Consider the following 51,646-nt stretch of genomic DNA (forward strand, 5'->3'; position numbering starts at 1 on the left):
GTTGAGAATATTGGTCATTGATTCAACCAGATATACTTTACTACAGTAGAGCGCTAATTGCTAGTTAGCATTAGCTTCCAGGAGCCAGTTGCACCAGCTGAACGTACGCTGTATTGTAAGTTAGGGTGTAAAGTCTACACTAACTCTTACGTTGAAACTAGTTAGTTTCACATTATAGCTGTGTCTTTGTTTGGTTGCACCATAAAGACTTAAGGTATATCTTAACTAGTAGAACGTAAAGGGACCGCAAACCAAAACATTGTTGCAGTGATGTTTTCATCTGCCACAATTAACTATTTAGAGTTAAAATCAATATCTCGTGCCAAATCAACGGTTGCTAAACTACTGTCATGTAACCTTGGCTAAGCAATAGCCACAGAAAAAGATTACAAACCTTGTAAATTTGCAATCGTCTACAAACACATCAACAAATAGGTACGTTATCAAGTATAAAGTAGGCTATATGGATTCATTTTAGTTTGCCTCCTATACCAGTCATCTATATGTAGCCTACAACTATAATTAATAGTGACGTCAAGCGGTTTATCCGTTATTTTCAACAGAGCAAAAGTTAGGCATTTCCCCCTCATTAACAGTGTGGAAAAAAGTTATTTGTTGTATTGATTGCTAAAGAAAGTTGTAAATTTGTTATTTGTCAGTTCAGTGATCTAAATTTATGTTCAAGATGTAAGTCAATGGTTCCCCCCCGCAGTCAGTGTTGTCGCTCTCCAACGTCCTGAATGTCTGGAGCATCTCTCCTTAGCAAGTGAAGTAAATTGAAGTGGAGCAATATGGGCTGAGGGCACCGTTTCTATCCGTGTCATGCTGCAAAACGGCCTGTTACAAGATGGGTGATTTTTTTGTATCTCTGCTTGGGGAAAACAAAAGCGTGAGTATAAATCTAAATCATCATACTGTTCAAAAGGATGTAATCTGTCACGGAGGTTGCACTGCTGATGTAAACTGCGCTGAATTTGTTCCTCCTGGGCCTCCAGCAAGTTATCCCACCTGTCAAATTGATGCGCCATGGCAACAATTATTTTACGGAGGACTTTACACCTAGTAGGTGGTAGGTTTAAGCTTTAAGTTATAACATAAGTCTACGTTGGAACTATTTCAGTTGGTGCAACAGTTAAACTTTTAGTAATGCGTAAACTCGAACTTAGTGAGACGTTCAAACTAGCCTACCTTTGAACTTAAGTTTAACTGGTGCAACTGGCTGAACAACACCAAATTAAGGAAGCTTTAAAGCTGCACTAGGCAAGATTTTTCTGTTAAAATACAACTGTCTTATCAACAAAATTGTAGATAATAGTAGAACAGCAATAGAGAGGATTGTCCCATCCCCCCTAATTGAGATGTCAAAAATTTAGATATTTTGACATTTGGACTCATTGTTAGCAGTAAGAGGCCAAGCAACAGGAGATCGCCATTTCAACCGACAGCTGACTCAGGACTCAATATTCTCTGCGGGTGCCACTATATAAGACAAATTATATATAGGTCCAAAATTGGCAAACTTGGCCTTTAATTTAGTTTTGTCAAAGTTTCTTCAGGAGTTTCTTGGATGAGCTAGGCCGGAGGGCATGTGTGCACAATGTAAACACATGATATAGGTATAACTTTTCACCAATTGCTGACAGCCTTTGTGATTACGTTCCTGTCAATCACTTGACATCCACAGGAAGAAATGGAAGTCTGCCAAGAAGTTATCCGTCAATGACGTCACCTTACAAACTTTATTGTTACATCCATGTCTTTTTATTTATGGTGTCTTTGTTGCCAGGACTGCAGTTAATTTCAAGCTAGGTTTGACAATTTTGAAAAACAACGTAAAACAAGTACATGTTAAAAAATCTGATTACATACGGCATGCAATGCAAAATGAGTGGGAGAAATGTGAACTAGATGTAGACAGAAGTAAATGACACCGGTGTTCTCCTTTAACTGTGTCAACTTTTGGACAGACTCAAGAGTACATCTTGTTCAAGGCAGTTGTCATAGTCTTCTAAAGGCAATGGCAGACCAGAGCCAAGCACATGTAATTACACGTGTTTTTCAGCGTGCCCCATGTATCTTACATTTTACAAGTGTGTCCTTCAGTGTGAACAGTGTCTTTTGGCGCATATTAAAATTGAAACCTATTTAAATTAAATCCAATTCATCACAACATTCTCCTCAAATATTTGTCTGTTTTGGTGTCTTTCAGGTGACGCTTTCGGTTGCATGTATGCATTTTTAGCTGCTGCTGTAGCTCAAGGCCTAGACCACTAATGGGCAGCTAGGGCCCCACGCATTTCTCCAGCCCCCACAACTCTTAAACACTGCTCTTCTGGTCCATACACAACGGGTACCAGCATCTGATTTTAACCACATTTTCAGGACATCCATGAACCTCTAATATGCATATTTGGTAACATTGAACTTATCTTTCAATGGAGTTACATTTCTGTCAGATGAACAGAGATCACCAGTGCTCTTTATTTTGTGTTTTCCACTGTTACATGGCTTAAACCACAGGCCTAGTGGGCCTAGTGTAACTAGGGAAGTCTCAAAAGAAACACTGTCACAAAACACAGCACTGAATCGGAATGATTTGCTAAATATTTTCCATGGTCTTTTATGTATCTCTAAGGATTATTCATATCATCGTAGCCATTCTCGTCTTCTACATGTTCAAGTCTCTCCCACAGTGAAAAACAAGAGATTTGCTTTATCCTAGGACAGATTTCAGAGCTTCTCCTTTGACAGTGAATGGGAGACCAACTTGCAGAATTAACCAGTGAAAGTATTTCAGGGAATTTTTGCATACCTAACTATATGTACTCTCAATTCACTGTGCAACACATACTTCACTAAACTCAAACTCCTAAATTTAGCAGTAATAACTCACTAGAACTAGTTCTGAAGACTTCAGTACAAGTGTCTTGAATTTTATTTTTCAGAAAAATGCTATTGAACATAATCTTCTCCCTCACAGTCACAATCAGTCTTGCCAGCTAGTCTTAACTTGCTGCGTCCATTAGGAAGAGAGAACTAAAGACGGAGAACTAAGGACTAAGTCAGAGGCAAGGTGAAGAGAGGGAGAAAATACAATGGGGATTTATTTGCCCTCTAGCTCCAGAATGGATGTAAAAACCTACAGCCACTTGAAAGTTGTTGTCAGCTAGACTGTAGCTAAGTAGAGTATTTCAAAGTAAGATATAGTCTATATCTTATATCTATATATATCTATATCTGCTGATCTTGAGCAGTCTTAATCTTGAAGCAGTTAGCTGTTCTTAAGTACGAAATACTTCTGAAGATGATGATGGTGATGATGATGATGATTATTAATAAAAAAATTGAAAATTGAATTATCCCCATGAGGAAATTGGGTCATTGTAGTAGCAAATAGTAATGACAACACAAGAATGTATTAAGTAGAACTAAAAATGAATAAATAAATATATGAATAATGGCATATATGCAGGGTGTACAAAATTATAGCAATAGAGCATACTGAGACAGATTTTTTTTTTTTTTTTATTTATTCACAAATTTGTAAAGCAGAGACTGAGACAGAGTAGGGAAGACGCAGCAGAGAAAGTTCTGGTGGGCTTCGATTCTGGGCCAGCAGGGGCCCACATCTGGCTACTGAGGCATTGGACTTAACCACTCTAAATAGTTCTTATATTGCAATAACTATCTGTGCATCAAAAGATCAGCACACAAAGAAATTAATGAAAAATATGTGTGATATACAAATATGAAAATAAATGGAAAATTGTACATTTATCAAGATACGTGCAATATATAAAATATGAGAAACATATGAGTACATAAACAAAAGCAACACATACAGGAAGTGTACTGCATTTGCATTACCCAGTCTACAGATGGCCATATGTACAGAAAGTGTCTTGGCAGGCAGATGCACACTGTAAAAACTATTCACTTTATCAGTATATTCAATATACACATGCAGATAATATAGGCTATGTACAGGACATGCATTACTCATAGTAGTTGTGTTGTATTGAAAACATCAGATGAAGACCATATGTACAGAAAAATGACAATGTGCAAAGACACTTGTTATTGTTTGTTCTCATTATCAGGACATATAATTATTATTATTATTTGGAATGTTTGATTCAAAAACACAATATATATATTATGACAAAAGTGCAGATAATTACATCCTCAAAAATTACAATTTTGAAAGCATATTGTGTAATAGTTGCTAATAACATAAACAACATCCATTATGCATTTTCCTTTCATAGTTTAACAGGGTATGCAAAAATACACAGACACAAAATCTGACTGCCTGTAGTATTCACCACTCTCTTCCAGACTTATAGTGAGGTGTGTGTGTGTGTGTGTGTGTGTATACGTGTGTAGTGATATGTGAAAAAATTGACTGTGAGAATCTGAGGATGTGATATGTTGTCTTTCTAAATAGTTCTTTGTGTACTCATGATACATCTTCTTTGTAATGTTTGTACAATCATTAACCTATCACAAGGAACAAAAGTAGATTCTGCCTGAGGCATTCATTACACCATTTGTTATGAAGATAAATATAATGGCCTCCTATCAGTCATTTCTAAAGATCTTTTATTAAAGAGTAATGCCAACAGCCAAATATCTGATGTGCTGTGTAGAAGTCCTGAATGTAATACTGCTATTGGATTAAAACCTAATTCTCCTCTAGTAGTATATCAAAGCCACACTTTTATGTTATGAATTTGAACTCTGCCAACAAACACAGCTGTTCTTTTGAACAAATTACCCATATCCATAAATTACTTTTTTCTTAAACTATTAATATCCAAGTCCATATCCAAATCTATCAACTGCAAAAAAATATTGCAAAAACTAGAGATGAGTATATGCACCATGTTTTGCACCATACTGTTTGCTTGTGTCATACCTTGTAATGCCTATTCAAATGCTTGACCCTGGGGTTTGTTTTAGAAAGGGCAATTCCACTAAAGGGCAATTCCACCATTTTTGACATTTAATTCAATTTTGGCATTGATAGGAATAAATATCTCTGTCCATTATTTGATAGTATGTCTGCCATTGTCTAGATCGTTGGTAGCTTTAACACCTTTAAAAACTGCAAGGCTCACAATACCTGATGAAAACGTTTTCCTAAACATTTGGTTGACCCTTTACTGAAGACTTGCCCCACTTCCACCTCTTATCCCACCTCTAATCGGGAGGCTACACATATAAGGCTGCATTAAGAGAATAAAGACATTAGACATGCTACATCCAAAGAAGTTTTTTTCTATAATTGGAAGAATAAGTGAAATATGCACTTTAGCTGAATTGAATGTTGGGTAATACTGTTATGGATGTTGTCACCCACGTTCCTAATAGATATGAAGCAACCCATCCACAAAGGGAGCAATTCCCCAAAGACTAATGGCAAAGCAGAATAACCATGGCCATAATGAGGAGTCTTCTCAGAGGCAGGATTATAGTACAGTAGAGCAACAAAAGAGGTCACCAAATGCCTAGCATGACTGATGATTTACACCAAAAAAAAACTTTAGATGCACTAGCCATCTATGGTGAGATGAATGTGGACCAAATGGCTGCTAAATATCTTAATAATGGAAATAAGACTATCAAGGTAAAAAGTTATATTGGATTTGCAAAAATGATGGATATGCCTGAAAAAAGAAGACCTAGTAACTCAGTCCACAAAATAAGATAAAATTAAAATTTCAATAATCCAGAAGGGACATTGGGTCATTGCTACAGCAAAGAGGTAGCCTATTTTTTGCCAAAGCCTAGAATGCATATACTCCACTCTGCGTGTTTATCAAATTGGATTATTATTTATAAACATTACATTTCTAGTATTTCCAATATAGTTTTGAGATCACTTTGAAAAAGACCATAACTGAAAATAATTGCATTGTACCGCAACTGCACATAATTGATTTAAAACAGTGATGCCCATTTGGCAGCCTGTGGGCCACATCTGGCTTCCACACCCCTTAAATCTGACCACCAGATCAATTTCTCAGCTTTATGTGCCAGCGCCACAGTCAGTTCAAACCGTAATCTTAAGAACCTTATAACTGCACTATATGCATGTATGTGGTAAGGCTGGATGAGGTTTTTCATGAAACTTATCTATATTGGTGAAACACATAAGTTGCTGGAGCTCTTAGAATTCACCTTCCCCAGTTATCTTGGCCAAACTCCACCAAATGGTCTGTTTGTTTTAACTCTGACCTTGAGCAAGGTCACAAACAAAAATTTCCAACTTTGGGATATTTCCAGGATTCAACAACAACTGAAGCAGGCTTAATAGAACCATGTGGTCACACATCAGGGAGGTGTTTCGGGCCACCGATATTTATTTTGAAAACTGTCCCGAATCACATGATTCATAATCATGATAATCCAAGATGTGTTTAGGGTCCAGAGATACATTTAAGAATTTAAAAATGACAGCAGAACATTTTGACCACCTGCTTTGCTGTATTCAGTGTCCAATTACAGTGCTTCACTCTGCCAGGTGAATGTTTAATACTTCAAATAAAATGCCTGAATACAAATTGCACATGTCAAATGAATGCAACTCTTCTCAGGTTTCATATTTTGGTTATTACAGTCATATTACATATTGTTTTACTTTGTCTCAGACTATGGTGTGGTATGTGCTCATACACAAACTCCTTCTGGCCATCTAGCAGTTTTTGCACCTAATCAGTATAGCTGCTGCCTAATTAAAATGGCTCTTAAAGATGAATGAAAAGCATTGTTTGCACTGATGAAGGAAACATGGTTGAAAATTGTTACATTCCATTAAAAACAGTGTTATTTGTTTTAGCTAGAATTGCTGATTTATGGCAGTACTTTTCCTGAAACATGGTACCCAGTTATCTAACACAATAATGTTGAGTAAATGTATTATGGAGGTTAATATAATAATGAATATAAAACCTTCATTATGATCATTTTGACTTGGACATAATGAATAGTTTTTATGCCACTACAAATAAAAGTTTAGAAAATGATCATCATCTGTATGAAGTTTTGGGGAATTTCAACTGAGTTCACATTTTAAAATACAGGGATCCTTTTCAATTATCAAGTTTTGTCTGACTTGATATGAACTTAAAACAGTTGTTTTCCAATGTTATTCTTTAGATTATTGGTCAACAGGTTAAAATCAGTCAGCTGACAAGCATGATGGTGCACATTAATATGTACCATGTATATCTTGGTGTCTAAATCATGGCTATATAACTAGATGTAAAACCCCCTCACGCATTTAATATCTTACTGATGCAGATTATTTTACAACCTCTTCAATCGTTAATTATACAATTAAAGAGAAAATTAATTAAAGCTCTAAAGCACCAATGCACTTTTCTTGTGATATAGTGGAATTCAGGGTCCGAAGTTTGCAGTTTTGTTGGCCTCTCCATAAAATCCCACGCAGGATGAAAAGTGAGAGAATGTGGTTTTTCATCGCCCTATTACTCTTCTGAATATGTTAATAAAAGAGCTGCAATTTCAAATTACATTTGGTTTGTGTTTAAGTGTCTTTTATAGAATGATTCACCGACAAAAACAACTTTTATCTTAACATGCTTAGGTTTTTAAACCCACCAATTAAATCAATAAACTTGCGTACAAAGTTTGAAAGTTTAATTAGGATTCTCACTTTTTTTTTTTTTTTTTTTTAGGTTATCTTGGAAATGCAAATAACTCAACATTGGGTTAATTTTAGCCTATCTTTCATTTAAGTATTTTTGAGGATTGAAGATAAATATGTTTCAAAGATTATTTGTATTATTATTATTAAGATATAGAGGACAGTCCTGTGCTAGACCTAATTTCATATGCATATACAGATCAATTTGTGCTGATAAAAGCGAGCGATATCACTGGACTGGCCAAAGGCTTGAGTGTTTGAAATATAATAATATTTGACAACATAGGTTTTGTGTGCTACAGTTGGGTACGATTGAAGGGCATCGTTGAGTTCAGTCTGAGCTCATGAAATTCATTCAGACTTCAAACAACAAAGCAAACCAAAAATACGTTATGTGTATGTGGGTGTGTGCGAGAGAGAGGGAGAGATGATTAAGAGCAGCATCTCTCTATAGCCAACTTCTATAGCGCAGTGCATTAATAGTTGGAATTAAAACGGGTTACTTTTAAAAGTTTATATGGATTCCTTAGCAGGATTCCGTACCTAGTTGTCAGTAATTGGAATCCGCGCTCGACAGGTTGATAAGGTTGTTGGCAATTAAGTTTTCTTAGAGTTTGTGTGGCTCACAAGTTGAATGTAGGTCTGGACTATTTCTTCAGCATAGAGTCGGATTTGGACCCCGGTTATGCAAACGGCTACTGTTTTGGTTTACGAGCGAGGTGAGAGAGGTGAGGGGTGTCCTCTCCTGAGCTCACCCAGCTCTGTCTGAACACAGTGACTTTGAACTTGAACTTCGTCTTCCTCCATATCTTCATATGTGTCGGCTAATCCACTGGAAGGTTTATGCGTAGGCTGTATAGCCTATGTGAATCTTTGATGTTGGTCCATGAATCAATCTTGTACTAATTTAATCTAAGTAAGAGTCAGTTTAGGCTATCCATGTGCAGGAATGCGCAAAAAATCAAGAGCAGGATGAGTTTTGATTCACCGATTTAAAAGTGTGTTATTTTACTCCCCAGGACTAGTAGGCTACAGTATAGAAGCTCCATGTTGTAATTACATCTTTAACTTCACCTCTGTAGTTGTTCTATGTTTTTCCCCTGTTTTGCACTGTTTCTTCCTCTGTTTTTATTTCAGACAGCTGTAAGAGATTTGCGATAAGACATGTAGACTTTTAAATTTGGACGAAATGAGTTTCATTCTTGAGCAAATAAAGGCTTTAAGCCATAAGCTGTTCAGACTATCGGACAACCAACCGAGCTTATCGCTTGTCAAATGCACATTACGCACGCCAGCGATCTTGGCTCTTGGAAAGGAGTAGGCCTGTAGGCTACATGAAATCGATCTATTTTGAAGAATGGGTCATGTTATTTTCAAATCCAACATTAGAGTCATAGTTGGTCTTTTATTTATTTTTCTAATTATTTTTTAATCACAAGTGAATATTTTACAGTGCAATACGTGAGCTAGGCCTATTTCTAAATACCTGTTCAATAAAAGTCTTGAATAGTTCCTACATTGAAATAGGAATGGTACATATTACATTTGCTTTTCTCGTTCTTATAGCCTAAGCTTGAGTAAATGCATGCTCATCATATTGAATATATAACATTACCCTACATGACGTAATACATGTCTGTGCGTGCATAAATGTGTACTTCGACATGTGACATGTGTCTGTAGACTATATGAGCCGACAGTTGCGTAATATTATAGAAAGAAGTTGCTCATGGTTTTGTTTGGTTGCAGGTAGGCGCACTGGAAAAGCCTCAGATCGGATCACGTTGCACACACCAGCATTTCTTTGAAACATTTCAAATAATCCCTCAATGACTGTTGGTGGTTCTTTAAGGCTGCCAGGAAAGTAGTTAATATGATCGTTTTGTGTTATAATATCCCGAATAAGACAATATATCATAGGCCTATATATCAGTTATCAACTCATCCACAAGAAAGATCAAATAATGTGCGTGGTATTTTAGCAACAGCTCCCACTTTTCCACATCAAGCTTCATTTCTCTAACAGAGAGGGAAATCTACGTGCTAACCTACATTTCTGACCGACCTTGACCTTAATAAAGTAAAAATGCTGAATTTAAATTTGCATTCCTTTGTTTTACCAACCCCACACAAAACTACAGGGAAAAGCCACATTGCCGCATGGTTGTGTTTGTGAAATGCTCCTTCGAAATAAAAATAATTTGGCTCCGCGAAAGTAGCAGCAAGTGCACACAGGCTCACATGCTCCTAACTGCTGGATAAGTAATACATAAATAATGCTTGTCAGCTTAATCTTGATGTGTTTGCTTTGCTAAATGCTTTTACGCGTTTTGGAGAATGTGCTGAATATGTTGCTGTGGCCGTGGTCTCATGTCCGTTATGTTCTCTATACTGCAGACTGTGTAGTAGCCCTGCAAACTTCCCACATAGCTGAATATAGCCTCTATTTAAACAAGTGGAATCAATAAGGAGGTGCGTTTAAAATTTGATTTGCTTTCTTAGGTTTCTTAGAGAATAGAGAGTGTGGCTTCCTTTGCACTATTTCACTTTCACCATCACAACCAGGTAGTCAACAACAAGCAGGTGCAGACGTCTTTTTCCATTCAGCAGTTCTTCCAAACCAACAACCCAAGAATATGTTGACTTTTTGGGCCTACTTCATACTGGATGAGGAAGTTGTTGTCCTTAAAATCGCTTCCTGTATATCTCCCGGGTTTTTAATTGGCATCTCAAAGCAAAGTGGGCATTACGGAGGAGTTAACATAAATAAACGCCGGGCCTACCAAAACGATAGTTTCGTCCATGTGTTTTAAGATAATGTAAAGAAAGAAACGAGTTTCACTCCAAAACTCTATGTTTTGGAAAAATATTGCCTCCTAAATTCCATCAGTCAATATTTCAAAATCACAGAAGATTATATCCTCAAAAACATAACTGTTTTATAAGTATATGGTCTTAAGATGACTCCTAACTTATCCAACCCATAGTGAACTTTACTCTAATACCAGCCATTATTTTTTTTAGAGGAGGTGTCAATGTTTTCAGAGGGTAGATAAACTCTTCAAATATAGACCTATATCTTGTAGCTTTGCGTATATGTTTTATGATAATGTAAGGAAAGAAATGTAGCCTACATGTTGGAGTCTGTGTGTTTTTATGATAATGTAAAGAAAGAAATTTAGCCTACATGTTGTAGTTTAGTCCCTATGTTTTATGGTAATGTAAAAGGAGAAATGTACATGCTGTAGTTTAGTCTATAGGCTATGTTGTATGATAATGCAAAGGTAGAAATGTACATCCAATTAAGTCCATATGTTTTTAAGATCATGTAAAGAAAGAAATGTGCATCTTGTACATAAGTCCATATGTTTTATGATAATGTAAAGAAATGTACATCTTTTAGTTTAGTCCATATGTTCCTTGATAATGTAAAGAAGGAAATGTATGGCTTGTAGGCCATATTTCATCAAGGAGAGCTGTAACGTTGCCATTGGCAGTAATAGTCAAGAGGGATAGAGTTGGATCACAGACAAGTAGGCTACTTTTTGGACAAAACAATTTGGATAAGAACTAATTTAGCGTTAGAGTATAAGTAAGCCTTTCTTGGCGACTATATTCCGCACATTTGAAATGTGGCTTGACTTGAATGCAACTTTCCATGTTGCAAATTTTGCCGAACATTTTATGTGATTTTTAAGGACATATTAGGCTACGTTTGCACAGCATCACCTTCCAAAAATCATTGAAAGATTGATTTAGTTGATCTATTGATCTACTTTGCCCACTGATTGTTTGCGTTGAGACAGTAGCCCGCTCTCCAACAGCCATACTTAGCAGTATTGGCATACCATATTGTCAATAGAGGATAAACTAGTGCGTTAAGCTCAGGAACATTAATAGCATGCGTTGACACAGTAGAGAGCTCTGTAAGCATTTTGACACATTTTGCTAGAGGCCTATAGGACTGCGTGAACATTTTGAAAGCTGGTAAGTTAGGTGTAACAGGCTGTATGCACAGTCCAATGAAATCAAGTGACGTGAACATATTCGCCCATAACACAAGCCTCAATTTAGGAAGATAGGCCACTCTTATGTTTTAAAACATAAAGTAAATAAAAAAATTATAAATAAATAAAATCTTTGCTTAAAGTACATCATTTTGGTACAGATTCCAAGGCAATGCAGTCATAGTCGCCTATTCTCCCTCTGTAGGTATAGCGTATACTATATAAGAACCTAAAACAACTTCATAAAAGGTCACTTGTTATTACGATAAAAAAATGGTGTATAGAAATGTTCTAAAATAGTTGTCACATATAGCCTAGGTTCAATAGAGATGAAGTGTTGTTCTAAGTTTCCCACTTTGATAAGATGATGTAGGACGTAATTTAGGCCCACTATTTTTGATTATCGCATTTAGCATGTAGATATAATGCTTACTGGTTCTCTTTTGCAATCTATGTTTTCCGGAACATATTTCCTAATCAGATATTTAGACCCTTAGAGGTCCCTGTGTCGGACTGTATACCGTTTGAAACGTAAAATATCATTTTAAAGTGAACATGTAGGCTTATTTTATCCCATTGTGCTATAGCTGTTTATTATCTGAAATATACCTAAAAGCTAAAACGGAAGGCTATATATTGTTTAAGAGACGCAGTGAGATGATTAACGCGCCTGGCTTTTGTTTTGCTGTCTGGACGGACGGAGCGACCGCCTCTTTTAACTTGAACTTGGACTTCCGACGAGACGCGTCCAACTGTGGATTTGTTTTGTCTGCTTTCTCGCCGTTTATCCACAGGACTCTAGCTCGAAAATAAGAATTCACTCCTGTGGCACTTATTTTTGACAACAGTAAAAACGACCAATTTTTGAAAAAAAAAGCAATTTGGAAGATTAACTCACACAGTCTACAGTCTAGGCCTATAGTCTACAGACATGCGATAGGCCTAGGCCCACAACTTTTAATGAGAAGTCGATTGATAAAATGTTGGTAGCCTAACGGTAACTATTCTGTTTTCTGTCAAAATGTTTCTTTATAAACTCTTCCTCTATAAGGAGCCTGCTAATTCAATGGCCATGTATAACAGATGCTTTTTGTGTCATGTTGCCATGCATTAGAAACTTTGCCATATTTAGGATACAAAATGTGTGTTGTTGGCTAAAACTGTGTCACTATTTTGAACATTTAATTACTATGAAATTAAAAATAGCTTTTGGATGACTTGATATCGCCTATTTGTCAAATTATACGGCCGTTTGTTGATTTTGTAGACTAAAATCCGTGGCCGTGCTTAATTACACGTTTTTCCTCATTAATTTGATTTCAATTCCCACCTTTTCTCTAAATTGTAAAATAAATGTGATATTGCGTAGGCCTAAATAGGACCACGGGTAAAGATGTTTTAGCCTCAACTGGAAAAATAAAGTCAGAATCCCGTGGCTTAGCTATAATTGATCAACACTGACTAATTAGGCCTAACCACGAGAATTTGAATAAAAATAATAAAGGCTAGCCTATATGCCTACACTCATATAAGTATTTTGTAAATCCGCTGTGTCCTGGCAGTGCCGGGCTACCAGTCTGCCCTCTGCGCTGTCCCGCGGTGCTCAGACCTCTAGGTGTGGCCCCGCCTGGCCTGGCTTTATGTTGCGGTGAACCCGCAGACATCCTCTCCTACATCCATGTGTCACTGATGCTTTAGTCTACCTGCTTGAGTAAATAAAACAGGCCAAAGGCGAGGCAAAGTATATCTGATAGTGCATGAATGGGCCAATAGTTTGCAGCCTTATTGCATAGCCTACTTCATTTAGCCTATTATTAGTGGTAAATAAAAAAAGTGAGCAAACTATGAGCTCCAGTTGGTGATATCGTAAGGAAACTATGAACCAATATAAACAGAAACCCACAGTAAACAAAAACATTCATGATTTTTTTAACGAACCAACCTTCATAGAACCTGCATCAGTTTGAAACTATGATGCTGTCTATTTACATGATTAAGATTTAGGCTTCGTCTAAAAGAAGTGGCTAAACTCTATTCCTCATATACCTAAAACTGAGTCATATCCTGTGTATTTATAAATGCATATGGGTGTTACTGTCCGCCGCACCCCTGTATATATTTTAAACTCTATACTTTTGTTTCTATAGGCCTATTCATTTTGTTTTATTTTACTAATTTTGGACGTGTCACTTGGCAAATATGCACTAATACCAATACTACTATATAATAATACAAACCTAGGTGTTGTGGTTAATCTATTTATTCAAACCTCTACTGTCTGTAGCAATGAAAATATGTTGCACGACGCTGTAAGAAGCTCCTTAAAAACATGTTCCTGTGCATATATAACTACAGGTAGGCCTATTATGTTAGGGCCTATCAGAAATACAAAAACCATGATTTCGAAAACTGAAGCAAGGAGAATTGTGAAATAATCTTTTTCTTTAGTAATCGTTTTGGCACACCATCATTTCGTGTGTGCATGTGAGCGGATGTATTCCGTGAAGACCTGTCCTGAGTGTTGCCAGTTCAGTCAGTTTATCCTGCAGCAGCACTGCAGTGCCATACTTGGATATTTTGAACCAGGGTGTAGGATTTTCTTGACAAAATCACATGGCTTCCTGTTGCCCGGATAGTTGGCCCAGTGGTTTTTACGATTATGTCTAAATTGTTATCATAACGTAAAGCCAGCACGATTGGGAAAATACCAAGATGTTAAAGTCTTTTGGTTTGCAGGAATAGTTTCATGAAAATTGGCCATTCTTGCTTACATAGCAACCCCCACCCTCCCCCTTTCTCTCTCTATTACACACACACACACACACACACACACACACACACACACACACACACACACACACACACACACACACACACACACACACACACACTCACTCTCTCTCTCTCTCTCTCTCTCTCTCACTCTCTCTCACTCTCTCTCTCTCTCTCTCTCTCTCTCTCTCTCACTCTCTCTCTCTCTCTCTCTCTCTCTCTGTCACCCCCCCTACACACGCACACACGCATGCACACACACAGCGCATGCATACACACAGACACAGGTCAATAGACAACCTAAAGGGAGACAGAATTTCCCCTTTCTGGAGGAAAATGTACCATTTCAAGTTACCGCAAATGAAGTCGCTGATGTGAAGAATTGCATCTAACGCGCTGTACCAGGAGCTTGTGACTCACACGCAACTTCGAAATGAACATGGAGTCCAAGACTTAGATCAATCCTGATTTACTGTGAGATTTATGAATGCATCTGCACTCAGATTTTGATCCATTCAATTAGTGTTGGCACTTAAATGGGTCTAAAGTTTATTCCAGCGAGTTGTTTGGATATGTTCATTTACTAACACTTTATCCCCACATACGAATCCTCATTTTGAAAATTGATTAGCCTATATTCTGCAGCCTATAGTGCGTAAAACTATAGATTTGGTTATTTTGGTTGACAAAATCACCTACTCAGTAAGATTGCCAATATTAGCCTATACATTTATTTCATGAAAATGGTTTGATCTCAAGGCGAAGCCTGAAGCTGGCTGGCAAGTCATAAATATAAAAGCAGCCTGATTTCGACATGGCACACACTCTACCTGCAAACTATCAACCCACTCCTGAATCCCTACATCGCCTGTTCAAAGAGGATTTATCCCCCAGGACAATTGCATCACTCTCAAGACTGGTGAGATGCATACTTGAAAAGTAATAGTGCTGATTTTTATTAATTTCTTAATTTAACCTATTGATAGCGTACATGTAGAAAACAGACTCGGGGATGCCTGTTACGAAGTAATTCCGCTGAAGGGGTTACACTGCAAAACCATCAAGTTTAACAAGTCATTTAGTCAAGTAGGCCTAGCTATTGAGTCTAATAATTTGGTTTTCCTTAAAACAAGTGGAAAAAAATCTGACAAATGGGATAAATTCAGTGCAGTCATTCCCTGCGTTTTTAGAAAAATAGGCAATATCTTGAAATAAGTGGGATTACGCTGCAAAAGTATCAAAATAATGTGACATGATTCAAACAATATATTGAAAAAAGTAGATTTTCACTGCAGTGTAGACTGCATAGGCTACTTGCAGAAGATGTATGGGCTCGGTCATGTGCAGACCAGTCAGTTCCTGAGACCGGAAGCCGCAGGTAGGCAGCATTTGTTGGGGAATGGACAAGCTGCCCCCCCCACCCCCACCCCCCATCTCCCCATCAAACCTATACTCTCTCCGTCTGACAGGGCCTGTCTGGGAGGATATGATGTGTAACGTCTGGACGGAACACTGTAAAAAATATCAATCTCAAGTCATCGAATCTGCTATTGTGTTAATAACGTACTTTCTTAAAGCAAATGGAAAAAAATCTACCAGTTGGTTGACATAATTTCATTTGTTTCCAATCCAGTGTAATTTTCTTGGTACTAGTGACATGCCGTTTTCTGGCTTGTGGGAAGATACTGATACTTGTTTGTAGAAAATTCCTGAAATAAGTGAAACCGCACTGGAAACAAATTGAATTATCCCACCCTATTGGCAGATTTTGTTTTAACTTCCGTGTTAAAAACAATAACATTTTAAGACTGAATACAAAACTATAAACGAGTTCTTTAAATGCATTTTTTTTTGCAAATCTCGCCATGAAAACTTTGCAGATGCCATAAGAATGAAATGAAAAGAGGTTAAACAAGACCATCCACCAGTTTGAGATTAAAACACATAGACTACTGTCTGTGTAGCCTATATGCTAAAATGGATACTTCAATGGACATTGTGGGCCTATATTACTCTAATGCAAAAAAAAAAGGTTTTAGGCTGTGAAATTCGGTTTAGGTGTTCCGAAGAGGCCATATAATGCCATCATTTCATTTATCTAAGCACTATTGAATTAAATCTGAATGTGGTCCAAATGAATAATGGAACATCACAATTTCCCAAGTATGTGGCCCATGTGACAATTCCTAGTAGTTGACTGTTATTAAGTATTTGCATTTATTGGAGAAGGATTAAAATACGGGCTATGTTGTCTAAATAAGATTTAAACTTTGCTAGTTCATGCCATTTAGGTTTGGCCATGGTAACTTTAAGTTTTACCTCAAGGCCAAATCCAGTCGTCAACAAGAGCAGCCCCGCCGCAGAAAACAAAAGTATAGGATGGTCGGAAAATATTCACTATTCACACTCAAATCAATTGGCAGTGTCAGTTGTTTTTTTTAAATTCTAAATGGTCTATATTGATGGGTTAAAGGTTTTATTTTGTTGGAGAGTGTGGTTTACATTGGACAAAAGTAGACCTTAGCGTATATAGTGTGAGCATGAGAAAGTTGAAAAACTAATTTCCATCCTTTAAGAATCCATGTGTGTCTACAGCCTAACTAATGCTGTTGTAGGCCTGCTGAAAACAAATATTAAGGGTTGTAGTTTTATATCTTTTACCATTGATTGTCCATTATTCTTTGCAGGCCTATAGGATATTGGCCAAAATATCATCACTGGCATGAATGTGGTTCCTAGTTGGCTACTGATGTCTCAGGGCATGGCAGTTTACCGGTGGAGGAAATTCGCCAGACGCTTATGTATTTTTATATTAATCACGTTATTAACTCTGGACATATAATTATAAAAGTCCTTCAAAAGCTAAGAAAACAACCTTCAATTATGAATTGTTCCGTATGGCTATTAAATTCATTTAGACTTTTTACATTATTATGCTATTTTGTTTCCTTTTCCCTTTAACATTAATTGCGATAGATAGGGGAACAGCATATTTGCAGTCACAGTTTTTGGAGAAAACGCATAGACAGACTAAACATGTCATTTATGGACATTGCAACATACAGTGTAATTTAATCAAATCAAGGTCATTGTTTTCAAAATTAAACTACTTTCTGTGTGACTTTGCCGTCTAACTGGCCATAACTAGATCATCCGTTGACCCCTTAGGCAATAATATTACCATAGGATATGCAGTTGGAAATAATGTGTAATGTCATACTGAGGGAAAACACATTGCATTGGTTTAGTATAACATAGTGACATCCAGAGATAACAATAAACACCTTAGTTCCTAAAGTTTGAGCTTTCATGGACATACCGACATGTCAGTTTTGAAGGAGCGGTGTCCCTGCCAAAGCTAAAAGCCCTCTCAAAATTCCTGGTCCTTTAAGTAAAAACACAGGAGATTACTTTGAGTTCTTTTCCTCTTAACACACAGCAGATATTTTAGAGTAAAGGTCTCTAAATTACAGCTAGTTTGCATGCATACTCTAGTGTGAAGTTCATTCTTGTCTGTCTAGACTCTGATTACGACCCTGTTTGTCTGCGTTTTTTTACCTTGACCTTGGACTTCCGTGCAGCTGCCGTTTGGATGAGCCCCTCATAGTTGTAATTTCCGTGAGACAAAAGAACTAGTCTCTGTCCGAGGAGGGACAGTGGTCTAGCTTCCCCTGTGCTGTGTACAAATATACAAATATACAACGGTGGTCTGACTATTCCCAAGCCAACCCAACAGCGCAAAAATGTTGATAAACTAGGCAGCCTTGGTAGAGCTGCTTGTTGCCGGCTTTATGGGTGAGTCATGGGATAGGCATCACAGAAAGTCTATTTTATGGATATTCTCTGGGCCTATCCCATCGGTAACATTTGAAACTCAAAAACACCGTCAAGATCTGAAAATTAACTCAGAAGTATTTTTAAATGAAGTCCTGCAAAAGACAGGAGTAAAGGAATAGAGGAATTCCTGAACTGTCGGTTGTCTAACAGGGTTATTAGGCCTGCTAACTCACAATAAACAATATGAACTAAAATGAAAGTGTCGGGTTTTGGATTTTCAAATGAGTTGGAGCCTGTGGCCAAACCCTCATATCTGAAAGAGGAAACGTGTAAAATAGTGGAGGAAGGGTTCCTGTGGGAAATAGGTTCGCATCTCTAACATGATGTCTAATTGAATAGTCTGTAGCCTCCACACAGTCAAAACTGAAAGCGGTCCCTTGTTCTTCTTTTCGCCTAGGCGCGTCTACATCCACGTGTGTGATATGAATGAATAGCCTTGTGACATTGAGACATCACACGGATTTGTTTAATAGTCATTTTTAGGTTTCAGATTATCGTTGACAAAGCTTTTAAGCCTATAGTAGCCCAGAATAGTAAAACCGAGCCATGGTATTTTTGCACAAACATATTGCAGATCTGCTTTTATATAAACTACTGGAGGTTATCATTCATTAGGCCTGTAGGCTTTGTTGGCTATTATTGTGGTGTGATTATATCAGTAAATTAAGAGACACTCTCTTGTCTAAAATGTAATTTCATGTAATAAGACTAGCTTACCTGGACTGGATTTCACCTCGATTTGTGGTTGTAACCGCTTAGATACGACTCTGATTCAAATGCAACAACGCAGATATTCCAACATTACTGATACTAAAAATAATGGTTCTGCATCACACACACACACACACACACACACACACACACACACACACACTCTCTTACACTGTAAATACCAAATCGTTCTTTATTCACTTGACTGGTTAAATTTTGGTTTTAAAAGAAGCACCTCATACAAACGAATCTATTTTTTAGAGTACAGAAAACCTAGAAATTATTAAATTCAATCCAGTTAAAGGTTTTAATTAATCTATTTAGTTAACAAAAATAGCCTACTATATAGACCTGCTGGAAAAGTATTTATCCGTGAGAAGGAACTATCGGTTTTGTTACAAAATATGTTATTGCATGTAGGCACCCAAATGCTAATTACTCATTGGATTTAAAGAAAAAGTGTCCTTCAAAAAAAAAAAAGAAAAAAAAAGAAAAGAGTCTTCATAAGATGAGGCGGCTTTTGTGTCCACATATAGCCTATGTTTAAATATTTCATGGATATTAAACTGAATATGGGCATGGGAGTCCCCACTGATTATTTTTCTATTTAATGTTACCTTTGATAATCAAGCAAAAGCTCTATGTTTATGCATACAATACTCTTTAATCTTTCGGCTACAGCAAGTTGTCTCCACTGAGCAATAGGCTAAGTGGGATACAAAGTTTTTGTACTCATGCACCAACAAGCAGGTTCAAATATTTAGATTCAAAGATTGAAAAATCTTTACATTTATTTTTTTTATTTCATGTATAACTCCAGCATAACAACTGTGAAATCTATTATAGTTTATGTTATTCTCTGGCAGTCCTTGGAGTCGGCCAAATTTCACAGGTTGTTTTCGTTTCCCCCAATCTTGAAAGTATCTAAACTCCCCTTTAAGGGTATTGGTCTAGGTGATTTAAACCAATGATATGACTTGGTATTCTCAGGGAAAAAACAGTGACATGTGAGGCAGTGGGTCTTTAAAGGGCTGTTCTGCCCCAACTCACAAACCCAATCTCGTAGGACTTGTTAGCATATCACGTGCCAGATTCTTAATGAACTGGACACACGGGGGTCTCGTGTGCGCATGCGCTTGGTGTAAAATGTAGTTGGAAATGAGGTGTCCGTCTTGGAGTAGTCGACTTTTAAAAAGCATCGGCAGCCCCTGATATGACGACTTCGCTGGTTCTGCATCCACGCTGGGCGGACACCTTGATGTACGTTTATGAAAAAAGCCCGAATGAAAACAACCAGAATAAAAGCCAAACAATGGAGGGACTGAGCGGTAATTGCCCTGCGACCCACTGCAGGGACCTGATGTCGCACCCCGCGTTGGGACGACATTCTGGCACCATAGCGACCCACCAGGGCTCCGTCTATTCGGATATTTCCTCCCCAGACACCGGCCGACAGTGCCCCGCTCCCCAAACTTCATCGAGTGCATCTTTGAGCTATGGTTATCCATTTGGAAACCCTTATTACGGTTGTAGATTATCTCATTCGCACAACGTGAACTTGCAGCAGAAGCCTTGCTCGTACCATCCCGCAGAGAAATACGCCGAGCCCAGCACAGCGCTGCCCACGGAAGAACTGTCTAGCAGGGCGAAAGAGTTTGCCTTCTATCCCAGTTTCGCCAGCTCGTATCAGGCTGTTCCTGGATATCTCGATGTGTCGGTGGTACCCAGTATCAGTGCCCATCCCGAACCGCGCCACGACGCCTTGATCCCAATGGAGGGCTACCAGCACTGGGCTCTCTCCAATGGTTGGGATGGGCAGGTGTACTGCTCCAAAGAACAAACGCAGTCAACTCATCTTTGGAAATCACCATTTCCAGGTACGGAAAATCTTGATAATTCATTATTGTAAGGTAATTCTAACAGGTTGAGAATTTATGTTTGTAGTTTTTCTTTTTCTTTTTTTTGCCCACATCTGTGTCATGACATTATGAAAGCTATTTAAATTGTTTAGTCAAAGATTTTTTTTACTGTGCTCATATGTTATTGCTTAGTCTAAGATTTTCATTGTGTTGAGGCGCCAATATCAACTTAACAAAAAGTCCATGGCAGCACAAGATATGCAGAAGAAACACATAACTGTCAAGCCTCACGTGTGTGATCATAGGTCCTTTATGGACTACATGGAGTGACTGCAATTATAAGCAATGCCATGTCCTTCAGTTTGACTTAACCATAAACATCATGCATTTTTTCAAAACCATGCTTGAAGATGGACTGAGCATCAGTGTGTAGCTCTTGAATTGTATGCTGGTCACTTAACGGTTAATATAAATTCAGAAATGGAGCATTTGCTTTCAGCAGTTTTCTTTTGAAGTCATATGAGGAATACAGCAGTGTTTCAGTCACGCAGAATAGAAAGGTGCACCACTGCATACCTTTGCCCCCTGTATGATAATATAGTGACTAGGCTACTGTGTTTGGATTGTGCCAATAAATCTCTGAATCTCTGTCAGCAGCACTCTGCAATGTGTCCAGAGCCTTTTGCATATAAGGGGATTCATTTGTCTGTAACATTTGTATTTAATGCATGCTCCAGCATCCTATTGCATAAATAATTCATAACCACTGATCAGTTCATATAATGATATATCATTATAAATCAGGCTCGTCTTTTTCTGTACTTACACTTAATATGCATGATATCTGATAAAGGATACAGGGGCCCGAGCAGTATGCTGTTTACAGAGTGTTTACTACACTGCTTCATTTACCACAAGGGTTTATAATCTTTATGAAATTTGTAGGTATGTGAATTTCGGACACGGATGTTCTCAGACGTGTCCTTAACTTCCCACATGCCATTTGGCCCGCTTTTTGTTGAAAATACATAGGAGCAAGCCACGCAAGCACGGCACGCACCCAAACGCGCGCGCACATTCGAAAACACAAGCACGCGCGTCTCCCCCCCCCCCCCCCCCTCTCTCTCACACACACACACACACACACACACACACACACACACACACACACACACACACACCTACTGTTTTGCTATGAAATTAATAAAATAGAATAACACAGCAAAGCTCCTCATAGTTATTCTTCATTTTTCTTTTAGGCTAACTGAACACTTAAATATGTAGTATGTAGGAGAAAATAACAAGGGTGTGATAACAGTTATGTTGAATACCCTTTGGCCTAATTGGGTCTTTACCATAATCTTAATCTATGCAAAAAACCAGGGGAAATAATTCAACATAGGCTACAACCCAAAACTCGAGAATATTTCGTCTTGGGGTAAAAGGCTTCATGTCTCCCAGCCTGCCACCAATTCTCAAGGTATTGCCATACTTGTCCTGTCATGTTTCTCATTGGTGATTTTGCACCGAGCTTGAGTCTTGACAAAAGGCTGTAATCCCAGAAACCTTGCCTACCTGAACAAATAAGTTTCACAATTTCACGAAGTTTTGTGGTTTTGCATAAAGATAGGTATAGAACGACCCTACAACTAAAAAATGTTATAGTCTTAATCCACAGTTCTATTTCAGAAATTTTATTTCAGAATTTCAGAAATCTATTCTGTTTCTTATACTTAAATGATGTACACGTAACTATGCTAACTATGTTAGAGCTCTGCTTTGCCATTGACAGCGGTTTAGTTACCAGTTTCTGATTTCTTTTTCTAAACAGGCTTGACTCAGCAGGGACTGGCCTGTCAGTTCCTGCTGGGTTCTATTCTTTCCATAATCAGAGTTAGTTTACACTTGCACAGTCTTATTCCATAGTTTCACGGCTTGGTCCTTCTTCATAATGAACTGTCTCTGACTGTGTACAAGACTAGATGAAACATTAACACGTGTGGATCTGAGTATTTTAGTAGTCTATCGGTAAGTGATGGGATAAAATAACCTGCGTAGGAAATACAGTTTTTGCTTTAACTGGACCATGGCCATTAGAAACTTGCACGAGGCTGCCATTTGGTACTGAATTCATTTACCATAATAACAGTAAAAATAATAATAAAATCAAATTAAATACAATTGTATTGTTAGGCCCACCGTCACTGTGTACGTTGTGTAAAATATATCTTATGGAGCTAGCCTACTAGTGAGGGTTTGAAAATTGACCCTTTTAAACAGGTGCAATACACCTGAGATCTTGATTGTAACATAATTTCTGTTGCACCCCCCCCCCCCCCCCCCCCCCCCCCCACACACACACAGAGAAAGAAAGAAAGAAAGAAAGAAAGAAAGAAAGAGAGAGAAAGAAAAGACAGTGTCAGGCTCTGTCAGAAAGAAAAGAGCGGTCTTGAGAATTACACCATTTCCTTATCTGTCAAAAAGGGCTCGCTCTTTTTGAAGCCCAATTTGCTTCAACACTAGTCTAGGCTTGTCTACTGCAGTGCTTAAATAATAGGCTCGTGATTTTGCAAATGAAGTAACGATGCAGCTTTTTACGTAGTCTAATTTTTCCCTGGTATTTTTATTATTTTTTTTCAGATGTTGTGCCATTGCAGCCTGAGGTCAGCAGTTACCGTCGTGGACGTAAAAAGCGCGTTCCCTACACTAAGATCCAGCTGAAGGAGCTGGAGAAAGAGTATGCAGCCAGCAAGTTCATCACCAAAGACAAGAGAAGGCGCATCTCGGCCGCCACCAACCTCTCAGAGCGTCAAGTCACCATCTGGTTCCAAAACCGTCGAGTCAAGGAGAAGAAATTTGTCAGTAAATCCAAGACTAACAATCACATGCACACCACTTGATAAGATGACCGACCTCTTTGAAACTGCAGCTGATATCTTCCCAAACATCATGCCATTTATTTACCTCATGGCTTAAAATCATGGCTGAAGAACATTTCGGCTGTGTCTTTATTTAAGTTCCATCATCATCGCCATGCCACCATCACGCCCCCTGTTTTGAATTTAGAGACTTACTCTAAAAACTGTGAAAATATTGAAAATTCACTTCACATTTGTTTTATATGAATGTACATATATAAATATATAATATTTAAAATGATATCTGTATTTCAAAGACAAGTATTGCGTGTTTTCCTTTTTTTTTCAAACCCAATCTCAAGAGGACTGATGACATTTCTAAGACTTGCAACAGGCAGATCAAAACAGAGGAGACGGTTCATTGATGTCATTTTAAGAAAGATAATCGCCATATGGACACGACTTGGTGAGGGAGAATAAGATGTTGGACTCGGAAAACTATCCATCTTCAGCCAAGAGCTCTCAGAAAGGACTTTCGGGGGAACGGATGAAATTTTTTTGGTTCAATTTGCCTTCTGAATTTCAAAAGCTGTGTTCCTCTGTAGGGATGTGTTCTCTTAAGCCTAGGGTAAAAGGAAGGCTGCTATGTTGTTAATCTGTATAGTGCAATGCCTTTATTATTTAATTCATATTCTCTCGTATGGCGGAACTGTAAATTGGAATATCTCAAGACCTGTATGTTTTCCTTTATCAGTGAAGGATAATTCTGTCATGCAACTGGAATGATTGTAAACCATTAAAGTCAGTGAGTATTACACATAAATGCACAATCGTTTTATTTTGTTCTTTGTTAGTGTAGCATTTGAGCTGATGACACGCCTTGTAAGCAGCCTGTAACTCCTACTTTCGTGCAGTATGTGAACTGTATTGTGGTGTTGAATTACGTACTGGTAACGTGTTTCATAAATAAATGATGATTATGAAAATGATCAAACATTCAATCAATCAAGCAACCTTATTGCAGCATGTCCTTTCCTTTTATGTTGCACCAATGTAACTTGTTACCTCTAACCACTGTCGTCCGCAACTTCATTTGGCTGCGGGTTTGAAGATTTTGTGTTTCAAAGTACTTGATCAAGTCTTATTAGCTTTTCATAGCCTTGTTTATGGAAACAGGAGAGAATAATGCACTATGAAGCTATAAGCACCAAGAACGCATTGTGTGACACTGAAAACTAAGAAAAATAGAAAAGGAACCATGATGTATATTTGACGTACTTATTGCTATTTCACATAGTTGTAGTTGATTGCAGATGAAGACTTGCGGGTTATGATTTTTCAGATGGAGCAGTTCAGACTGCAGCTCAGAGACACACAGTATGTCTGCTCAGGTATATGAGATATGAGTGGGATGCACTCATATACTCATACCTTTCCAACCCTGCCCCAACCCACTCTGCATTTTGAATCAAATGTCATGCCTGAGATATGTTACTTTTCAGACGTTTATTTGCAGGATTACAGAAGGATGCTGATCACCTTCTCTAATAGGCCGAATGGTGAATTAAACGATTTGTGCCTTCCATCTAATATAAACATTTACTGAGTTGCTACAGAATATCCCTTTCATTCACTTTCATATTCCACAGGCAGAAATGTGTTGTTAAACTATTGTTGGCCTAATAAAGGAAAATATACTTAAACCCGCACGTTAAGTGGCCACTTCGAGCACTTATCTTTACCCGACATCGTCTAGTATTTAAAACAATGTTGCACACTATTGCTGATAACACTTTCTGTAGGATAGTTTGAATAAATTGGTTAATTAAGATAGTAAAGTCTTTAATATGCGAATGACTGGAGTTGCTTATATTGCGTATTTACTTTTGCACATGCATGCGTTAGACTTGCAGCCCCGCGCGCATAAATTGAATTTTAGTAAGACACTAGGCTTGAAGGTGTAACACGCACAGGTGAGTTGTACCATGAATTTGACGATTGATATGATTATATTATTGTTATAATAACTGGTCATTTTTTATCTAATCAAATATGAATTGTGATAATACACACACACACACACACACACACACACACACACACACACACACACACACACACTCGCGCATATTGTCAGAAAAATCAACACTGCTACCTCACAGATCTAGCCCATAATATGTATGTTTATGCGGTCACTGTTAACAAGAATCGATTTTAAAAAGTGGAATTAGCGTAGCCAGTTATTAAGTAGCCTATGATGAAGGCCTTATTGGCCAATAGGCTAGTTCCTTCAGCTATAGTTGTAGAGTTGTTGGTTTTATTGGCAAAATAAATGTTCAGACAAGGCTGTCCTGAGAATAATCAAAGTTGGAGTATAGGCAAAACTTCAAACTGTTTAAGACTTTCTCAAATCTTTAGAAGTAGAAGTAGAAGCATTTTTTTAAAGATGAATTGAAGGATTACCACAGTTTAAATGCGTGCCAGTAGAAACGGGAAAATACGAGGCCTATTCTGCTTATTTCGTCAAAATAACTCTTACGTCTAGGCCTAAATGGTCTCCTGTTTTAATACGGCGAGGAGAAAATGACGCTGACGTTATAGCTCATTCCCGCTTTTTTAATTTCTCAGTAGCCCAGTTGTTGACTGCATTGTTCACTTTTTGTCCAACTTTTTCTAGGGTCTCAGTTCTTTTGATAGTGTTGATTTGAATCTAATTAGTTGCTTCTTCGTAGTTGCCTTGTTTCAAATGTGGATTTCCAATCCTTTTTGGAAAGTTCTGGTCTCCTGATTTACCCTTGACCATGACTATGCAGTCACTTTGACCTTGACATCACAGCAGATTGTGAATAATAAATAGGGGGCTGGACACCAATGCTGGCGGTTTGTTTGTAGGCAAACAAGGTGTTATTTCCCTGTCTAGACGGCCAGACTTAATGACATGCCATAAATACATAAAAAAGGGGAAGTGTAGCGATATCCTCTGACCTGCATTTCTGACCATCTCTCAGAGCATAGCATTAACATTTGGGCTCTGCTCTTTTGTGTTTTGCAGAAGTCCTCTAAAAGTGGTTTGTTCTGCTCATGCCTCTGAAACCACCAATGGTTTCATGCACTCATCATGAGGCTCATCATGAGGTGTGTGTTATTGACCACGAAGGACAGGTAGGACTTTTGACGTCTCACACCAACACCAGTAATCTGCAGCAAGCAGCCATACTGTCTACACAGCGAGAGGAAATTATAATACGACGTCGCCCTCACTATAACGATTAAAGGTATGGCCATTTTCTTCCTACTATGCCGGTAGGCCTACATGGACTTTGCTTTATGACTTTTAGCTCACAAATACACTGGACAAAAAAATGCACGGGCTTGCAGAAATGTGTTGGCTAATTTTCCATGACAGACACTTTGTGAATTATTTCGATTTTTTGCAGAGTAAAGTTTTGCGCAATTTTAATGAAGTTTATGGAAAAATAGGGCTACGTCAAAATATATTTTCATCCATGTTCTTTTATGACTTGACAACAGAAATTGTGTGATCATATGAAAGTTGTTTAGCCCACTTTGAATAATTGAAAGAATTAACCACATTATAGTTGACCTCAACCAACATTATGTCGGATATGACTGACAGTTGGCAAAATATTTTTAAATGCATTCTAAATTAGCCAATTAAGATTTTAATTAATTAAAAGAATAATGTGTTTAATATAAAATGGCAAATAAACGGTAGACAGAAAAATACAGAAATGCCCAAATACTAAACTACAAACTACAAATAGCCTACTTAACTACAAATGTAGAAAAATTACAAATTTAGAAAATAAAAAATCTGTTGGGATAAGTTGCATACAAACTACACAGTTCCCTGAAAGTTGTAATTGTTAGTGGTTAAAGTCGCCTGTAGTAATCTAATGCACGCCCGGCATTACTGTATCCACAACGAATATCCCGAACCAAGCAGGAACCAGATTGAAGTTATTTACGAGGTTAAACAAGGCCATGTTTTAGCAAACACAAACTGAACAAACAAAACGAAAAGATATAATCCGCGTCGCATATCACACAGAAACTGATTTTGCCACGGAAACGTGAAGTGTTGGAAAAGTTAAAGTGGTCCTGTTTGTGCGTGGAGGCGTCAGACCTGCAGGCCTCTGTCTGCCTGAGACATGAGACAGGGGGCTGATAACCTCTGGTGGTGACGAGGGGAAAATATCAGGAAGTGCTGCAACTTGCTCTTAGTTGGGGCTATGTTAGTTCAACAAAGTTATCTTTTGCATTGTTATAATTTCCAGTTGAATATTGCTGTCTTTTCCAGTGCGTTTGATAGCATTTATCAAATATCGACTTGATATTGTTCATCTTTTTACTGCAGCAGCTTTATCAGTGATGGTTTCAGACCTGCTATAGTTGATGGCACAGCAAATGTAGAAGTTGTAGCCGAAGCCATGTGTATCCTAATCGTTTTCACCTGTATAGTTATTTTAGTGGAGTTTATTTTCATTTTCTGTTTTTCTTTCTTTTTTTTACATTACATACAAAATTCTTTCAATCAAGGCACTTACATAGTTTGTGATTTAATGCAGTTGGATTTATATCTGATAACTTGGCAGATCGCATGCCATGCCAGAGTAAGACAATAAAGATAATAACCTGGAATTCACCGTTCAATTCTTATTGTTTTTACGCCATATGAAAATATAGTGATGGTCCCGATACCTACAAAATCTTCTAAAACATTTGACAGGCCGTTTTTTTTTTAGCAAACTTATTGCGTAAAAACGTTTTAAAATTAAATTTGAATCCCCCCGGCTAACTTGACATTAGCCAAACTATTTCAAAAGTCATAATTTATTGATAACAAATAGGCTACAGTGACACTTAATCAGTATATTTATTATTTTGATAACAACACACACACACACACACACACACACACACACACACACACACACAGTTGCGCAGTTGTTCCATCTGGAATTAGTAGGCCTGTTAAAATAAATATTTCCTTATTTAAGGGACTAAACTATGGTAGGGTTACATTACCGGCTAGAATTATGCATTATAGCATTTTTTTTTTATAGTGACGGTCAAGTTCAAATGTTGGTATCTATAGGCCTATAAGCCGACGCAAAGGGTTTAATGTAAATACTAGCCTGGGATGTCCAATTTGTATAATTTTTTGTAGGCCTAAGTATTATACAATCTGAGCAACTATAAATGTGTTTCTTTTTCATAAAGGATATATATTGGTATAGTATTTCCAAATTATATTATTAAGACTAATCTATCAGATAGAAGCATAAACAGTGTTCGTAAATATAAATAGGATTATAGTCTACTATTTATGTAGCAAGGCCACTTGAAATGTCTTGTTGTTGTAAACAAATGGATCGTATCAGCCAAAACTTTCAACCAAAACTTAACCACTTTTCTTGTGGCTTGTAGGCTACCCCTGGAGGTTTGTTTTCCTTGGAGGAAACTTTAAAAGGATTGCACTAGGCTATAACTGTGGCAACCTGCCTACACAAAATCAAAGGAAGAAAAAGGGAAGAAAAGCCCTTTGTTTACGCTATTACCCTGTCTGGACAGGACCAGGGGAATCCAAGAGAGTAATTTCAATACCGAGCAGACAGTGTACTAGACAGTGACCTTGACAGTGCTATGCTCAATTTACCAACTTTTTTTTTGCAGCAAAATACCAAACACATTTTTCCTTTTGCACAATGAGAGCACTATAGCTCACTATCAGATAATGACATCATCGTTGTGCTATAGACGCACTGAGCAGACAGCAGTAGTTTGAATGTGAATTGCGGATCTGTTGGAGCAGTGGATCGGAGGCGTGGAGTGTGGAGGCAACGAGGCGCAACACATGGCCTCTTTCTCCGAGGTAAAGTGGTGACTTAAGTCTACACATTTGGACGGGCCATTTTGTTGTAAACATCACACTGTACCGTTTTGCTTTTGAAATTTTTTATTATAATAACACGAGAAGCCGTGAAGTGATACTAAGTCACCCCAACGCTCCTCATGACGAGTGTAAATCTGAGTCACAAGATATAACATTGGGTTGATGTTGTGCTGCATTGCGAGACACACTAACTAGATGCAAGTATGTGGAGTGATTGGAGAGGCTATGTGCAGTGAGTCCAAAGGACAGGATGAAACCGTAAAGGATCCTTGAGAGCTTCTCCAGTTTTAAAATTTATATTCTTTCTATTTCAGGGTAGAGCTAGGCCCGGTGCCTTTAGGTTAGATAGGCTACATGGTCACAAGTGACAGATAGGGCTATCAAATATCGGCCGAGTTGCAAATCGCTCCCAAACCAATGTTTAAATGAATGCTAATGTTCTCACATAACACCTCATTGGCAATTTTGTAGTACTCGACTAGCGCCATTCAGCACACATGTGCAAGATATTACTGTAGCCTTATACATTTCTATTAAGTAGCCCTAGCCTCATAATATTAATATTATTAATTAAATTAGTCTACTTATTTAGATTATTTGGACTCATATGAATAATTTTATTTTCAGGATAGCCCCGTGTGTCGGAAGGCGATATGGTTACTATTTAAACCAGCGCAATAGCTATCGCATCTTGGAATCCATTCATATTATGACTTTAGCGATATTAGGCTATAACATGTCACTTCAAGATGCCATAGCCTAAAACGGTATTATATGTTTATTCTAGTTTATTGATTCTTTTTTGTACTTTTTTATTTTTTAAATAGAGTATTTGAGTTCAATATCAAGTTCAACCCACTGTCAGACACGCTGTGGCGTGAACTTGAGTGGAATGACGCGGAGTAACAGGCTAGTGCGTTAATGTTAATATTTATTTATTTATTTATTTTGGGGGGTTCTAGCCATTTCATAATTCCATGTCCTTGTTGAAATCAAACTTTTAACCTGCCATAATGATGAAGGCATATGCACAGCTCACCACTCTTAAGTTATTAGACTACAACTTTTGAGATCTAGCCTATAAATCGATTTGGTCTAGCCTTGGAAGTAGCTTAGAGAACAGGATAGAGGTGGAAGTATGAATTTATTCAGGAAAATTTGGATTGCCAGAAAATATCACTGGGTTGATATTAAAAAGATATAAAATATTGGAAAGTATTTCCATTTTTTTTAAATTAATAGGCAGTCTGTGGACCTGAGGAGAGGAATGCGGGAGGCACAGGTCAATCATAGGAATATTTTTTGAGAATGATGGTTTGGCAATTTGATGACTGAAGACCACATTGGAATTAATGCGCCAGCTATTGGCAGAATGCCTGAATCCTGGGCGTATCATGGTGAAGTTTTCTGCAGAAAGGCTGCACTGTGGGGTATTGCTTGAAAAGCTTTTTGTTTGTAAAAGAGGCTTTTTTTTGTGTCAGAGGCATGACTACAGTATGGCATGACACATATTTGTTCAGTAACTTCAGAGTTGCATCCACAAATCAACTAATTAGCGAGATATAGAGCAGAGAGAGTCTCCGCTGATTGAATCAGTTAAGTGCCCTCTGCTATCTTGTAAAATTCATATAAAAGAATTGTGAGAGGTATAACAATCCCACCAGAGTTTGGCTGCGAACATTTATAGGAGGTATCTGTTAAAGTTGTTCATGTGAGGTGTACTAGAGAATATTATGTGAAATATACCCTCTTAAAGTAACCTTATAGAATATCGTCCTCTTTTACAGAGCCAATGGCTTCAACCTGCTGACCCCGTTACTGTAAATATGAGTAGAGAGCAGCAATGAGCATCAGTCTTTTCTTAAAACAAGCTTGTAAAACAGGGACATCACAGCTTTATGTGACATGGAATTCAACCGTAATTTGCTAGAAAACAAAATGTCATATGCACCCTCTCCTTCAAGAAAAATAAATAGTTTTCATAAGAAATAGCATTTAAAAAAACTTTTGCCAGCTTATAAAGACACTAAACGAGGCCATGGACAGTTCCACGAGTGTAAAAAGAGAAGCAGCCTGGGCTACTTTTGGGCTCTGTATGACTCTAGTGAAGAAAAACAAGATTCTACATTTTTAATAAAACATTTATAGTATTTTTAAAAAGCATATAAACCTCTGTAATACAGAAGTTAATGTTTTGTTTTGTCTGAGATGGACCAAGTGGGTGGTACCATGTGTAGCAGAAGTTAGCCTGGACACGTGGTTTGGGGACAACCAATCAGGTGCCCTTCCAGGTTTAACTATGTTAAATGTCAGATTGCAATAAACTAGAAGCTGTTGGTCGGGCCCGCGGAAATGGGCGAGCATAATCTCCTTAATCCAGGGTTTGTGGGACCTTTGGTAAACATCCACACTGGAGACACATTTTACTTTCCGAATTTTAGAGCCTCAGGGGGACAACTGGCGGGGCTACCGTCTCTCTCCTACCCGAGAAGGGACAATGTTTGCTCCCTCCCGTGGAATCCATCGGAGCCGTGCAATGGATACTCTCAATCCTACTTTAGCAGCCCCGTGTCTATTAACCCTTCTTTCAATCGGTCGTGTGAAATTACCAGACCAGAAGAGGGTAAATGTTATTATAGCAACGGAAACAGGGAGACCTGTTCAGGTGGCAGCAGCCTCAAACGAGAGGATAGGGCGAGAGACACATCATCCCTAACATCTGACCACGGGATGCACAGTGGAATGGGCAGCACAGCCGCCTTTTCCAAATATGATTATGGGACCGAGCAGCTAACGCAAGACCCGCCATCCTGTCAGTCTCTGGAGTCCGACTCCAGCTCCTCTCTGCTCAACGAGGGGAGCAAGCCTTCATCCAGCGATACACAGACTCTGGTGTCACCGGGAAACCATTCAGGCAACATAGCTGCAGGCGGAGGTGGGTCCCATGCTTTTAATCACAATAATTAAAAAATCACTTCTCACGTTGTTGGTATGAATGCTGCACATATCTTATCTCAGTTACAGCAAACCCTCCTTAGAGCTCGTTATCTTGATGCACAACTTGCTGTTTAGATTAGCCTGCAGGGCACTTGCGTGGTGTGCAAACGCCGCTAGGGGTTGCCCTAAAATACCCCACACGCCATGTGGTTGTGTACAGTTATAGATAACCTCACCAAACCATATTGCCTACCAAGCATTTAACAGGCGATCAGTCCTGGTATTGCACTCATGTATCTTAAACGAGGGACTGTGATTGAGGCCTATGAATGGTCGATTTTGGTCTATTGTTGCACTTATAGTACACACAAATTAGTGCAGTGATTTAAAGAGGTGAGCCGCTTTGGTTGACTGCATCAAATGGAGAGTTTTCTTTTTAATGACTCATAAACAGAATTAATATCTGTCGCTGTGTACTCAAGAGTCATTTAATATGCTTTGAAACTCGCAAATAAGTAGGGGTATTTGCAAGCACGACTTAATTATCACGTTAATGTAACTTTAACTGCAACAATAAACTTGCTGTGACACAAACCACTGTATATTGGTGGTCTCTGTATAGGAGGTTGAAAAATAAAAACTTATGTTGTTACTAGACTATGTATATGCTACAAACAGTACACAAAACAGGACAAAGCCTGGTGCTCTTGAGAGTTGCTAAGTCCAGACAGAGATCAAAACAAATCCAGTTTGGCTGTGTGTGGAGGAAGTCTCAGTTTGCTACCAGAGGCGTCAGTTCACTAAATTCTAAGGTCTAGCAAAGTCCCTGCATCTGTTACAATCAATATCAAAACTTTGAAACCCTGTTATATTGACTTAATTTCCGGGGACAAGTGGAGCAGTTCCTGATGATTGACAAGATATTATTTTGTCAATTTGATAATAGACCTAGACTAGCCTGTCTTGCGCAGACGCACACAGCACAGAGAGAAATGAATGCTGTTTAAATTTCATTTGATTTTTTTTAGATATGGCTTCCAAATCGTGTAATAGGAAATTCTCTAGTATAATGGTAAAAGAAAACCCTATAAGATCAATTTTGGACTCGCTTAGGATAAGGTATATGGCAAGTGCCCCACCTTGCCATGCCCAACTGACGCCCCTGTAGGCTACTCATAACCTTGGAGGTGACCGTGATTTTGCATCTGTGGTGGCTAATCCCGTTGTATGCCCCCTCCCTCTCCAGGTGCCCCGTGGTACCCGATGCACACTCGGACCAGAAAGAAACGTAAACCATATTCCAAACTTCAGCTGGCTGAGCTAGAGGGTGAATTCATGCTGAATGAGTTCATCACCAGGCAGCGGCGGAGGGAGCTCTCCGACCGCCTGAACCTCAGCGACCAACAAGTCAAGATTTGGTTCCAGAACCGCAGGATGAAGAAGAAGAGACTCATGCTGAGGGAGCAAGCTTTGGCCTACTTTTAGAGATGCAGCAGAAGGTGAATCGATAGGCAGTAAAAGCCAAGCCTTGTACGCTCCCCTAGGTCTTCTTTAAATGCATGCACTCATCTATCCATCTTTTACATTGCAGGCAATTATTAGAACAATTTCAGATTTTTTTAAGGTGCAGGCTACATAAGCCCAGAGCAAACCAACATCTGTCATTTGTTTTCAAAACTTAGGAATCTACATAATGTTGTCAATAAGACTGCCTTCATGGTTTGCTATTAAACCACACAAAGTTGTGAGGTTATGTTTTCTCCTGCCACATAGAATGCGATTCTTGGTTTCCTGAACCTTTAAGAGGCTTTAGACGCCCTAAATGCTAGTCAGACGAAATATGACTTCGAGGCAACAGTCCAGTTTCGGATGACACAGCTTTCATTTTGGTCCCCTTGGTAAGAGAAGATGAGGAGGAAGCGGGCCCACTTGTCAAAATCTTAACAAAATAGGCCTAAAAATAACAGTCAGGTCAGAGAGACGGAGAGGCCTGAATTGGCAGGCTGGAGCCGCATCCGCGCAATAATTTCACTGAGGGTGTGAACTGATAAAGATGAATATCTCTCCCGGTTGCTCAATACATCCCCAATCATCAGTTGTTGGGGAAGTGGAACATCACCCTTATCTCCTTTCCATAGTTTTCGCCACGTGTTGTGGGCACGTTCACGGTCACGGACAGGAAGTCTGACTCCAGGCTGCATGAGGAAAGGGAGAACTAAAACCGCAATATCCATACCGATATCTTTCTGACTGAGCTTTGAAAAAAATATTTGCCATGAATTTGTTCATGTGCTAACAACTTTCTAAAGGTATTGTTCTTACTTTTATTGCCTTTCAACATGTCTTAACCACCACCAGAGAATCCTGCATGGGTTGCATTTCTTTAGTTGAGTGAGATCACCGTTTGAACACGGTTTTGAGCTGCTATCAAAAGTCAACGTCCACTTTGTGCCAATTAACAAATAGCCTATTCCACAACAAAATCGCTGGGATCTCTAATTCAAATATTCAACAGTAGTTACGTTTTTGTAGCCCAACTTGATTAAAAAACAGAAAAGCCTAAAGTTGCCACAGTGGGAAGGAAAAATCTTAGGTCTGAAACAGCATAACTGAATCTTGGTGCTCATACTGAAAATTAATATGTAGAAATTTAGAAAAGTTAATAATAGGCCTACGTGTGTGCACCCTCAATTCCGGGGCGAAATCCTGTGCATCATCTGTCATGTATAATGAGTAGGCTATAGCAGTGAAATGTATTTGCAGCATGTTATTGATGTGAAATAGCTATAAGCGATGTTCTCCAAGCCACTTTTTTCTTTGACTTTTTCTTTTTTTAATCAAAAGTGATCAAAAGCTAAAACAAATAAGAAACTTGCCATTAAGGTCTACAAATAATGCATTATTATTGTTATTATTATTATTATTATTATTATTATTATTGTTGTTATTATTATTATTATTATTATTTGGGCTTAAAGGACGGATGGCCTATTAGGCCGATTTAACGTACTTGCTCCTCGCAATGTGCTCTATGTTGTCCCTTTCCTTACCTTGTACTCGTGTATAACTTTGTAAAATGAAATTACATATGATACTATTTACATCCTATTTGAGGATCCCCTATCTCTATGTAATAGTGTTTTTTGTTATTGTTCATCTTGTACAATATCGCATTCCATATAGCCTATCTGTGGTTGTAAGGGTTCGAAATGTAGGCCTATTATGTTATTCTGCCATGAATGGATATAAGAAATGGTATGCAAGAAATTCTACCGTATTGTTCTCATGACATTTGAAGAAACCCTGTTTCAATGTAGTAGCTGTTTGTTATCGTTCTTTTATTTCGTCCCTCATTGCATTCCCTTCTTTGCGCTTGTAAGGATTGCAACGTTGTCTTGTAAAAGTAATAATGATATGAATGTATATGCGTAAGGTCTTCAATAAACAGAATATTTGAAACGTTTATTGGTGTTGTTACCTCAGTCTATCATTCGGTTGCTACTCCGATAGCTGGCTCTCAAATCAGTGTTTTTGAGTGCTGACTGGTAGGATTATTTTATTAGAAGTGACCTGTAACACAGTTTAAAAGATACATGTGTCCAACACGGTAAAATGAAGGATTCTTAACATTATAGGGGCATTTGGAAGCATTTGAGAAGGTGTTTTGTTGGCACATAATTCTACATGCTGTGAACTGAGCAAGCACTACGAGCCCACACAGGTAGGCCTGGTTTTATTATGGCCGCTCAGATACAAAGGTATAGATAGATATGATAGGTTTCAGTGCAAAATGGCGGCCAAGTGTATATTCTAACCCCCATCTTTCATTGAATTTTATTTTATTTTTTTATTTTTTAATCTGATGGTATAGAACTACACTCTACACAACAGTACACCATCCGTTTATCGGCAATAACCCAAATTCACATTTCTTCTGAATTACATAAATAAACCTTGCGGTTTCCTTTGAAGTTCGACCTAATCAATGTCACTGGTATGCTACAAGCCTATAACGGCGCAGCTAAACACGCAATAGCTCTGTAAAGCAGTAATAGGGTTACACCCCAGTGCTCCATATAGGGAAGGCTCTGCGATTGGCTTTCCCTGTGCATCCTATCTTCTGGTTTGCATTAGGGATTAACACACGTTATAATTAGATACCAAAACATGTTTTACTAATACACACATGCAGAGTAGAAAAATATTATTTCTCTGTCTAGTGGAATAAATATGTAAAAGCTATATGGATGGTTTTATAGTAATCCCATTTTTAAATCCACAAAGCACTCCCTACTGGCAAAGAGGTGTAAAGCAATGCAGGTCTATGCAGTGTTTTCCTATCAACTAACCTTCAGTGCATTTGTCTGCAACAACCTCCAGTCTTAGTTAGGTGATTGCAGTGGAAACGGTTGTAGTGTCTCACTGTTGAGATCAGATGTTGCCATTTCAGTGAACTGTGAACGGCCGGCTCCGGCATCCGACCCAGGCACCAGCTGAGTGGGCTTACTGAGTTAGTTTCTGTATGATCACAGCGCATTGTTAGATCTAAGCTGACGTTAGTTCATGTTACTTACAAACGACTTTTATTAACACCATACTCTCGGTAGCCTATTGACGACAGGCTTGAACATTTAGCAATTAAGATATATTTGAGGTTCAGCGGGCGCCATCACACTATAGGACATATTGATGGCTTTGGGCTGATGCAAGCCTTGCTGCAGTACTACACTCTCTATCTTATAGTGTCGTGCTGTTTTCTATAGCTGACATTAGCTTCTGGTATTTGTCTCTGGCTTAACCTTGCTATAAAGATCCAGTGGGCCGCCTGCCCCAATCAGGCTAGATATACCATATCCTATATACCATACACATAAGTGTTGTATTATGTATTTATCAAAATATAATGCTACCGTTAAGGGTGTAGGTGTGTGCATATATACTATGTATAGTAAGAGCTTTAAGATCTTCATATAGGAGAGGATAGGACCGTCTGAATCCGCTGTTGTCCGATCGGCCACAATGCGTCATCTTGCACATATAAAAAATAATCCAGTGATATGAGGTGATTCTTAAAACTAACTCTCTTTAATGGAATATGGATGTTATTACCAAACCAGGTTACCATCCCAGATTGTTTGTGATGATACAATCCACGTCTGCTGAAAAATGAGACTAGGTCAATGTCTCGAACCTGTTTATGCTTTTGGAAAATGTTCCCTACGTCCACACTGTACTATCACGCATCTGATAAAAATGTGTGTTGGTGAATGATTTGAATAGGATTTGGATAATGACTCCCTAACACTTTCACATCAGGTTACATTATAGGAATGGAGTTTTAATAGATTCCTCAGTATAATTAGAGAAATGCAGGCGTAACTTTGTCATATATCTCCTTTTACGCACGGATGACAATGCCTTTCATAACGAGTCCGATTTGGCTTTATCCAAATAACGCACAGCGCATTAGTTTTGAATTGGAGACTTGCATGATATGCTCGCCAACAGCAAGTATAACCAGTTTTAGCTGCAGTCTAATATTAACCTAGACCATGAAATAATACTGTGAGATCTTAAATTGCGTGTATAGAATTTGATAGTCCACTATATTACCAGAGTGGACATCATTCATAACAACGCCAATCTTTTCAGCCTATCAAACGCACTGTTGACCATGAAAGGAGATAAACTTCTATGTTTGTGAGTTGCCTTGTGAGATTTAATTGGGTTAGTGGAAGGGAAAAATAGGTGGAAAAGGCGCTATGATGCTCCTGACTGTGCTGCAGTCCCTCAGACCGTATTTGTAAATACTTTTCAGGTATATCTAAGTCACAAAGGTTGTGTAAAAACTTTAAAAAGGCCGGTGCCTTTTTAAGGACACCGTCTCCGTGTATTTGAGATCTGTACACCAAGAATTGTAATAACGTAAATAATAATGTATGGATTGACAGGCATTACACCTCGCCTTTATTACAATAAAGGTACGCCACTGGCCTTTTTTAAAACGAACAAAATAATCTGGATACTGGGAAAACAGAGCGAGAGAAAATAGATAACTATTGTCCATAATCTGTAATAATAATAATGCAGTAGATTACCGTACAGTTAAGTGGGGTGTATATACTTTGGCTATATTTACATTGGACTGATTTTTACGTTTTAATTCAATATTATTTTGTTCGTCTAAGTGTCAAAACAACTCTCATTGTAACTTTTACTACAAAGTGTTTGGTACCGAGAGGGCATGATGCCAAATACAATGCTTTGTATTTGCGGGCTTTACAGGTGATTTCTGTGTTAATTTGTAGCATTGTTTGGAGTTAAAGGAATAGCATGGCAGCGTGCTCTTAAGTCACTGCCAAGCGCATATCTGAACAAGTACTTTTAACTTGAACTTCAAATTAGACTTTTGTTGTAGTGCTATTTCAGACTTTTCCATGTATTTTAATCGGACAAATATGTTGGCTTAATGTTTTACGCCATGCATTTTTGCTGTTATATGAGATATGATATTTTGCCAAGGGCTTCTATTTAACCACTCACATCCAACAATTCACTAAACAATGGCGTTTGTCTGTACCTTCCATTTCCTGTCCTCAAAAGCTGAAAGAGGTCACTGTGTAACAGCTAATACTGGCTTGCACTTATTTGCCTTGCCTGCATCCTTAATCAGTATATTTCACACTGTAAAGGTCATATGATGGGAAGAAAACAGCAAAAGAAATCTGTCACCAGTGCGGAGGACTTAAAATTATTTGGATTGTAAAACAGGATGAAATCTCAGTTGGCTTTGCAGGTCTTCACAAAAGGTCTTTCAATGCTGTTGAGCACTTTTGACTTTGAGACTGGCTAAATCTGTTTATGGCGGCCTGTCTCCGCGTCCCAAAGGTCAGTGAGCTTCACAGTGCCCTTCGCAGAGAACTTGTGTGGCATGTGGTCTAGGTCCCCCGCCACCCCTCTACCGTTTATGGTACGAAGCTGGCTAGAGAAATAGAAAGCAATGTTATTCCTACTAAAGTGTGTGTGGGGGTGAGCGGTGTGTGCGTGCGTGTGCGAGTGTGTGTGAGAGAGTGAGTGTGTGGAGGTCTGTGTGTTTGTGAAAGAGAGTGTTAATGTGATAGAGAAGGATAGAGAGAGAGAGAGGGGATAGGTAGAATGCTTAACATAAAAGATCCATGTCTTGGCACTCCTTTTTCAGTGATATTATATATTGATTTTGACATGATTTGGAATGAGTTCACTCTAAGCTCTAGTTTTTCCGAAAATATATATGTATAAATCAGCTTACCAATCTATTTTTCAATAGAAGTGCACTCTAACAACCCTTAATACGGGGTGTGAAGATTTCTTTGGAAGAGCTACATCGGCCTTTACTCCAGTGGTCCCCAAAGACAAAAAAGACTCAGATTTTAAAGGCCAAAATTGACTCTGGTCATGATTTCATATCAGTAGCCCCGTCATCTTTTTCTCGTTTTTGTTCAGGCCATTACAGCAGTGTTTTTTGTAAATTGGAAACGCTGCGAACAACATAATAACAATATAGTTAGTGAATAGTTAGTTAGCCTATGCGTCATTTCTTAGCGTCCGTAGTAACCCAAATGGATCCTTATTTGTAAAAGTGTATCTTTTGCTCGGTATTCTTTAAATCTCAGTTGTTAAATCACACTATTTTACCTACAGTTTGAAGAATGACATATCATTGTGAGATTTTATTATTTTTTGCTACTTACTGCATAGTATGCATTTGTCTTAAATGTGTAGTATTTTAAAGTATTTTAGGCTATCCCACTCACTGTCTGGCCGACGCTTGGCCCCTATAGGCTATTGCACTAACTGAAGGTCAAGTATGCAGCATATACACAACCAGCAATTCCTACTTAAAGCAATGACAATTTTATATATAATTGCATGTCACGAGTTAGCACGAGTTGGTTCAATGCGCATGCAGGCTAGCCTGGACTATACAGCTATTTAGAGGCTGTTTTTTTTTTTTTTTTTTAATGAATATCAATGTTTTTTAAGTGGAGCCTGGGTCTGGGTCTTAAAAGAATAGCTTGGAAAATCTCTTCAGTTTGGGCTAAGTGTTCGAACAGGCGTTTGAACGATATCTGAGTCTGTAGCGTAAAGCTTAGCTTCTATTTTGGGTCCTCATAGTGGACTAGTCCTTTATGCAAGGGCAACGCAAGCTAAAATGCTGCATTTTGACCCCTCGGTGTGAAACAGCGTCCTTAATTTCGACCGAACTAACCTGGATAAATTCAGGTTAAAAACTGATGATACGTTCACGTTGATCAGAGTTACAGGGAGCTATATATTTGTTATATAATTTTAGGTACTTCATTCTGGGATTCAGTTTGTCACACTGCAGAGTTTGTCTCTCTGCATGCACGAAACAAAGTGGCAGATATAGTTCTTTTCGCTGGCAAAATTTGACAGCCCCGAAAACGTCGTATATTGATAGACTTTTGGTGACAATGGCATTTCAGAATGCTTTCAAGGTTGGAACAAATGATGAAGAGATTAGCACAGAAGTGAAACACTCGTGTCTACTGTCTGGCAGATATCTGTATGCAATACCATTTACTTAATTAGTACATATAAGCAAATTATGTCAAAACACTGCAACTCTCTTATTTTGCCATTATGTTGTTATGGACACCAAACTCGCTACATCGTCCACAAACCGACGGATTCTAAAACAGCCCTGTGCGTAATAGTACATCACTCGTGCGTAATTTTGTGCCGTCTTGTGCGTAATTTTCCGATTGCCAAAATACAGGCTTGTTTATGACCACCAGTCGATGTTCAATTATTTTCAGACATTTGGAATATTATCACAGCTGATATCAAAAAGTACTTTAAGATACATAACAGGATTAATTGTGCAGTTAATCGTGGCCTAATACAGGCTGTACCTAAAAATTATTCGACTATTTCGCGTCATGTGATAGCCTTAAGCACTTTACACACATAAAGATGCCCTTTATTTTGTCTTTCTAGAATAACATTTAGGCCTATTATGGAGCTATATCTAAGGGTCCCTTTGGCAAAACAGCCAACATTAGGCTACTTTCAACTAAGTAAATTTGTTCAAAAATTCCAACTACACTTTGTTGCACAGTAGGCCACTGTATATAGCTTAAAGGACTTCATGCTGTCTCAGGACATATTCAAATAATACACTGGAGTTGGAGCTAAAAGTCAGTATTGGGCGATTTCTTGCGATATGAAATAATTTAATACTTCCAATAAAAAAAAGATTACACCTTGTTGTGAAAGCTTTATGTCCTAGTGGTTGAAAGAGAAATACACTCTGGAGATTGCCCTAAATGCAACAGCAATACACATCCTTATCTTGTAAGCTATTGTTGCCAGTACAAACGCTTCACGCTAGGTGCATTCACTGAGACCTCAGTAAAAACAAGGCTCTTTAGTGTTGCTTGAAACTGTTCGCAGCTCATACAACCAAGTTTAACTGCCCGACTTACATCCAATTAAACTTATCTAGGCCATGAGGGGACAGTAATATGATTACACACGCTTCCCACATTTAGCCTTGACTTCAGGCCGATTTAATATGAAGCAGCACTCTACAGGCTAACTGTGCAGCAGTGTCCTGGTGAAACGGCGCCTATTGTGTGTGTGTGTGTGTGTGTGTGTGTGTGTGTGAGTGAGTGAGTGAGTGTTGTATCATTTGGCATAGGATTTATTGATGCTGAGCACATTTAAGCCAAAAAACACTATACCCACTAGCAATATTTAGAGCGCCATTTTTGAACGGATAGTTCTTCGCAACAAGAGGCTGACACCTACATTTACCATTGTAATTATGGTGCGAGGTAGAAATACATAGCTTAAATTCCCCAGACACAGTCGTAAAGTTAGTGCTCCAACAGTGATATTTAAGCGGAGAATGGCAAATATTTACAACACCTTCGCCTAGAAGCACTGGAAGGAACATTTTGACTATTATAGGGAATGGTTGGAACAAACATTTTACATCTACGTATGTATTTTTTTTTTATAATTTGGTGACTAGTAATTTTAAGCTACAATCAGCAGGAACCCGATAACTCAAATACAGCCATTTGCGTGCAAACTCTGAATATCTTTAGCTTGCTTATTTGGTGCAACCACATCAAACTTTTCTGGGTCCTACTGCTAGAGGAATATCAGCTGCTGTGTGTCGACCATCCTAGGGAAATAAACACATGGTAAACCTTATCCTTTGACTGATAGCCTGAGAGCTCCAAGGCGAGAATAGCCAGTGTTTAAATCCTCGAGAGGCGGATATTGGCAAGAGATGGACGTTGACTGGCCATATTATATGCCACATTATGACAAATTCTGTGTCCAAGTTAAACATAGCCAAGAGTATTATTTGAAATGTCATTGGTTTTAACACCTTAATTCCTCTTATGTACTGTAGAGCCTATTAAGCGCCTCTTTCGCATTTTCAGTAGTCTTTTTCAGAAGTCCTAACTTTTATTCGTGCATTACTTATTTATACCCTCACATTACTTATTTATACTGTGGTAATACGCATCATTGAACTGATTGTGATGAGGAAGGGATTTGACAGTATTGTTTTGGACTTGGCGTCAGGCCTTCTTCATTGGTCCTGTAGGCTACTATTGCATACTGAAAGGAAACCGTGTAGATTTTACTCATTATCGTGACCAATTTTTCATATTAATTTTGATTCCTCTACAGTAGATCTGTATTTATGAACTGAGAAATGTAGGGACATACGGACACCTTTTAAATATCGTAATTCACGACCCTTCTCTTATTTGGTATGGCAGTTTTTCAGACATCAAACTTCTTCCCTATACCTTTAAGCTTCAAATTTTTACTGAATACACAGTGTACTATTATATTTCATACTGGTAAATTAGGCAATGACATTTTGATGTGCGAATATTATGCTACTGCAAAACACTAAAATGGCTGCAGCATGTGTCGGGCATGTGTCCACATAGGCTACAGGCAAGTAGGCCTATGTTTACACGAATATTGCCTTAGCTGCAGTTATTCATTCTCCAAAAAATAGATCAGTAGCTGTGCATCACGAGCCTCAATTAAACCCACATACCCTTATTGTCTACAGTTCGTCATATTGAGACTAAGTGTTATTTCGATCACTTCCATTTATTATCACTTGCATTATCAGTTGTCCTTCTACTACAATGTAAAAACACCGATTGTGGGTCTTTTTCCCATTATAAGTTGTCTGCAATGTATCAAATGTCTGCATTATTAAAATATAAAGTCATCCGAAACACAATTCCAATAACTCCTTATATCCACTTCATACTTTGGGTGTGATAAGTCAACGCATGGATGCTTTTTAGTTGGGAGAAACTCTTTCTAGCTAGTTGCTGAAATACAAATTCCTCTCATTCTCACCCTTTATGGTTTTCTATAGAACAAAGGGATTTAGCGTTACTACAGCCATTCTGAGTTTTATGGTGGACGTAGAGAGGATTTTAGTGGTCAAATTCAAGTGCTGTGTCTGGACAGCTGTCTGCTTTCTTTGTACTTGGATGCAGGATGCATCATGTGAGTCAACCTTTTGTCTGTAGGGGTAGTAAACAAACTAATGCCAATGCCACCTTTTTCAGAAATAGGCCTGCGATGGACACTCATTCCCAATGTTGAGGTCGGTTGATGTTGCTTATTCTTTTCCTTATAGCTTTATTCGAGTTCTCTGTGCTGTTTACAAATCACCAAAGATACTAACTTTATTTTCGATTATTTTTAAACAACACAGGTGTCCCATAAGTAATTGAAGTAGACCAGTAGTGTTATTGGGCTATTGGATAATAATTCTTAAGTCTATTGCAACATTTAGGAAGTAGTCTATAATCATAAACAATAGGCCATCATATTAATTTCACCTTGTGATGGTATCAGTTAGTCTATAAAGGTTCATAAATGGCCCTCAACAGTATAATTAAAAGTTTACAATGACGCAGGAAAGAGCACGCAGGCGCATCTTTTCTCCAAACCATTCATTTTATTACAATTTCTTTTTTTTTTAATTCCGTAGGATATGTCTATGTTTTTAACAGTTATTCCACAAATAAATTTCGACATTCTGATGAAAAACAAAATGATCTCAACAGCTTGGAACATCAGCTGGGACATATTTAATTTTATTTGAAAGAGGGAAATGTGAGAGAGGGATACATTCATATAGCTTGGTCAATAGGCCCTGCCTGAGTGGCCTGAGTAGCAGTTTACAAGATGCCGAATTATTGCGATACATTTAGCTTATAGAAAAAAAGCTGCCCTCCAAAAAAACATTTCATTTTATCGACAAGTGGGTCCACGGAGCCATTCCACCCCAACATATCAATTTGACTATTTCCAGGGTAAGTGTCTCACACATTTTCGTGGTATTCTGGAGGATGTGGTCAATAAAACATTATAAACTGGAAAAATGCTGAATTCTGCAATTTGAGGGGAATAATGAGGTGTGCGTTTGTGTTTATGTCTCACTAGTATGCAGATGCCCACTGGAGGCTGGATGCATGGTCCAAGGTTAAACTTCACTGGTAGTTCTCTTCTTCCCCCGGTAGGAACTTCGGTCTTTAATTGTGCAGTTGTCCTCCATGGACTCTGTCATGATCCAAAGTCAAAGGGAATGGGAGTGGGCAGAGCACTGTAACTTGTTCAGTCAACAAGCATGCTGTGTGTTCCACATAGCCTAACAGTTGGTTCAACTTCATTTTACAGCATATGTAATTATATAGCTGCCCACCAGTTATCCAGTGTAGCATGAGCAAGGTTTTGCATTAAGGTGAAAGGGGAAAAAAATAAATAAAATAGATGCCGAACTGAAATATTAGATCACTTTTAATAAGATACCGTCGCTCGTGCACAGCTCTGTTTTTTAATCGTGTGTGCACCAGGTTCATGTATAACTACCACTAAAAATTGAGTCTTGGCCGATATACACACCTTAAAACAGTGTAAATACTATGAAAAGATCCCCAGCATACGTCTAAAGATCACGGATTAACAGTGTGGAAATGGCCTGCATAGAGAAGTCTCAGAGTTGTAAGCACACACGAGTCATCTACTATGAATATGAAACTTCTTTTAAATAGTGGAACGGTGAGTGTGGTCTTGGGATTGCTTTTAACGGGTTCAGATGCTTTATTTGGGCTACATTCACACCGATCACTGATTTTAATATAACCTAGTTTATCCATAGAGCTTTATGTATTGTGACTAACAAGATAATCACTGAATCTTTGATTAAAATACAGAATGACGACTAGTCCAATAGGATTAAATAGTAGTAGTGTTAGGGATAGTCGTGCTATAATAATAATAATAATAATAATAATAATAATAATAATAATAATAATAATAATAATAATAATAATAATAATAACCTTACCTGCAAAACTCCAATAACACTAAAACATGCATCTCACTGAGTGTAATCTGCAGCCTGTGCTAAGCCTATTTAAGAAGCTATAGCTATTTAGCTAGCCTGCCACTAGCCAATAAACATAAACACACAAAGCACATCTCTCTGTAATTGTCACAGCCTAAGCCAACAAACAGGAATCTGTTACTGGTTTTCTTAGTGCTCCTGTGGTGTTTGAAAATTAATCGTTTGAACCTCCTAGATCTTACCTAAAGCCAACCACTCCTACACATCCAACTCTTCCAAATTGATATATGACAATATCTACTTTCGATCACGTGTCTGCGGGGCGACTTAGACGGATTGCGCGTCATCTCGCCTTCCCAAATTTTCCCCTTCTGCTGCAGCTCGTATCCAAAACATCTATCTATAGTACGGAGTACGAGCGAGAGAAAGATGTTTAACTCGGTGAATCTGGGCAACTTCTGCTCCCAGACGCGCAAAGACCGGACATCCGAGTTTGGGGACAGGACGGGCTGCGCGTCCAACATCTACCTCCCCAGCTGCACCTACTACGTCCCCGAGTTTTCTGCCGTCTCCTCGTTTCTTCCACAGGCCCCGTCCCGGCAAATCAGCTACCCTTATTCCACAAATCTGTCTCAAGTACAACCGGTGCGGGAAGTTTCATACGGCTTGGACCCTGCTAGTAAATGGCACCACAGAAGCAATTATGCATCGTGCTACTCGGGAGAGGATCTGGTGCATAGGGACTGTATTCCACCATCCACCATGACAGAAATGCTTATGAAGAACGAGAGTGTGTACAGCCACCACCACCATCACCATCACACCCATCCGGGCTCCAATCACCCCTCCACAGGTTTTTACTCCGGCGTGGGGAAAAACAACGTCCTCCCTCAAGGTTTCGACCGTTTTTTTGAGACCGCATACTGCAGCAGCACGGACAATCAGTCAGACAATTGTTTACAAAAGGGCGAAGGGGGAAAGCTGGAAAGCGACTCCCAGCAGCAGCAGCAGCAGCCCCCAGCCTCTCTACCCGGAGCCCCCGAGCAGGAAAAGGACCCAGAAGATGAGGAGGAACATACAAATTCAGGCTCATGTACTTCTTCCTCCGCAACAACCAAGGACGGCAACACCAGCAAGAACAGCCACTCGAGTAGGTATACCGACGCTGTAAAATGGGGGAAGGTTAAGGGGACTAGCCCGGTGTTTTGTCGGTCAGATTTTATGTGGAGTTTTATAAGCATTCAAAGGATTTTATTATAACCCTACAAAGCTCTTTCTTCCAACGAGAAGAATTTTTACGATGGGAAAGCGCTTTGAAAAAAGGGGGATGTTATACACAGACGCCTCTATGGTGAGAGTCTGTGAAATTTTTAAGAGAGAGCTATTGTGACAAATGTTAACTTTGATCATGAACTTGCGTTGGGCATTTTAAGGGATTTTCTCGTTGGGCTGTCGAGAGTAAAAACCAATTGGGCAGAACATTGCTTTTGGCGTCCTGTGAATTTTCTTTTAGCACTGGCTTTGCCCGCGAAAGACATGCTGTACACATTATTGCACACTTTAAGGCTAAATGCGTTCTTGTTGTCTTTTCATCTATCTATCTATCTATCTATCTATCTATCTATCTATCTATCTATCTATCTATCTATCTATATATCTATATATCTATATATCTATCTATCTATCTATCTATCTATCTATCTATCTATCATGACAGAACAGTGTCGCTTCCTCCATTTACAGACAGGAAAAAGACAGATGAATCAGTGTTTCTGACTCGAATGTTTGCCTTTGTCCATATGAGGAGAATGCATAGGTCTGCAGTCCATGCTCTTTCCTCTGTAGCCGCTGAAACGCTTAAGTACAAACATATTTGGGTTGCCTTTTGCATTTCCCCTCAGTAGCAGTGATTTATATGCAAGCTGACACTACAATTAAGTTGAATGATCAGCATGAAGTCAAATTCTATTTGATTTGATGTGCTTAAATACCTATTGATTGGTGCACACAGACCCTATTGGTTTTTAGCCTCTTTGTATATCGTATAGCCCAGTCATGCTGCAGATATAGGCTAACTCAAGTTGATGTTTTCTGCAGTGTTTGTCTCTCTTTGTTAAAAAAAAACAAAAAAACAAAAAAATCTATTTCCCCAGTGACCTGTTTGATAAGAAGTTGTAGGGTCAAAGGAGGTTTGCATAGACCATTGCAAACATGGGCAATGCATTTCACCTGACTGCCAAAATATTGTGTAAATTGTTAGTTTAGCTCCAAAGGAATGTGACGCACATTTTGCGGTGATATACTTTTGTTGTTGTATATCTGTAACAGATAAACACGTACTTAGAGCCCGTAAGTTGATATTATTTACTCCAAGCGATTCGGATATTTAACACTCTTTATGGCTGGTTTATCTGATAGCCTAAGCTACTTTGCGTGATGAATGTTGACTGAAATCTTAGCATTATTGATGCCCTCGAAAATTATTTTCTCTCCTTCTGAATTCTAACTCAGCACTAAACTCACCATGTTTCTTTTTTTTCTTGCATATGACATAATTGTTATTTCCTATGACAAGCAGATGACAGGCTCTGATCATGATATTATTTATTTTCTTCAGGCACTCCTCGTACAAGGAAGAAGAGGTGTCCATACTCCAAATTTCAGATTCGAGAGCTGGAGCGGGAATTCTTCTTTAACGTTTACATCAACAAAGAGAAAAGGCTTCAGCTTTCCCGAATGTTAAACCTCACCGACCGCCAGGTTAAAATTTGGTTTCAAAATAGAAGAATGAAAGAGAAGAAACTAAGCAGAGATCGTCTGCAGTACTTCTCTGGAAACCCCTTATTGTGAGCAGGAGCATAAAATGTCATAGTCTTGGTCAGTGACATTTAGGCCTACTCTTATCTCACTGAATTGTAATCATGGGCATAACCAGTTTCTGAAAGGAGCCCATATCACCAACAGTGCAATGTTAAAATGGACAGTGGGAGTTGTTAGGCCTGCATGGGATAAAGTCGCCATTTTCTTATTGCCTACGGGCGGCGATGAATTTCTAGCTGGCCTTCAGAAAGGCCTACATGGTTAGAGTAATCATTTATACCTATGCTGTTCTTGAATATGTCCCTCTATTTATCACGATTCTTCATTGTGTTTATTATATTGTTCATATAGACATATTATTTGTTAAAATATCAAATGTAACAAAACAGTTTGAAACCTTGGTATTGCGCAGATAACTTTTAGCCCTACCCTTCTCTCTGGTCTATGTATATAGCCTACAATTATCTAATTATTTCTCGACCAGAGTATGAACAAATAATAGTAAATCTACAGGCTGCATTTTCGTCATTGAGAACTGTGACATCCAATCTGTGAAAATATATCCCCTGTACAGACAAGCCTATGCAATGTGCATTCGTGACTGTAAATAGGCCTATGTTGAATTTCCTTTCCCCTATCCCTGCTGCTATTTTTCCGTACACTGCCCATACAACTTTAAGAGCTTTAACGCCAACACTCGTTAAATTATTTGCTAAAACATTGGTGCTTTTGTTTTCAGAGAGGAGGAACAGATTGTCGGCCTGTGTATCATTAATATAAGAATACCTATGAAATAAACAGAATCATATAGGCAAAACTCAACGACTTTGTGCTTTTTTTGCTATCATTATCATCATTACTATATATTTTCTTACTGATATTACTATGCAATTATTGTTAGTGTTAGACCATTGACAAGCGCAGTGTTCTGTTTTTGCTTGGCCGTAAGTTGGACACTTAGGATGCGGGTAAACAGCATCTACTCATATACATGTGGATAACCTTAAACTGTACATTTACACCGTGTCCCTCTTTTATCTTGTATTTATGACCAATTCACAACTATACACACACTTTTGCTGAAGTAAAATTGGTGGCGGTTGTGAAAGGGGGGACTGGAGGCGCTGGGCCTACAATTGTCAGATTAACTTTTATTTAAGGTTAGATTGCTCTCAAAGCCCATGTTTGAATTTTAGCAAGCGTGTTAAACGAGGATATAGAAGCTAGATCTCAGAAATGTAGAGAAAGAGAGTGGAATGATAACCTCTTTTAGTGCCCACTAAATGGAATCGCCACTCTTGTAGTCTAGACACTGCCATAAAGACAGAGGCACTAAATGGCTATTTTTTCTCTTAATTGCACCGTCTGTTCGGGGGAATGGCGTTCATTTCCGCAGTAAATAGTAAACAAGCAAGACTGGATGTCCGAGGGGGAAAACTTGGCAAGAGATTTCAACATGAACTCTGTCTGTGTAGTGTACAACGTCAAACCAAACCCCAACCCCCTCTGCACATAGCCGTCATGTCCACCATTCTCTCAACCTGAAGATATGTCAGATAGGAAAACCGCAGCAAGCAGTGTTGGAATCATTCCCGCTAATGGATTAAAAAAAAAAAAGTTTTCCGTCATGCAATTTAACTCTCTCTACAGGGCCTACCCTTTGAAAGACCTGTTGAAAACCAAATGTTTTGCAATCAATATATTGCAGTTCAAATATAGCGAAGCCTCTGAAGTAACTGGTTTTGTATGAGCTGACCTCAAAGCCTTTTGTTCGTTTATATCATCACAACAATTATGAATAAATAATTGTTGACTAATTGGGCCATGTGGTGGGACTATAGGTTTATAACATAAGATAGCTAGGGGAAAGGAAATCATAATTGGCATGTTAATTTTTTTTAACTATTCTAAGTGTGTGTGTGTGTGTGTGTGTGTGTGTGTGTGTGTGTATGTGTATCTGTATGTGTGTGTGTGTGTGTGTGTGTGTGTGGGGACGTGCGCCTGTGCACTGGTTCGGACCCAACATATGTGCATGATGATTGCACGTGTGCATTAACTACAATTTATAATTAAATGTAGTCTTTGAACTTCAATAATGTCAAGGCCTTCACCTTTAACCCACTGCAATAAAGTGGAATCAAGGAGCCCCTTTAGCCCGGAAATGTGTGCAGCAGCGGAATGGGCCAATGAGAATGAGTGGGAACAGAAAATGGAATGTGTAGAAAACCAACTTTGACCCCTCGCATTAAACTACAGCAGGTAACTTTGCCAGCTTTAGCACGCCCAGTAAATACACTTTATTGTCCCTGTAAAATGTATACGTTTTCACGCATGAGACGTTTTATAACATGTAAACTGTAGGTCTACTAGATGTTTGCATTCTCAAAAAAATCTGTTGGTGTGTGGCTAATGCAGCTATAGTCGAAATGGGTGGTTCTGGTAGCACCATGGAAGTATGGTTAGCACAAACTTGATGGTTTGCAGGTACGTGTGTGTGTGTGTGTGTGTGTGTGTTTGTGTGTGTGTGTGTGTGTGTGTGAGAGAGAGAGAGAGAGAGAGAGAGAGGGAGAAGAAAAATCTATCCATCCCTTGGTGCCAAACTTCAAATATGCCTCGTGCTCAGGTTAGGCTGTGTCTGAGTTTCGTGCAAAGAGCTTTTATAATACCGACGTTCGCACGGTTATTCGTTTACGTCTGAGTGCGCGCACTCGCGTGTATTCTGCAGCTATAGTAGGAGGGAGAGGGGGCTGTTGTGACAAAAGAAGGGAGATGCACACTAGCGGAGATCAAGGCTAGAAGCCCCTCTCTTGCCACACCCACCAACCTTGGCCCTGGGACGGTGACG

The 51,646-nt window shown here is 38.6% G+C and overlaps 3 protein-coding genes across 3 annotated transcripts; all 3 read left to right on the forward strand.

The window, feature by feature from the left end:
* Positions 1-20,212: 20,212 nt before the first annotated feature.
* Positions 20,213-23,758, forward strand: hoxc13a (homeobox C13a). Its single transcript, XM_071516721.1, has 2 exons — positions 20,213-20,876; positions 23,499-23,758. Exons 1-2 carry the CDS (start codon positions 20,213-20,215, stop codon positions 23,756-23,758), a joined length of 924 nt encoding a protein of 307 aa, XP_071372822.1.
* Positions 23,759-31,985: 8,227 nt separating this feature from the next.
* Positions 31,986-34,055, forward strand: hoxc12a (homeobox C12a). Its single transcript, XM_071516729.1, has 2 exons — positions 31,986-32,568; positions 33,817-34,055. The coding sequence occupies exons 1-2, from the start codon at positions 31,986-31,988 to the stop codon at positions 34,053-34,055; spliced, it is 822 nt and encodes a 273-aa protein (XP_071372830.1).
* Positions 34,056-46,268: 12,213 nt separating this feature from the next.
* On the forward strand, positions 46,269-48,831 carry hoxc11a (homeobox C11a). The gene is given in 3 exon segments (XM_071516725.1): positions 46,269-46,399; positions 46,401-47,131; positions 48,599-48,831. Coding segments are annotated over 3 exon segments (1,095 nt in total).
* Positions 48,832-51,646: the final 2,815 nt, after the last annotated feature.

The sequence above is a fragment of the Centroberyx affinis genome, unplaced genomic scaffold, assembly GCF_046629955.1.
Source record: "Centroberyx affinis isolate AG114_WGS23_722 - 3 ecotype Tasmania unplaced genomic scaffold, CSIRO-AGI_Caff_v1 ptg000428l_1, whole genome shotgun sequence".
NCBI classification, from domain to species: Eukaryota; Metazoa; Chordata; class Actinopteri; order Beryciformes; family Berycidae; genus Centroberyx; species Centroberyx affinis.

Bases quoted from the DNA above. Each gene is read 5' to 3' on its own strand.
- hoxc13a (XM_071516721.1), top strand. From the start codon at position 20,213: ATGACGACTTCGCTGGTTCTGCATCCACGCTGGGCGGACACCTTGATG. The intron at 20,877-23,498 runs GTACGGAAAATC...ATTTTTTTTCAG, and splicing joins TTGGAAATCACCATTTCCAG to ATGTTGTGCCATTGCAGCCT.
- hoxc12a (XM_071516729.1), top strand. From the start codon at position 31,986: ATGGGCGAGCATAATCTCCTTAATCCAGGGTTTGTGGGACCTTTGGTA. The intron at 32,569-33,816 runs GTGGGTCCCATG...CTCCCTCTCCAG, and splicing joins CAACATAGCTGCAGGCGGAG to GTGCCCCGTGGTACCCGATG.